Source organism: Miscanthus floridulus, chromosome 12 (genome assembly GCF_019320115.1).
Source record: "Miscanthus floridulus cultivar M001 chromosome 12, ASM1932011v1, whole genome shotgun sequence".
Lineage (NCBI taxonomy): Eukaryota > Viridiplantae > Streptophyta > Magnoliopsida > Poales > Poaceae > Miscanthus > Miscanthus floridulus.
In genome coordinates, this window is record NC_089591.1 from 48,225,866 (window position 1) to 48,297,954 (window position 72,089).

Below are 72,089 nucleotides of genomic sequence, written 5' to 3' on the forward strand. Positions count from 1 at the left end.
ACTAAGGGAGCAAAGGATGCAAGAGACAAATTGGAGGGTGACTTTGGAATAAAGCTGAAGTACTCAAAAGCATGGTCTGGATTGAAGGTTGCCTTGGATCAAATTCATGGTAAGTATGAGGAAAGCTTCCAACTTCTTTTCAATTGGTCTGCTCAACTTGAACAAACTTCACCTGGAAGTCATCTACAGATAGAGTTAGAGAAGATTGGTGACAAGAATAGGTTTAAGAGGGTTTTTGTTGCTTTAAAGCCATGCATTGATGGATTCCTAGCTGGTTGTAGACCCTTCATAGGAGTAGATGCATCTTTTCTACATGGAAAGTATACTGGACAGTTGGCTTCAGCAACAGATGTTGATGGGCATAACTGGTTGTACCATATAGCATATGGCATTTTTGACTCAGAGACTGAGGACAACTGGACGTGGTTCCTAGAGAATTTGCACAAAGTTATAGGAGATCCACCAGGACTAGTATTATGTTCAGATGCCTGTAAAGGATTAGAGAAAGCTATAGGGACTGTTTTCCCACAAGCTGAAAACAGGGAGTGCATGAGACACATGTACAGCAACTTCATGAAACACTACTTAGGGGATGTTTTCACTGATCATCTATACCCTGCAGCTAGGAGCTATATAGATTATATGTTTAGGTGGCACATGAAGAAAATTTTTGTGTATGCTCCACAGGCAATTGACTACCTTCAAGAGCATCATGGTAGGCTATGGTACAGATGTGGCTTTACTGAGGACAGCAAATGTGACTATTTAACTAATAATATGTCTGAGAGTTTCAATGCTCAGATCAAGCACTTGAAAGGCCTTCATCTCCATGAGTTAGTTGACAGGATAAGAGAGCTGATAATGGAGAAAAGGTACATTAGAAAGAAGCTTGGATAGCAATGGCAAGAAGGGATCCTACCAAGTGTTATGAAGGATTTGAATCTTATTAGCAACAATCTAAAGGTTGTCAAGGTGAAAGTTAGTGATGAGGATTTTGCAGAGGTCACACTGCTTGATGAATGGAATAACCAGATGAGGCATACGGTGGATCTGAAAAATCAAAATTGCTCATGCAGGAAATGGCAGATAACTGGCAAGCCATGCAAGCATGCCTTGGCATGGATACTGTCCAACAGAGGTATGCAGATAGCTGACTTTGTGCATGAGTATTACTCGGTTGCTAGGTTCAGAGCAGCCTATGAAGGAAGAGTTGAACCAATGACGGATAGGTCCCAGTGGCTAGAAGTTAATCTTGGGTTCAAGGTTTACCCACCTTTGCTGGGAAGAGCACCAGGTCGGCCAAAGGTGCAAAGGCAAAGGGGTTGTCTAGAGAAAAATGCAAACAAAAAGAAAGTGCGATGCAAACGGTGTGGAGGTTTTGGACACTTCGCGAAGACATGCAAGCTTGACATGGTTGGAGAAGATGGTGAAACTGCTACAAAGAAGGGGAAAAGGTTAACTTTAGTTTCAATTATTTTCTGTTATCTGTACTTCAATTATTCACTATTATTTACTAAAAAATTGCATGTATAGGAAGCAGATAGAGTGCGCAGGTGATGATGCTGGACCATCCAAGGGGAAGAAAAAGAAGACAGCGAAGAAGAAAACTCCTAAAAACAAAAAAAAACCCTTGAAGAAGAAGAAGAAGCAAAAGAAGGATGCAGCTGCTCCTCCAGCAAAGGTTGTCAGGAACCTGAAGGACCTATTTTCTGATGGACAGTGAACCTGATGGTGCATTTCAAGCTATTTTGTGACCTTTCTTTTGCCTTTTGTAATATAATGGCATTGAACTGTGAAGGTAGATGCCTGTTGTTGCACTGAACTGTGTGTGATCTAGATGCCTGTGATGGCACTGAACTGTGTGTGATCTAGATGCCTGTGATGGCACTGAACTGCGAACTAGATGCCTGTGATGGCCTATTTTGCGGATGCATGCGATGTCATCTAAACTGTGAACTGGAATGCTGAAATGCTTGTAAGCTGGGCATTTTCTGGATGTAGTGCTTCAAAACTTGAACAAGCTGTGAATTAATGCTATTCTCAGAAGTGCTATTTTCTAGATGTAGGACTCTCAATCTTGCTGAAATACATGTGTCAGGCAGCTTTGCTGTAAGTTGTCCACTTGTTCCTCTGCTCTGCTGTGTCTGCTTATTCATTATCTGGATTGGAAAGTCGTGCTGCTTAGGGGGAGAATAACCATAGTGCACCCTAGCAGTCAATTGTTTGTAGTAGCTCGGTTCAGCTGTTGTATGTATGTTTGATGAAGAATATCTGAACTGGTCTCAAGGATCAAACATCTGCAATGTAGAACGCAGTGAAGATAAGCTCTTGCTTGGCAGCCCTGCATAGATAAAGCCAGCTAAATAGCTCGGCATACTCTAGTTTTTTCAATGGCTTTGATGAGTGTTGTATGGTCATTTGGAGGGTGTTATTACTATGAATATTAGTATTTTTTGTTCCGCAAAATAGAACCAGTAGTTTTCAGCAAACATATAGATGTTGTAGTTAGTGCTATTCTCTAGATTAATGCTGTGAGTTAACATGAGCAAGTGGGAGTTTGTTACTAATAAGTCACTGGATAACTCATATTTACATTTTCAAACTGAAAGCAGCTATCACAGAATACATTTCAGACATTTTCAAACTAAAAGCACACAAACTGGAAGCAGCTATTACAGAATACATTCATTAGTTTCAGTCTGGCTACTGGCATACATACATCAGCTGACCAACAAAAGCAACACACAGACTGCTTTCAAATCCTACATTCGACACCACTAGCTACTTCCATATTTTGCTCATAAGACAACCAATAGCTACACCTACACACACTGCTGCAATAATAACGTAGTCCTTCTTCACAACCTGTACTTGCACCTTTAGCTCCCACAGATCCATCATAGCACTATCAAGTTTTGCCTTCACTACCTCCAAATCTTGCTTCAGGTCCAAACTGAGGTCCATAGACCCATGTCCACCATCTACTGAACTGAATGGGATCACCTTCTTCGACCAAATTGGGTGCTGCTCTGGGTTGCGTAGGTAAGCTTCATACTGCACCTCGAACATGATGATAGGACATGTAGTTAAGTCATCCTGCATCACATGAAACCATAGCCTCATGAACACCATCCAAAATTGAACAAAATAAATTGACTTACTTTGATGTTGTTTGGACACTTGAAGAAGGTCTTGCCGTACGTATCCCGCTGCTTGCTTGTGATACGTACTAACTGAATGCGGCACTTTGGGCAGTCCACGAGCGGGAACAGTGCTGGGCTCTGGATGGCCGCCGAGCTGGAGCATGCCGCTACCCCTCCCTTAAATTGGTTGCCACTCATCTAGGAAACAGCAGGCGGCAAAGGCACAGGACAAAAGCAGGCGTGCGTCAGTCGCGGGCAAAGCACGGCGACGCGCGGCAATGGTGTGCGCGAGAAAAGGGAGAAGAATGGGGGCACCTCTGTTTGTCTCCTGCCAAAGCCGATGTCAACGACCCGGAGCCAGAGCCGACGTCGCCAATCATCGTGCGGCCACCTCCAATCGCCGCACGGCCGTCTCCAGTTGAGTGCTAGGGTTCGTTGCGGGAGAAAGGGGAAGAACACGGGAGGGACAGAGAACAACGGTGAGAACACCAGCTTCAATCCTCAGTGCCTTATGCACTTAACTAGGGGCAATACGGGGCAGTACAAAAATATGACGCCTGCAAGTGGGTCCAGGTATGTTCCAGGCGTAGAAAAGGGCAAGGGTGAGGAACAAGCATAATTGTAATGGCAAATTTACAATAACGTGAATTGTAATGGCGTTTTTCAAAGGTTGGAAAATTGTAATGGCGACAAACCAAAAAACCCTATTTATAACCCTCACGAAAGGTTTTTATAAGAAAAGATGTAAAATCTGCTAGCATCTCTTGTATAAAAATGTCCACTATGTTAATGCTCCATCATGTCTTTAAATTAATCCTGCTTCCTCTATAACTCTAATAACATTGTTATATTCCGTTGTTATAGTAAATTGAGGTAATATTCTGGTACTGTAATAAAGTGATGTAAGAAATGACTTAAGAATGTTGTAAGCTTTATTATCTCATTTATGATCCTGATAGAAAAATGTGGATTTTTTAGTTCTCCCTTGGGTGTGCTTGACGAAACTGCGTAGTTTAGTGTCCACTCTTGGGCACTTAGTTTCTAATAGAAGACAAGTACTCCTAGGAGGCATTAGACTAGACGGTTCTACCATAGGTGGTATCATAGCATAAATGAGGAAATAAAGCTTCAAAATCCTTTTGTAAACTAAAATTTGACAATCTATTTGTGCAAAAAAGTTAGGGCGTTTAACTACAAAGTATATAAGTAGCCCTATTGCTATAGTTAAGCATCCGGAATAGGTTTAACTAGTTTTTCTCCGGTGGACTGACTCTCACATAGCATACGATCTTTAAGTCGGTTGCACTAGTACTGTTTTAAGCCGTCTTGACCATATTGCTGGTAGATGCACCCTTCATAGATGTCACGTGAGTCGTATGGTGCACGACTGACCCATCCCTATTTAGGAGTTACTGTGCCACTGTGGCTTTGTGCTTTGCGTTCGCCTATGGTTCACGCCTGTCGTAACCCACATCTCTCCGTACTCCTTTCTATGCTCTTGTTGGATCCTTGCCCTATAGCCATACTAGTCATTAATGGCCTCGGACATCATTCGTCTCGAACATGCAAAAAATTCGGTCGATTCATTTGTAGTGATCTCACGTAGGAACCTTAGTGGACTGCGCTAGGACCACTGACCGCTCAGCCATTATAAGTAGGGCCTAGCCTAGCCATTGTTACCACCACCCAATGCACTCTAGCTTGCCTAGTTTTTTTCCCTTTTGAGCAAGCTTTTTGATCAATCCTTCCTTCAACCACCCACCAGGAATGGCAGGAGCCTAGGTTAGCAGTTACTGCCTAAACACTGAGGGTTTTCCCAAAATCCTGTATGCCACCCTACAAAAACTCAGGGTCAAAGATCATCCTGAGTATGAGGGCCATGAGTATGAAAAGCATGGCATGGAGTGGGGTGAAGTTACCATCTATATTGGAAAGAGTGAGGAGTTTCCCGACATCACTGAAGCCCAGAATGTGACCGCAATCGGGTTTTGCTTCATCGACACCTACCAAGTGGTGGCACACAAAGTCTTGCGACACCTTTGCCAGATCTATGAAGAGCCCATAGCTCATACCCCCATGAGGTTCTTTCCACCTTTGGAAAAGAATCGACGGGTATGGAGGGCTCGCATGGAGGCTTTGTAAGGGCAGGATGCGCAAGAAGATAGTCCAACTGTGGTGCACTTGACCACGTACCTACTTGCTCTGGATGAGCAGTACGACCGACAAGCCTCAAAGCTGAGGAAGTGCCTCTGGCGAGCCAAGGATGCCAAGATCTTTTCTAGGATGCTCTAGGTGTAGCTTGCTGATGCACATGCCAGTGTGGCAGCCGTAGAGAGTCAAGAGACTACCATGTTAGAAGCCCTAAAGGACACTAAAGATCAGCATGCCCATCAGCTGGGAGAGGCCTATCTTGTCACTAGGGCTAAGCATAGGACACTGGCCGCTGAAAGGCAGGATCCCATGATCTTGGAGGGAATCCCTGTCCACCCACTAGAAAGAAGGAGAACTAGTATTGCAGTACCGCCAGCACCCCCACCCTCGAAAGTGTCAGAAGTAGAGCCCTTATTTCCCCTCACTCAGCCACTGCCTAGAGAGGAGGCATATCCGTAGCCTAGGCGGTAAAAAACCCACTGAGCCTAGGAAGGAAGATGTGTGGTCCGGCAAAGTAGATTAGTTGCCTTGGGAAGATGTACCCATAGTTAGTGGTGTCTCTCGTCGCTGTCCTCCAGTATTATAATCTTTCTGTTGTATTTCATCCATAGTTGTTGAGATCATCTGGTCATAAGGAAGGTGAATGATGTATCAATAATGGGAGAGTGAATGCCTATATGTTGCACCAGTATAAGGACATTTGGGATGTGCATTTTATTTATGTCATTATGTTTATTGCGTCCATCTATCCTTAGGTCTCGTTAGACGTGCTTAGGGTTTTCAAGGGCGACGTTAAGTGGGTTACAAGAGAGACACCATTCAGATCCCAGCAGACCAACCATGATGGGATAACGTAGGACACTGTATCAACTAATTGTGGATGTCCCAGCAGAGCACTTGAATCTCTTTAAATCAAATTCGTTGTGGGATTTGAATTTTCTTGTCCCTTGTTGCGAAAGGAACTCTTGTTGTTTAAATCTTCCCTTGCAATACTCCTATGATTATGTGGTCTATGACCCCACCGCCTTCATTGCGTGTATGTTGGTAATAGTTGCATGTTAATAGCTTATGGTGTCGCGACAAAATCGAAGGCCCCTGTGGAATAGCTGCCACATGGTGACGCTGCTCGGCACGCGCTGGTATCGAGGTTGTTGACCAAGCACCTTTACCAAGTTACACCGCCGTACCGCTTTTGATACAAAATATTCTTCTTGGAAATATTTGGGTGTTTGAACAGGAAATCCACAACGGGTTGATGAAATAGTGTTCCCCCAAAGTAAACAAGAGAATGTGGTTTTGGAGGAAGCATGTATGTCGCGATCTCAGTTCATACAAAAGGTTGGCGCATATGGTGAACAAGGGAAGGAAAAGAAAAACAACAAGGAAAAGTTAGCCCTCGGGTAGTAGTGAGTGATTGGAAAAAAAGCCTGAGTGGATGTCATGTCCCAAGCACTGTGTCCAGCTCAACCATGTTACGCATGCCGATCACTATTGCTGCATGCCCTACGGATGCCATCAGTGTCCGGGTCCACTAGCAACCTGTCCTCGTGTAACCACGGCATTATGTCGCATCCACCATACTCATGCACTATGCGCTTCTCCTTTTCTCGGCATTCGATCGGCCCTTTTATCGGACCCCCTCCTGTTTTCCTCTTTTAGGGACACGGCCGCCCACACGTCTCCCTCGTCGAGCGAACTCCTCTCCTCTCCTTTTTCCTCCCTCCACTCAAGCTCGCGTAGGAAGCACACCATGTCTGACCTTTTCCTCACTACATAAACCATTAGTGTCTTCCATCCACGCCACCTTCATTCCTGGTATGCTGCACCACCACCTCCGTTCGCCACTATAAGATGCCCTTGGCCTTTGCTCTCCTTCATCCGCATCCCCCTCAAATCCGAAGCAGAGCTACGAGATCCAGTGGTATCTTGGAACTAGGTTTGTCAGCTGAGGTGATTGCATAATCTGAGAAGAAAAAGGGATCTGGTTTTTATCAAAGAAGTTCAAGTCCACCTTTGGTTAGTTGGTCTTAGGATTCATGATGTTTGAGTTCTCGGTCTCCTGTTTCTGGATCTGTTGGACATACGCCATGTTTTGGATAATTATTTTCTTGTTGTTTCTCCATTGTCTTCGTCTATCTCGACTTCTGGATTAAGCCTTGGTTGTACTAGGTTGTTCTTAACCATGTATCTCTAAATCCCTGTGTGGTTTAGCGTTTGACGTCATGTAATTTTAGATCTACGAAGTGTAATCATATTTTTTTCCTTCAAATTCATGTTTCAAATCTCGAGACAAGATTTTGTTTAAGGGGGTAGAGCTGTAACACCCTCAGTGTTATGCCCTAAACCAACTACTAAATCATGTCATGAGCATCATGTTTGTGTAATAATGCATTTGATAGGAGGTGTTGATAAATTCTCGTAACCTTAATCAATGTTGATGCAATAGCTCATGTATATCAAGTAGGGTCTAAAACCAATTTTTATTAAACAAAAATGCTATAGAACATATATGTGACACCTTAATAAAGTTTGAAGTACACACTTTGTAGAAGATAGTGCAACTTTTGTTTTAACAAGATAATAATGCTAGCTAATATTTCTAATAGCTTGCAAATCAAATTTGAAACAAACATCAACCAAGACTTAGTCAATTTCCTAAGTCTAAAAAATAGAATGGCAAGGCTATGTTTGGGGATTTATTCTGAGAAAATTAGTTAGAAAATGGTGTCACGTGTAGTCTCTTTTTGATAGCCTAATGTGTTCTCCGTGATGTAGCAAAGGTGGTTTAGTCTCAACTCGCATGGATTAGTTGCTACACACACTTTAAAATTCGTGCACGTCGCATGTCTCGGGCTGGCTGTCCCTGTGTGCGCAGTCACCTCATGCAGGAACTCAGCGTTGCCATGCTTGGGTGCACCACATGCACGCGCACTGTAGTGCATTGGTCGGCCGAGGCCGTGGCAACACTATCCCCCTTTTGCCATCTTTTTGACAAATGTTGCAAAACACACCCCCATTACAACACAATTTGTGGTGATGCTAATGGCGTCAAGTGGCAATAGGGTCGAAATCTAGTAGACGTACCACCAGCTGCACACATTTGCATAATCAACCTTCAATAGTCAACACACCTCTAGCAATTTCTGGTGATCACAACTCCATTCAATTAGACCGACCTCTGTGTTGGCCGTGGCTCGGTTGTGCCTTGGCTGCTCTGGTCACGGGCCACGTTGCCCCGCTGACGCTGCCGCCCTACACGCTGCTCCCCTACCTAGCTCTGTGTTGCTACTACTATGCTACCTCTGCCTCGCACTATTGAGCTGCTATGACCCTTCCCCCATCATGTTGCGCATGTGGGCTTGCCTCTCCTTCCCTGTTGCCATACGCGATGCTCTGCCATTAATGGAGCTGCGGCCACATTCACGCCGCGCTACCCCACCGCCTGCACGCACATGTTTTGGCTTTGGCGCTAGAGCGCGTGTCATCCTGGTCGCGTCGATCGCGTCCCACCAAGCTGACGTCGTGTCGAGTTCTAGTATTCCCCTACCCTCTCTTCTCTCTCCCACCATGGCCGACTGAGCCATGACTTTAACTGCGGTAGGGAGAGGCCATCTCGGGTCGCGTTGTGGTGTCTCTAGCGCCGCCATCAAGCCACCTAGCCGGCTGTCCTCACCCTGCCTTGATTGGCGCCCGGCCGAGCTCCAATTTTGGAGCTTTGCCCCGCCACCATGCCATTAAGGCCGAGCCACCCATCACCGTGGGCAGCTTCCACTGGACTGCCTGGAGCCAAATTGGTTGCACTACTAGACTTGCCTCGAACCCCTCCTCGCCATGCGCACCTAAGATGTACCCCTACCGCTGTCCCAACGCTACTGACGCGGTCATGTCCACCGTGGCTTGTCACCGAGCTCACCACGCATACGCGGCCAACCTTGCTTGGGGCATCTTTGACTGAACCATCGCCTTCGCTAGGACCGTGGTGAGCCCCTGATACTCACTCGCTAATGCTACTACCCCGCGAGTGTAGCAGCTCACCGGAATGCGGTCGCCACCGCTGCAGGTCTCACCGCTAGGACTGTGGTGAGTCCCTGATACTCACCTGCTAACAACACTGTGGCAATAATTTCAAGCAATAGCAATACTGTTATATTTGGTTGCAAGAGCATTAGACAGTTGCAACGCTAATCAATACTAATGCAACTAAATGTCATCATGGCAATATTATTAACCAATAGCAACACTTTTCAAAAAAGGGTTGCTACAGGTCTCACCTCTTACAATGCCAAACATAAAAATTGCAATGCACTATTTTTGTGGCAACACTATCCCCCTTTTGCCATCTTTTTTACAAATGTTGCAAAACACACCCCTATTACAACACAATTTGTGGTGATGCAAATGGCGTCAAGTGGCAATAGGGTCGAAATCTAGTAGACGTACCACCAGCTGCACACATTTGCACAATCAACCTTCAATAGCCAACACACCTCTAGCAATTTCCGGTGATCACAACTCCATTCAGTCAGACCGACCTCTATGTTTTCTTCAACAATGCGCTTCACACAAAAGCAGTCACCGGACACATTTACATTTTATCCGATGAGTTCGTTTCTGTCAGCACTGGATTGTCCGATGTTTGCATTTTCCTCATTTAACTTCTCCATATGTACTCTAATTAAAGTTGTTTCATTGGATTCCTCTAGACCATTTGTTCATCAAGTTTACACCACCATGCATACTGAAATTTAGGTTGAGCTTTGCAGACTCAAATTCCCTTCTTGAAGTTTACACCTAACTTTTGAAGGTCTTCAATCTTGAGTCCTCACTTGCAACAACATCTGTGATCCTTGCCCTTAATCTTAAGTCATATATAGCTTTGCTTTACTCTTGATTGTTCTTTGTCTTCAATCATGAGTTCTTGATCATCTTGCCATAAACTCTTAGGGATGTCTTCATTTTCATGCATTGTGGCATAACATTACATTTGATTCTCCAAACCATACATTAGCCACACATATCAAGTTATCCTCATGCACTATGGCATAACGTTACACTTGATCCCCAAACCATACATTAGCCACACATATCAAGTTATCCTCAATTCCTTTTATCATCATAATTTGAGGACACTTTCTTATTCATGCTTTGTGGCCCAACATAAGATATGTTACTCCAAACACACATGTTTGTCATAAAATAAAAGTTGTCATTAACCACTAAAACCACTTACCTGATCGAGGGGCCTAGAAGCTCACACTATGCTCGTGGTGTCACCATTTCACAGATACGACCAAATATTTCATGTGGGCGCGTTTGCGTTGCCTGTCGGGTCGATGACAATGAAAGCAATCATGCCTATCTGAGTTGTCGGGTAAGTTGCAGGCGCCAATTTGGAATTATGATAGGAAAAAGTCACATGACCCCCTCACCTTTAGCGCTGCGCCTACTTCACCCTCAAAACTTTAAAACTGTCTAACAAGCACATTAAAGTTTCCCAAACCGTTTAATTAACCCCTTAGAGTGGTTTTGGTGGCTGGTTTTGCCTATGTGGCACTCCAACATGGAAAGGCAGGACAGGGTGGCGGTGGACCCCTGATGTCAGTCCCTTAGGCTCCCCAACACAGCGTTCGACCATCTCTTCATGGATTCCTCTATGGAGTGTCTGGTGTTCATGAAGGCTGCCGGAGAGGATGCCGTCGCCTTCACCCTCTCCGTCCTCAACGACCCCACGCCGCTGTCCATGGGATGCCCCGGGAGGATCCTTCCTTCAGTGTGGCCGGCTGCTATGACACCACCTTCTAGGCCCTCTTGTCGTGACCCGCTCCCTCCTCCTCCTTCCTCGTGCTGAAGCCGTAGGCCGCCGCCCGGACCTGGCAGCCCGTGGGCAAAGGGCATCATGGCGTTCGTGCTACGACCACCTCAGGTGGCGCTACAATGATGTTACGTCGTGGGCGCCTGGCTCCATATGCCCCTATGTGTTCTGCGCTGCCATCGCCGCCAGCAGCAAGAGAGACGCAACACAGAGATCCACTTCCTTGAGGCCTCCTGCCACTGTCAAGGCGTGACACGAAGCTCCACTTCCTTGAGGCCTTCCTCAAGGCACGCGACGCTGGGTGTGGCCGTGACTTCCTCCAGTGCCACTACCGCATCACAGATGAGCACGAGGTCTAGTGCAAGCTACCGAGTCCTCACGCTGCTATGCTATCCTCAATGACCTCACCACCAAGGCGGTCAGCACCGGCTTCAGCGTGGCTGGAGGAGGATGGACGAATGTGATGCCTGAGCGGCATCCGGAATGACGACGGTGGCGGGGTCACCAGCGCAGCAGACGAGCATGGCTGTGAGCACTACCTACGCAATGGAGGAGAGGAGCCGCGTCTAGATTAGTGTCGCTCCTGTTGGAGCCAGTGAAGGACCGGGCGGCAGAGCCCGAGCAGATGTGGCCGGCGGTATGCATCTCTCCCGGCCTCTTGTCTCGATTTCTCTCATTTTTCCAAACGATGAGTACATGCAGGCCTATACACACAGGCGCTAGCTAGATTTCCTCGATGTTCTAGGTATAGTTTTCCAAACATGCCGGCATGGCACTACATGGCACTAGCCCACCCCGGCATGGCACGCCTGGGCACGACACGCTAGGCACGGCTAATGAACCGTGCCATGTCATGTCGTGCCACCGTGCCCGACTCTAGGCCTAGGCACGGCACTATCATTCCTGGAGACGTGTCGTGTCGTGCCATCGTGCCCGACTCTAGGCCTAGGCACGGCACTATCATTCCTGGAGCGTGCTGTGTCGTGCCGTGCCAACTCTAGGCTCAGCGTACCCATGCCAGCCTAGGCACTAAACTGGCAAAACCCCTCAATGAACTCAGCACAGCAATTCAAAGAGATCTAAAATGACTAAGTTCACAAAAGATCAAAAATAGTTCAGAACATAGCACAGCAAAGAACACAAACTTTTGAAACTAAAACTAATTTAAGTAGGAGCTGTGCAATGGTTGCCTCATTAAAAACCTGTTTAGGTAAAACTCACCCTTGTGAGAAACCCTAAACAGGAAAAGAGTACAGCCAGCTCCTAGATTAATTGTTCATTACATCCATCACCACAAGTCCAAGTCTCAGTTATTACAGAACCATTACATAAATAGGAAGTGAACTAGTCGACATCAAGGTAAAGACCAGCAAAGGCCTCTTCCAGCTCCTTGTCCTCCACCATGTGCTTCAGTCTTGTCTCAGCATTCTCCCAATCCTTGATGCAGGTAAGCGCCTCTATAGTTTCAGGGTTCAGCCTCCATCGTCGCTCCTCGATGATCCTGCCAGTTAAGCTAAAAGTAGACTCTAAAGAAATGGTTGACACCGGCACTATCAAAATGTCTTTAGCAAGAATAGAAAGTACTAAATAAGTAAGCTTGTGCTCATGCCACCACTGCATGATGTCAAACTCATCATCCAACTGGCTTACTATGTCACAGTCTAGGTAGGATGCAAGCTCACTAGAGTTACAACTAGCAGTTGCTGCCTACAGCAAGGAAGTGGCAAAAACACTCCTAGAATAATCAAGACTAGAAGGGAGGGAAGAACAGCTAGCTCCAACATCCAACTCATCATCATCATAAATTTTAGCCCAAGCTGTTCTTTTCTTACCAGACAGGGATGGAGGAACAACCCTTTTCAGCCTATTAGAGCCATACATTACATCATACCTGTTATACATTTTAAACAGAAGAGCTCTGGTGTCCAGCAACTTATTAGTGTAGTCAATATTAAAAAGAGAATGTAACTTCCTAAGCACTTTGGTAAATCCCTTAATTTTAGCTCTTGGATCCAATATGAATGTAATAGAATAAAGATCAGGTATGTTCTTCCAGTACTTATTGTATTTGTCAATCATAGGTTGGATAACAGATCTTAGATGTTCGTCATGTTGATACATATGTAGGTGTATAGCAATCTTAACAAGATGATGAATCATAAGTGGAGAAGTAGGATAGTAAACACCAGACAAATCAACAGTTGAGTCATAGAACAGTTCAAGAAATTCCAAGATTTTATTTGCCATAGCCTAGTGATCATCAGTCAAAAGGAAACCACTACCTGAACCTCTAGGGTAATTGGCCTTAATGAAAGTACTGAAAGTACTCTTGTGAGGCAGCAAGTGCTTAAGCATTAGGTAGGTAGAGTTCCATCTAAAATCCATGTCTAATCCATACTTCCTAGGTCTAACACCACTAGCAATGCAATAACTCTTGTATGCAACAATTCTTTGATTAGAGGAGTTCATAAAAGAAATTGTTGTTCTAAAATCCTCAATGAGAGGATTCATAGCAGCCAGTGCTTCTTTCATAATCAGGTTAATAATATGACAAGCACATCATTGATGCAAAAATAGATTAGAACCCAAATATTCTTTTTGCAGATGCATTATCCAAAGTTACAGAAAAAACCTTGTTAAGTATACCATACTCAGCAAGGACAGATGCAACATGCTCAGTAATGTTCTCAGCATTATGGGACACATCAATCAACCTTAAACTAAGTACCCTTTTCTCTAATTACCAATCAGCATTAATGAAATGAGCTACAACAGATAAATAATCTTCTTTAGCCTTTCTAGACCATATATCAGAGGTAATAGTGACAGATGAAACAGCATTATCCTTTAAACAGACCATCAGTTTATCACATTTCTCATTGTAGTATTTAAACAAATATCTACCAGTGGTTTGCTTAGAGACAAGTGAAAAATTAGGGTTATGAGCTATTTTAATATAATCTTTAAATGCCTCAGTTTCACCAATCATAAGAGGTAGGTCCAATCTAGCAAGCATACAAAAAAGTTCAACATGAGCTACCTCAGCACTATACTCCCAACGACGAACAGAACCATTAGAATTAAAAGCAATATGAGTATGAGTCATGCCCCAGGTCTTCTCAAGTTTCTTAGGACACTTAGCAAGATGTCGAGTAAGATGCCCAGTGCCATGAGCAGAATAAGCAGAGTAGCGCTTATGGCAATGAAGGTAAGTGGCAGCAAACCTAATCTTTCTACCTTTCTCAGTTTTGTAGTGCTTCTCAAAGTCCTCCTAGACAGCAGACGTGGAAGGGCGATGAAAGGATCAAGATGTCCAAGAGGGAGGGGTGAATTGGGCTAATTCTAAATTTTCTTGAAATAATCAAATCCTACGGTTAGCTCAATTAACCCCTTGTGCCTAGAAAAGTGTTTCTATTAATCTAACGCACAACGGACTTGCAACCTATGTTCCAAACTTACTCTAGCATGGCAATTCTATGAATGTAAAGACAAGTATTGAATTGCTCAAAGTAAATGCTCAAAGTAAATGCTCAAAGTAAATAGAGGGAGAGGAATGCGGCGATGTTTTGCTGAGGTATCGGAGAGTCACAACTCCCCACTAGTCCTCATTGGAGCACCTACGCAAGGGTGTAGCTCCCCCTTGATCCGTGCAAGGATCAAGTGCTCTCTATGGGTTGATTCTTCGACACTCCATCGTGGTGAATCACCCAAAGCCGCTCACAACTTGAGTTGGGTCACCCACAAGCTCCGTCGGGTGATCACCAAGCTCCCAATCACCACCAAGCCATCTAGGTGATGATGATCACCAAGAGTAACAAGCACTAACTCTCACTTGACCACACGAAGCCTAATGAGAAGATGGATGCACACTTGGCTACTCTTGATTCACTAATGAGGCTACTCTCTTGAATTCTCAAATCTCAATCACCTCACTAGGACCTTGCTCTTCTTGGCACTCACAAATGTGTTTTTCAGCTGTTGGAATGAGCAAAAGTGACTCCACACACGAGTGGAGCTTCTATTTATAAGGCAGCCTGAAAAACAAACCGTTATGAGCTTCTGCGGGGTGACCGGACGCTCCGGTCACACTGACCGGATGCTCCGGTCAGTTCAACCCGTGAACCAGTGAAAATGTGTTGATCAGACGCTGGTAGGGTCCGGTCACCATTGACCAGACATGTCTGGTCGCATTAAACCCTTACTGGAACCTTACTATACTTGACCGGACGCTGAACCCCCAGGGTCTGGTCAGTACTGACTGGACGTGTTCGGTCACAGATTCCCTTCTCTGGAACCTTACTAGAGTCGACCAGACGCTGCCTCTTAGCATCCGGTCACTTGACCTCTCCAGCGTTCGGTCGCACCGAACGCAGTCTATTGATCAAATGAACTGACCGGACCCTATGGCCAGCGTCCGGTCGCACCAGAGCCAGCGTCTGGTCAGCATTTGACCCTCCATTCACTTTCAACTCTCGATCATATGTGAATGAAGTTTGCTCTAAAGGATCTTAGGCATTCATAGGAGCTACCTAGAGCTAGTTTTAACAAGTGTGCACCACACCTAACTCACTAGACTCACCTAGGTCAAGCTACCCGTCCAGACCCCCCTTAATAGTACGGCCAAAGGAAAAACAAAGTCCTAAACTACTCTAAGTGTCTCTCCAACTCCAATCGACACTTAGAACTAGTTATCCTTAACCTTGTCGTCCATCCTTTGAAAACCAAAACGATTTCCATCGTAGGGGCATGACAACCATGATTGCCCAATTGATCTCCATTACCATGACCTAACTTAATTGCATCTGCAAAACACACGTTAGTCATAGTAATCTTATATTGTCATTAATTATCGAAACCCAACTAGGGGCCTAGATGCTTTCAATCTTCCCATTTTTGGTGATTGATGACAATACCACCTCGAGTATATGAAAGAGTGAGGTTTTTGACGGGCTTGGTTCATATAAGCTTTTGTCGATAAGAACAAAAGTATTAGTCAAGCTTATATGACCCAAGCCAACACAATGTACTCAAAGAATATGAATTAAGCAAGAGTACAAGTAACAAAGCTCATTTGCATCGGAGTATAAAAGCAGAAGCAAAGGCAAATGAGCATAACACAAGTGATATGACATATAAATAATGTAAAATAGAGAGCACACATGTCATATATCACAATCACATAGATAACACTATCACATAGATATAATAGTATGCATGAAAGTAACACACGAATGCATAATAGTAATAGTGTATCACACAAATAAGACTCCAAATGTATATAGTAGACTAATACTAGATAACTAGCTCCCTCTAAAAGTTGCTCCCCCTGAGTCTACATACTCGAACCCTCTCCCCCTTTGGCGTCAAACACCAAAACCTAAGGGTCGGTCGGCGGGGCTGCAGCGGACAAGCCGGGCGCTGAGGTACGAGGAGCAAGCTGGAACTGGGCGCTATCATCATCTGACCTTGAGCTCTGTACTGACTAACCCTCTGTAGCAGGAAGTGTCACTGAAGCGGTCTAGGTCTGAGCTGGGGTAGGTGCTGCCTGTGAAGCTGCTGGTACGTCTGTCGTAGGATTTGAAGAGGCGATAGACGAGGGGAACCATTGAGTAGTCATGATAACTGGAGCTGCTATAGAAGGACCGGCGGCATGCATATGTGGAGGTGTAGGCATGCCAGTCAACTCGCTGAAGGATGCTCCAAGACTCATGGAGACTGACGTGTCAGGCACAAAAAGCGAGGAAGACTGATTCGGTGAGAAGCCCATATGATATGGTGTGAACTATAGGGCTACCACCGGTGAGGACAACCACTAGGACACCTGAACTGTGGGTGAACCAAATGGAGCTGGAGGCCATCCCTGACTCTGAAGCCCACTGGGCTGTACTGCTAGAGTCATCATGGTGGTGGTAGGCTAAGCAAGCTGGGGCGAAGGCTGTGGCTATGGGGCCCCAAGTGCTGTTACTACATGCTGCATGAATCCCATAAGCTACTACTACATGAGTAACTGCTGCTGATGCATCTGCTACTGCTGCTGCTGAAGAAGCTGTTGCTGCTGCTGGAACTCAACCTGACGAGCCTGAAACTATGCGAAGTTGGCAGCAGTCTCCTGAGCTTATCGTGCCTGATCCTGCTACATCTGCTCAAGAATAGCAATAGAGAGGGGTCAGTCTGCAGTGCAGGAGGAGCTAAGCTAGAACTACCAGCCTCTGCATCATGTCTACGTGGAGGCATCTGAGGAATCGGCTGATAGTCATCATCCGAACTATCACTGGACTCGGTCATCTCCTGCTGTGCCTCAAGCTGCTCCTCCTTAGTAGCGGCTATGCCTCTAATGATCTTGTCCTGCTGAGCTGCTGACTCTAGAACATCTAGACGATGATTGGGTCGAGCGGGTGCCTATGGTGTGCTGTGCTGGATCCTCTGTGCCATGTTATAAGCCAAAAACTCTGTGGTGGCACCTCTATACTCGGCAACCATCTCTGGGGTCCTAACCAGCATAGACTGGAGCATCAGGAATGTAATCCAATGTGCATACGAAAGCTGCCTGTGACCCTTGAAGCCCTCAGCTATAGTATTCTCCATCTCTAATAGAAGGAGGTCCCAAATGTCGAACACGGTCTGCTGCATCAGGGCGTTAAGGAGCCAGAGCTATAAGCGAGTCAGACCCTCTCTGTAACCCAACCTAGGAAGTAGTGTCCTCTTGATAATAGCCTCTAGTACTCAAGCTGTAGGAGTCAGGTCACTGGGGTTCCTCCTTGACCCCTCACCAAAGGGCTCCTTGAAGCAATGGCGCACAAGATCAGTAGGGGGCACCAACCCTCCATGAGGATGCCTGGGAGGCTCCTGCTATCCATAACATACCTCATGCAATCTGATAGGTTGATCCTGTAGCCTCAGTATCTCCTGGGCCCTGAAACTCATCACCCTATAGTCTCAGCCGTTGAATGCAAAGTGAATGAAGTTATGATGTGGGTCAACATAGAGTGATGTGTAGAACTACCAAACCCAAGATGGTACATATACTCATGTTCAGCCAATCAGATCTGTGAGCCCTAGCAAATATGACAAGTAGGGGCGGATATGCTCTCCGGCTGCTGCCATAATAGACTCTATACTGTAGACTCTCTGAGATTTGAACACTGCCCCACTATTGAGATAAGCATTGTAGAAATCCTCCTGCAGTGGCATGTAGAACCCCTCTGCTGCTCTCTCATCCCACCTCGGAGGGAACCACATGTCAAACTCAACAAACCTCAGCTAGCGAACCTGTCTGGCTGTGGCGGCCCTTAAGTCAAGATGTACCACTAGAGGCGGACCCTATGGTCTGGGCGGTGGGCGTGAACCCCTACGCTGTGTAGCTAGCCTCGGTGGACTGTAGCACTGGTACGACTAGAGCGGTGTAGCTGGGGTGTCGGCTCGATCTCCTCGGCCTGCTGGCCCTCCTAAGTCTCCTAAGCTGGCTGAGGCTCTACTGGTGGGGGCTACTGCTGTGGCTCCTGTTGGGACTCCCCCTGACACTGAGGCTCCTCAATAGCTAGACGGTGTCCTGCCATCATGACAGTCCTAGGTGGACTACCATGAAGTCACTCAATCTCCCTTAGTCTACCCTGCGTGTTTGGTGCCAGATGATCTGTTATGACAACTCCACGGTGGGCACCTCCTCTCTCGGCATGCTCTGGGGCCTCAGCGACTGCTGCTGCTCTCTCTGTCTCTGCATCGGGGTACTTGCACTTCTTGGATGTCACCTGCTTTGTTGCCTTGCCTTTCAATCCTGTAGGCTAGTGAGGCGGGGGCTTCCGATCGTCATCTCCTGGACCACCACCAATATTCTTCGTATGAGCCATCTGATCTGATAAGAAGATGAACTGCCGCTGACGAAGATCAACTGTCAAACTAACACTCCCGAGGCTTGGCCTCGATCTATACTCGCGAGCTTGGCTCCAAGTTGACTGACAACTGCCACAAGAACCTCAATGGCACCGACTCGCTGTAGGATAGAATAGATTGATATATGAATAAATACAATATATCTAATAGATGCAAAAGACCTAGGAAGCAAGCAATGTAGGTGCGAAATTGAGACGACGGGCATGCTACCTGACGATCAGCGATCTGGGAAAAGAGGAGATGTCACGCGGGGAACCTCGGAACTGACTAGGGTTAGGGTAGATCAAAATCCCTGAATGTGATTTGAAATCAGTGCATTGCAATTTGATCTAGGTCACAAGCAAATCAAATTTGGAGCAAAGGTCTAGCCTTACCAACGAACGAGGAGGCAAGGGCTAGGCCTTGGATGGCGCGGTGGAGCTGCTTGCTGGCTGGAGACGCCGGACGCACTGGCTCGGCTCCGGCAGCGCTGGATCATGAGAGGCACGCGGGAGGTGCGTGGGAGCAGGGGACAGACGGTGGTGGCACGACTGCAGTGGATGGTGGCGCGTGGAGCTGGACGGCGGCGTTGGCATGGGAGGTGCACAGCGAGCTGGCGAGGCATGCTGTGGCGGCGTCAGCAGCTAGGGCATTGGACTGGATGGGGAGGTATGGCTGGATTGGATTAAATAGGTCCCCTAACGCAACAGATAAGGAAATGGAAGAAGAGTCCTGATGCCGCGCGAGGTCCACTGATCGAACGCTCCGGTGGTAGCGACCAGACGCTACCACCCAGCGTCCGGTCGATTCCAGAGAGGTCCAATGCCTCTAGAATCGTGACCAGACGTGTCCGGTGGTCCATGACCGGACGTAGGCAGGGTCCGATCAGTACAACCCATTCCTTCTTCAAACGACCGATGCTGGATCCCTTCCTGACCGGACGCACAAACGCAGCGTCTGGTCACTCCTTCAGCAGCAGTTCACCTCCTGTGAAATGACCGGACGCTGGACAGCAACATCCGGTGGTCCTTTTCCAGCAAATCTTCAAAGTTCCTTCGCGCTGCCTGATCCCAATCAAGTCTCAACTTGAATAAGATCCAAATAAACACCAATTGGGACTGATGTGAGTGACCTCTCTCAAACCCTCATATTTTTCAAAATATTTTGCCTTAGGCTATAATTCTTTTTAAGAAAATAGGCAATAAGAGAGCAAATGGAACAAAACGACAAAACAACATCCATGCATATGGAATACTTTGTAAGTAAATCTAGTTGCTTGTCAAGTTTGATCCAAGGTTAAGCTTCTTCACACGTTTTTCGGCGGTTATCTTAACCATGTTAGACAAGCTCTATATGCATTGCCAAAAATTAAACATGTTGTATATTACAATGAATGCAAGGGACAACACAAGCTTAATTTTTAGTGAAGTTGCTAAAGTCAAGTACATTGAGCTCATTCCACAATCTACAAAATGTAGCCTCATGTAGCGGTTTAGTAAAGATATCCGCTAATTGATCTTTGGTTCTTATACTTTCTAGTGATATATCATTTTTAGCAACATGATCTCTTAGAAAGTGATGGCGGATATCTATGTGCTTGGTGCGAGAATGCTGAACCGGATTATTTGCAAGTTTTACCGCACTTTCATTATCGCACAAAAGAGGTACCTTTTCTAGAACTACACCATAGTCTAGCAAAGTTTGTTTCATGTATAAGATTTGTGCACAACAAGCACCCGCGGCAATGTATTCTGCTTCGGCGGTGGACAAAGCCACACTATTTTGTTTCTTGGAGGACCAAGACACAAGTGATCTACCAAGCAAATGGCACCCTCCGAATGTGCTCTTTCTATCCACTTTGTATCCGGCATAATCCAAATCAGAATAGCCAACTAATTCAAATATAGCTCCTTTGAGATACCAAAGGCCAATGCTTGGTATGTGCTTAAGATACCTAAGGATTCTTTTTACGATAATTAAATGTGTTTCCTTAGGACTAGCTTAAAATCTAGCACACATACACACACTAAACATGATGTCGGACCAAGATGCGGTTAAATATAACAAGCTACCAATCATAGAATGGTAGAGAGTTTGATCAACCGGGTTACCTCCCTCATCTAGGTCGAGATGTCCATTGGTAGGCATTGGTGTCTTGATTGGCTTACATTCATCCATTTTGAATCTCTTGAAAAGATCTTTTGTGTATTTCTCTTGAGAGATGAAGATGCCTTCTTTCATTTGCTTGACTTGAAAACCAAGAAAGAATATAAGCTCACCAATCATGGACATCTTGAACTCCTTTGACATCAAATCACCAAATTCTTTACATGAGTCTTCATTTGATGATCCAAAGATGATATCATCAACATATACTTGACAAATGAAGATATGTCCATCAAGCTTCTTGGTGAATAGTGTGGTGTCGACCTTCCCAATGGTGAAGCCCTTCTCAATGAGGAAGTCCCGAAGGTGCTCATACCAAGCTCTTGGGGCTTGCTTAAGCCCATATAGTGCCTTGGACAACCTATAAATATGATTAGGATATCTAGGGTCTTCAAACCCGGGAGGTTGATCAACAAAGACTAGTTCATTAATAAAGCCATTTAAAAATGCACTTTTCACATCCATTTGATATAGTTTCATTTCATGATGTGATGTATATGCAAGAAGGATACGGATGGCTTCTAATCTTGCAACCGGTGCAAAGGTCTCTCCAAAATCCAAATCTTCAACTTAAGAGAACCCCTTTGCAACTAGTCTTGCCTTGTTCCTCACAACAACACCTCGATCATCTTACTTGTTGCGAAACACCCACTTTGTTCCAATGACTCGTGCACCTTTTGGCCGCTCTTCAAGAGTCCAAACTTCATTATGAGTGAAGTTGTTCAACTCTTCATGTATGGCATTGATCCAATCCGGATCTTTGAGAGCTTCTTCTACCTTGGTAGGCTCATAGCAAGAGACAAAAGAGTGATAAGCAATAAATGAAGCAAGTTTTTGAGATCGAGTCATTACATCCTTTGATGGACTCCCTATGATGAGATCTTGTGGATGATCTTGTAGGAGAGGTGGATTTCTTCTATTGACCACTTGAGGAGGAGGTTGTGGAGCATCAACATCTTGTGCTTGTACCACCATTTGCTCATGGGAGATATGAGTATCTTCATTTTCTATTCTCCCATCTTTTTCACCATCTTGTGGCACACTTGATGAAGAAGGTTGATCAATGACTTGTACATTATCTTCATCATCTTTTGGCTTGATGTCTCCCACCGGAATATTCTTCATAGCCTCCCTCAATGGTTCATCACCTACATCATCAAGATTCTTATGTGCTCCTTGGGAGCCATTAGATTCATCAAATTCCATATCATATGTTTCTTCAACCAAGCCGGTGGCATGATTAAATACTCTATATGCTTTGGACTTTGATGAGTAACCAACAAGAAAACTAATATCACAATGTCTTTGGAACTTCCCTAGGTGTTGCCGCTTCTTATAGATGTAGCATTTGCAACCAAACACCCTAAAGAAGGAGACGTCCGGCTTCTTTCCATTGAGCAACTCATAAGGAGTCTTGCCAAGGAACTTTTGAAGGAATAGGTGGTTTGATGCATAACATGCGGTGTTGATTGCTTCTGCCCATAGAGCTTCGGGGGTGTTGTACTCATCTAGCATTGTCCTTGCAAGAGTGATCAAAGTCTGGTTCTTCCTCTCAACTATACCATTTTGTTGAGGAGTATAAGTTGCGGAGACTTCATGCTTGATCCCAACTTCATCACAATAAGCTTCAATGTTTGTGTTGTCAAATTCTTTTCCGTTGTCACTTCTTATCTTCTTGAGCTTCACTTCAAATTTGTTTTAAGCTCTCTTGTCAAACTTCTTGAAGCAAGATGCAACTTTGGATTTGTCATGAAGGAAGAATACACATGTATATCTTGAATAGTCATCAACAATCACAAGACAATAGAGATTCCCTCCCAAACTCTTGTATGTTGTTGGTTCAAATAAATCCATGTGTATGAGTTTTAGCACTCTTGTGGTTGACATGAAAGCTTTGGTTGGATGAGTATTTGCAACTTGTTTGCTGGCTTGACATGCACTACAAAGCTTGTCCTTCTCAAACTTCACATCCTTCAACCCTCTCACCAAATCATTCTTCATAAGCTTCTTGAGTGAGCTCATCCCAACATGAGCAAGTCTTCTATGCCATAGCCGCCCAAGTGTTGTTTTGGTGAATAGGCAAGTCTTTAAATTTGCATCTTCGGAGGTGAAGTCCACTAGATATAAGTTGTTGTATCTAAATCCATTGAATATCACTTGATTGTCATCTACCTTGGATACAACAACCTCCTTCTTGGTGAACAAGCATTGGAAGCCAAGATCACACAATTGTCTAATGGATAGCAAGTTGAAGCTCAATGAAGCAACATAGAGCACATTAGAGATGGAATGATCATTTGATATTGTCACTTTGCCCAATCCTTTAACCTTGCCCTTTGAGTTATCTCCAAATGTTATTTTCTCTTGTCCATCTACCTCTTCATCTAGTGAGGTGAACATATGAGGATCACTGGTCATATGTTGAGTGCAACCACTATCAATAACCTAATGACTTCCACCGGTCTTGTAGTTCACCTACACACAAGAGATTCAAGCTTTAGGAATCCAAACTTGTTGAGGGCCCTTCACCTTCTCAACAAGTGACTTAGCCACCCAAATCTTCTTAGGCATATTCTTGTTAGGGGGACCTAAGAACATGACTTTCATCTTTCCACTAGAGTCCTTTCTAAGCATGTAGTGAGTATTGAAGGCAAAGGGTCTAGCATGCTTGGGCAAGGGTTGTGGCGGTGGAGTTTGACACTCATGAGCAAAGTGGCCTTCTTGTCCACACTCAAAACATCTCTTTAGTTTTGGCTTTGACTTTGATTGTTGTTGTTGAACTTGAGCCTTCTTCTTTTCTATACTTGCCACATATCCAATGCCACTTCTATCCATCTTCATGATGGTGTTCATGAGTGCTTGCCTCTAGCAAACTTGCTCAATCCAATCTTGAGATGCTCTTTCTCTAACTTGAGCTTCTTATTTTCTTCCTTTAGAGCATCATCTTTCTTCTCTTCCTTGAGCTTCTTGTTTTCTTCTTTGAGCTTCTCATTCTCAAGAATCAACTCTTTGTCATGATCAAGAGTTTCTAGCACAATGGTGTTGTGGCTTTTCATTTCTTCAAGATTTTTCATGAGCTTCTCATTTGTGTTCTTGAGCTTGATATATTCATCAAGTCATTGCACTCAACCACTTGCTTGCCTTTGCCACTAGATCCTTGCTCAATGCTCTCATCAATCAAATCATCACATGATGTAGCTATATCAATTTTAACAACATGGTTAGTAGCATCATGTGGCTCATTTGGTAGGAATTCTTGAGCAATGACAAAAGTATCATGATTGATCTTAAGAGTTGTATACTCATCTTTTAGCTTGTTGTGACTAGTGATGAGCTCATTGTGCACCCACTCAAGTTTATCATGTTTATCTTTAAGCTCTTTCTTAGAAGATTTGAGCTCCTTGAGTTTGGATGATATAGCATCATTAGTTTCTCTAAGCTCATCATTAGCCTTTTCCGATGTATCGCACTTAGCTAAGAGTGAATTATTTTTAGCATCAAGCTTTTCATTTGTAGCTCTACTCTTTCTAATGATTGTAGTGTATTTTCTTAGTATTTTAACAAGATCATCATATGTAGGTGAATCATCATCGCTATCGCTATCATCATCACTAGCTTGTTTATCATCACTACTATCATCATTCTTAGTTACCTTGCGTTCATCCTTGGCCATAAGGCATAGGTGTGTAGAGGATGATGGTGATGGTGGATGTGAAGATGCAAGATCAATAGCAATGGTGGCCACCTTCTCATTGTCACTATCATCATCGGATGATCCACTTGATGAATCAATGTCCGTGAGCCAATCACCGACAATGTAGGCCTTTCCACTCTTCTTCTTCTTGTAGAAGTCCCTCTTTTTGCCATCTCTTTTCTTGTATGGCTTGTTCTTTTTCTTCTCATCTTTATCTTCATTACTTGAGTCATCTTTCTTGCCCTTGTTCTTGTTCTTGAACTTGTCTTTCTTGGGCTTTGTGCATTGATGAGCTAGATTCCCAAGTTCGCCACAATTGTAGCAATCCATCTCAGAGATAGGCTTTCTTCTTGATCTAGTGAAGAACTTCTTCTTCTTGCCATCAAACTTGATGTCACTCTTGTTTAGCTTCTTTAGCATCTTGGCGGTCTTCTTCACCATAAGAGCAAGACTTTCTTCATTATCTTCTTCATCACTTGAGCTCTCATACTCAAGTCTTGTTTTGCCCTTATCTTGGCTAGCTTTGAATGCTAAGTCCTTCTCTTTCTTCTTTGTAGAGGATGAGCCATCTTATGGCATGATGTGCATGTACATCTCATGAGCATTGATCTTTCCCAAGATTTATGTCGGTGTAGCGGCGAAAAGATCACCTTGATGTAGCATGGTCACAATGTGCCCATATTTGTCAATGGGGAGGACACTTAAGATCTTTCTCACAATGTCAGATGGTGATATTTGAGTAAGTCCAAGCCCATTAACTTCCTCTACAAGAACATTTAAATGAGAATACATCTCATTAGCACTTTCTTTGGGAAGCATTTCAAATGAATTTAGCTTTTTAATCACAAGATGATAGCGTTCCTCACGCTCACTCTTGGTTCCCTCATGGAGCGCATAAACGTCCGACCATAGTGCATGGGTGTCTTTGTGGTTCCTTACATGGTTGAACATATCTTTGCAAAGGCCTCTAAAGATGGTGTTGCGAGCCTTTGTATTCTATTTTTCATAATTAACCTTATCGCCTTGTAGGTTAGTAGCATCCCGAGGTTTTAGGAAGCCTTGTGAGGCAGCTCTAAGAATACCAACGTCTAGAGCTTCTAAGTACGCCTCCATGCGGATTTTCCAATATGGAAAGTCATCTCTCTCAAAGATAGGAGGAGGTCCATCCTCGTGAGACATTTTGCTCTAAGCGGTTAAGCTTAAAAACGTGAGCACGAGACTCTGATACCAATTGAAAGGATTAAGATGCCCAAGAGGGGGGGTGAATTGGGCTAATTCTAAATTTTCTTGCAATAATCAAATCCTACGGTTAGCCCAATTAACCCCTTGTGCCTAGAAAAGTGTTTCTATTAATCTAACACACAACGGACTTGCAACATATATTCCAAACTTACTCTAGCATGGCAATTCTATGAATGTAAAGATAAGTATTGAATTGCTCAAAGTAAATGCTCAAAGTAAATGCTCAAAGTAAATAGAGAGAGAGGAACGCGGCGATGTTTTGCCAAGGTATCGGAGAGTCACCACTCCCCACTAGTCCTCGTTGGAGCACCCGCGCAAGGGTGTAGCTCCCCCTTGAACCGCGCAAGGATCAAGTGCTCTCTATGGGTTGATTCTTCGACACTCCATCGTGGTGAATCACCCAAAGCCGCTCACAACTTGAGTTGGGTCACCCACAAGCTCCGTCGGGTGATCACCAAGCTCCCAATCACCACCAAGCCATCTAGGTGATGATGATCACCAAGAGTAACAAGCACTAACTCTCACTTGACCACACGAAGCCTAATGAGAAGATGGATGCACACTTGGCTACTCTTGATTCACTAATGAGGCTACTCTCTTGAATTCTCAAATCTCAATCACCTCACTAGGACCTTGCTCTTCTTGGCACTCACAAATGTGTTTTTCAGATGTTGGAATGAGCAAAAGTGACTCCACACACGAGTGGAGCTTCTATTTATAAGGCAGCCTGAAAAACAAACCGTTATGAGCTTCTGCGGGGTGACCGGACGCTCCGGTCGCACTGACCGGATGCTCCGGTCAGTTCAACCCGTGAACCAGTGAAAATGTGTTGACCAGACACTGGCAGGGTCCAGTCACCACTGACCGGACGCGTCCGATCGCATTAAACCCTTACTGGAACCTTACTGTACTCAACCGGACGCTGAACCCCTAGGGTCCGGTCAGTACTGACTGGACACGTCCGGTCGCAGATTCCCTTCTCTAGAACCTTACTGGAGTCGACTGGATGCTGCCTCTCAACGTCCGGTCACTTGACCTCTCCAGCGTCAGGTCGCACCGAACGCAGTCTATTGATCAAATGAACTGACCGGACCCTGCGTCCAGCATCCAGTCGCACCAGAGCCAGCGTCCGGTCAGCATTTGACCCTCCATTCACTTCCAACTCTCGATCATATGTGAATGAAGTTTGCTCCAAAGGATCTTAGGCATTCGTAGGAGCTACCTAGAGCTAGTTTTAACAAGTGTGCACCACGCCTAACTCACTAGACTCACCTAGGTCAAGCTACCCATCCATACCCCCCTTAATAGTATGGCCAAAGGAAAAACAAAGTCCTAAACTACTCTAAGTGTCTCTCCAACTCCAATCGACACTTAGAACTAGTCATCCTTAACCTTGTCGTCCATCCTTTGAAAATCGAAATGATTTCCATCATAGGGGCACGACAACCATGATTGCCCAATTGATCTCCATTACCATGACCTAACTTAATTGCATCTACAAAACACACGTTAGTCATAGTAATCTTGTATTGTCATTAATCACCGAAACACAACTAGGGGGCCTAGATGCTTTCAGGCGATTAGAACCAACAGGGCTAACCTTGCTCTGGCCACCGTCGGCATCAGCCACGTCGACTGGGGGTCGGAGTCGTCAACGGGAAGGGGATCAGCAGCAGAACGGCCGAAGAGCACGGCAGCGTCCTCGCGGACATCATCGTCCTCATCATCTCTGGCCATCCCGCACATACGTAGCTCGTCGTTCTGGGAGTGGTCAAACTCCCCATCGTCGTGTTGCCCGGCGCCTGGGGCCATCTCTGTCGTCTCCGGTTCCTCGACGGCTGCCACAATCAACAGATAAAAGCAGGGTTAGGTTGGGGATGAGGGTTAGGGTTAGGGTTAGGGTTTACCCTTACCTCTACGGTCGGAGCCCCGTAAACGATGATGATGAGATGGACCAATTACACACCCCTGGTACCTCAACGGAGACCAGAGCCCTGGAGGTGGCGGCAGCTAGCGATGTGGATGACGGACAGATGATGGAGATGCGGTGAGGATGCCGAGAACGAGGCTCAATCGACGTTCAGGGATGAAGAATAAGGGAACAGATAGAGATTGAGGGCGAGAACCACCGGACCTGAGGGAAAAGAGGGAGATTGAGGGCAGAGAGGGAGAAGAGGGAACCACCGGATCTGAGGGAGAAGAGGGAGATTGAGGGCGGAGAGGGAGAAGAGTGAACCACCGGCCACCGAAACTGACCCCTTACCCGTCGAAAGACTCCATGGTGACGGAATGAGCTAGGGTTTGGAAAGGCTCCGAGCCAGGAGCGGCGGTTGGCTTATAAAGTCGTCCCACCCGACGATCTAGACCAAAGAGCAAAAAACCAAGCAAAACACAAATATCAGACCAAAGAGCAAAGATCAGAGATGAGCTAGGGTTTAGGGTTTGACAATAGGGGGCTCACCTCTACGGCCGGAGCACCGGAGACGCCGGAGAGGTCAACGATGCATAGATTCGGCCCCCTGGTACCTTGACGGCCTTGCCTTGGCAAAAGACCTGTGAAAACAAACAAATCAAACCATTAAAACATGCTTATAAGTCTCAAAACAACTGGATCTGAGAGAGATTAAGGGTGCAACCCACTTACCGGAGCCCTAGAGGTGCCGGCGGCCGACGAGGTCAACGACGGAGAGGAGACTCTGATGCGGCCAAGATGCGGAGGATGAGGCTCAATTGACGTTCAGGGATGAAGATGAGGGGCAAAGATGGCCGTGTCGTGTGCCCGTTCCGGCCACCAGTGGCTCAACGAGAGGAGAGCGACGAGAGAATGAGCTAGGGTTCCAGCGCCGGGGGAGCGGCCGCGGCGGGGAGGATTATATAGCCCTCCTGCCCCCACGGGAGGATCCAACGGCTAGGAGCGGGGGGAGGGGATCAACGGCAGGCAGGCACCTATGCCACCCCCGTGCTTCCCGTTGGAGCGGGCCGTGCCCGTGCCGGCACTACGGGCCGGTGTGTAGGCCCAAGCACGGGCACGGTGGCAGGCCGGGCCAGGCACGGGCACGGGCCAAGCCGTGCCGCACCGGGCCAGTGCCGTGTTTTTTCGCACCGGGCCCGTGCCGGCCCAGCGGGCCTGGCCCATTTGGAAAACTATAGTTCTAGGACATGCACAACCAGCCGCAAGAACAGGACAACAGGTGACCACGCAACACCTAAACTAATGCATCTACATTCTGATTATCTGAGATAACAAACCATGCACGTCCACAGACCACAGCTTGAAGCTCCACGATGCATGCATCCATGCAAATCTCCACCACATCGCTTCTGGGCTTCCGGCTCCTGGACCTAGACCATAACTCATGGGCGCGAGGCGTGAGCGGAGCGTCAATCGGGACTCGGGAGGTGAGGCGTCCACGAGATGACAGCAAGCGCGAGCGGCGAGACACATCTGTGCGTGCGCGCAGCCGGCGGTGGTGCTGCGGCGGGGAGACAGCTGTGCGTACGCGCGCCCGGCGGTGGTGCTGCGGCAGCTAGCGAGCGCCAGGAGCAGGATGGCATCGTCGGGGACGTGGGGCTGCACTAATATATTTCATCCTTGGGCTAACCTCACCCAGTGAAGCTGACAGGTGGGTCGTAGATGCCATAAGGTTGAAGCTAGCCAGCATGGATTGACACATAAGCAAAACCACCTTTCAATACCACCTAGGGTTTTTTTGCCCGTTTTTTTAAAGTTTAGGGTGCACAATACCTGGTTTTATAGTTCAGGAGTTACGTAGATCACTATGGATACCTCAGGGGATCATATAGACTTTTTCCATTATGATAAGTCATACAACGTCTGCATTATTGTCCGGTAAGTCTACACACCATGATACATGCTAATGCATAATCAAATTTTGAATTATTTTTTTTATTTCATGTGCATGTCTTGATGGTCAAGTGAGACATTGCAAGGAAATGTTGCTTGTAGTTTGCACAACAGGGTGCGTTGTGATTCACGTTGTGGTTTCCAAGGATTTGTCATAGCCTGCATGAACGTTTCATCTTTGCCTATTTGGTCCAATTTTATATTTTAGGAACATATAAGATTCAAATAATTGAAATAATTCAAATATTTGAAATGATTTTAGAAAAACATATTGATTAGTTTTCACATTTTTTTGAGTTAAAACAAAATTATTGAATTTTACAAAGTTAAATAATATTCTAGAAAATAATATTTGGATATTTTTTTAAAAAATGTTTGTATAAATTTTGACAAAGTTATCTATACAATAGTATAATAAGCGTGCAATCCAAAAACTCCGTCTCCTCTCACAGAACACTGTTACCAGCACAGTCAACGCGCGATGGGTTTTCCCTGCTGAACAGTAACAGGTTTTTCGCAAACAGTAACCGGGTTTTGGAACAGTAACGGGTTGCTACAAACAGTACTTGCCCGTTAAGGAACAGTATCACCCTGTTTTTTCCTCTCTTTTTTTTTGGACGCAATACAAATATTTTTTCCCCACTATTACCCGCGCAAAGCGCGGGGTTCCCTGCTAGTACAAACAATTTTTCCACCAATCTACATTGTTTGGTGTCAAATCATCAACCAATATTAGTCACAAAAAAAATCAATATTTACGAAAACACGAACTGTAGTAAACGATGACAACGGATCTGGCCCAGTAGTACGGTCCGGCTTAACTAACGTGTGGGACCCGAGAAGTGTCCAACCAAGGCCCAACTCGAAAATAGAGCTTGCGTCAGACGCAAGTTCCCAGACCCCCCACCAATTTAATAAATTTACAGCGAAGCCCTTCAGCTTCCCCCCACCCGGTTCCGAACTTTAATCCTCTCCGCAACTCCGCCTCCGCCAGGCCGCCACCAGTCCACCACCACCTCCGACACCGCCTCCTCGTCCTCTTCCGCCTGAACCCTAGCCTCGCATCGGCTGCCGCTACCACTCCTCCCCGGCAGCTGCAGTGCGGCTGAGCGGCCGCGATGGACGGGTCCGGCTCGGCCGCCATATTCCCGAACACGCGCACTCCCGAGGATGTCTTCACGGATTTCCGCGCCCGCCGTGCCGGCATTCTCAAGGCACTCACCACCGGTATCCCTCCTTCCTGTTCCCGTGGTCGTTTTTTCCGTTCTGGATTTTGCTGTGGGATTCGTGGCTTACGGTTTCGTTTGCTTGTATGTTTCCGTGGCGCGCAGATGTGGAGAAATTCTACAAGTTGTGCGACCCAGGTGAGTATTCTCGCTTGTTTCTGCCTCTTTTTTTTTTGTTCCGCTGGAGACGATTTGTGCACAATGCTGTGGTCTCCTGCTGTTCAACCCTACTGCGTTTCTGGGTGTTGGTCTTTTACATTACTCGATTGGATTGCTCTTGTGGCGCTCGGTGAAGTTCCAGTGCGCCTTGTCGTGGTAGGATTTTGTGGTGTATGGTTAATCGATTGCTGATGCTTGGTTCTGCGTGTCTGCATGATGTCTAATCACTAGTTAGGTCCTGCTTTTCTACTCGTTATCTGACTTTTATTCGTCGCTAATCTGAGTTAGAGATGCTAGCGCCTAGTTTCACTTGCACTTATGCTTACTGCAATCATGCTGAATATCGGGGAAAAAAGTATAGGTCCAGTTGACCACAGGGTGTGGTAAAATGCACTGGCCTTTGTAATTGTACCTGGCTGCAGAATTGTCTGATTTCTCTTGAATTGTTGCTTTGCTGCTTATGGCAAGAAAGATGCTCACATCCATCCCAATTTATAAGTCATTCCATTTTTCTTGGAAAGCCAAATCATCTCAAGTTTGACCAAATTTATATAATAAAATAATAACATTTATGGTACCAACTAACTCTCATTAGATTCTTTATTAATTATATTTTCATAGTATACCTATTTTATGTCATAAATCTTTGTAATACGCTCTATAATTTTGGTAAAACTTGAGATGCTTTGGCTCCAAGAAAGTTAGAATGACTTATAATTTGGAATGGAGGGAGTATTATGTACTTGTTACTCGTTCTGTCTGTGCCGGCAAAATCCACTTCTATATGCTTGCTTGCTTTAATTAATCAACCTGCTACTTTATTCTTACACATTATGTGCCATTTTGTGTTATCAAAAGTGTCATTGAATGAGCCATGTTGTCTTCTCTGTGGCCATAATGCTGATTCGAAGTGTCCTTTTTTTGCCAGAGAAGGAAAACTTGTGCCTATATGGACTATCTAATGAAACCTGGGAAGTTACCGTTCCTGCTGAGGAAGTTCCTCCAGAACTACCAGAGCCAGCACTGGGAATAAACTTTGCTCGTGATGGAATGCTAGAGAAAGATTGGCTCTCGCTGGTAGCTGTGCACAGTGATGCATGGTTGATTGCTGTGGCATTTTACTTTGGGGCTCGCTTTGGATTTGATAAAGATGCCAGGTCTGGTCATAGTTTCCACTTCAATTTCTTTGTTAAAGTTTACCCTTTCAATTTGATATTTCCATGTGTCTAATATATTTGCTTCAGAGAATTCTTCCTTTGCTTGCCAACATGCTTTTTTTTCTTGAACACATGTTACGATGCCTCTCAGGCTGTCAATGTCATTCAGAAACATTTTTCTATAACTTGTGTGTTGGTTCCAGTTGGATTAGATCTGTGAGTCTAGGGCATTACCAGTAATTGGAAAGGCTAGTTGGTGGATCAACATGCATGCATTAGCCCTAAACTAGAAAACTGCCAAGGCGCTGACCAATTCATTAAAAAAAAGGGCGTACCCAGTGCAGAGAGCTCCTGCTTTGTGCGGGGTCTGGGGAAGGGTGTCAGTGGTAAGCCTTACCTTCGCCTGTGCAATGCGAGGAGACCACGACTCGAACCCGGGACCTTCCGGTCACAGGCGGTAAGACTCTGCCGCTTGCACTAGGCCCGCCCTTCCGCTGACCAATTCATTGTACACAAATATTTATTCCTGAATCTGGAATTTGCGTATGATATTTGTAGAATGGTGCACAAGCATGATACATACACATATGATCCCATTCCCATCCAGGGAAATGATTGTCACTGTTTTGTTTGCTTCTGGTTATTGGGAAATCTGACAATGGTCTTCGTCATTGGATTTTGAATTGCAGGAGACGGCTCTACACGATGATCAATAATCATCCCACTGTATTTGAAGTTGTGACAGGAAGTAGGAAGAAGCAACCAAAAGCCCCCAGCTCAAACGGCAAAACCAAGTCGAGTTCTAAGGTAGGCACATAAGCTCAACATAACATTCTTTGTTTCTTGCTCTTATTTGCACAAGTTTCTGATTTCTGATAATGCATTTTCCCTTCAACTCCTGCCATCCAAGAAACCCAATTCTAACAGCAAGCCAGCAAAGCTGCCCCCGCCAAAGCAGGAGGAACAGTTCATGAAAGAAGATGGAGGCGACAGGGATCAAGCTTACCTGTGCGGTACATGTGGAGGGAGGTATTCTAATGAAGAATTCTGGATTGGCTGTGACATTTGTGAGAAGTGGTACCATGGTGACTGTGTCCGCATCACACCTGCGAAGGCAGACTACATCAAGCAGTACAAGTGCCCCGCTTGCAGCAACAAGAGAAGCAGAGAGTGAGCATGGGTCGCGGTCGCCCCTGGCTGATGTAGTTAGGATAGTAAGCAATTCCTGCTTAGTAGTACCTGGGCCACCAGTCGCTTCCTGCTGTTTCGGCAGCACCTGGGCCACCAGTCGCTTCCAGCTCACTGGTCGTAGTCGTTGTTACTCCTGCTTAGTAGTACTTTTTAGTAGGCTCGTAGCCGCAGCTGCTCTTGTAGTGCACTAGTGTTAATGGATTCTTAAACGTCAAAACTCTCCCCGAGTAATGTAGTCGTTTCTGGTAAATGGTAATGAACTGATGACCCATTTCTTGCGTAGTTGCGTGCCGTTATCTCGATGTGGTTCCTACGGTCCAAGTCAGAGAGATGCCTGGTCTTTTCAGAAACCATGCTCCTTCCATTTTTTTATGTACGGAGCAATAGAACATTATCGCCTGCATCACATGCTCAGTACGTCTTAGAACTAGACTCCACATGACTACATTATATGTTCTAACAATGTCTTAGAATCGGACTTTATATGTAGCTGGACATGTACTATTTTAACTTGCATGAGCGCGGGAAATGAGCTTGGATCACACATGGGTCAACTCTATTATTTCTATTTCGTCGAGTAAAATCAACTAGAATTCTTATGCTCGAGGTAGTGGATAGATACACCTGGCGGAAGAGAGTGGTGGGTCAACATCTGGAAAAGAATTTTTTCTTTTCAATATTAGAGAATAGATATAAATATACTCTCTTGATCTGGCATTATCCGTTCATCGCACTCGAGGGGGGAAAGAAGCCTACTCTGAAAAATGTTTTCACCTAGCCCGTGCTTGTAAGTTGCTATATTTCACGTGTCTAAAAATTTTAAAAATTTCAAGCAACAATCTTACATAAGTAACTTTTACAATTACAAAAGATACTGTACCAAATGTCTAAAGTGCCCCTGCTTGATTGTACATATTCTTGCATCAATTAATCATAATATTGGTTATAATTAAGTCAAACATATTTTTTGAGATTAAGTTAAACAAATTTTAAAAAAAATTAGAAAAAATGAGGGAGACACTGTTTTGGGCAAGGCCCATACGACCCACATCATCTCTCTCCTCCGGTCCTCTTGAGAGGGGAGATTTAACTTTTTACAATTATAAGAATTAGCACCTCCTGAGATCTCACTGCAACGGTTGGCAATACGAGTTTGGCACACAACGAAGAGAAGAGATACAGAATTGCCACTTTTGCACTTGTGGCACGACAACGCGTCAGTCCAGGTGAGATCCGAGACAACATGGGGATGGCAAATGACCGCGGCTGCCCCTGCCCACCAGGTTCTAGCTATGGCTCAGCCGCTGGCCCCCGAGATCGGCGCCGCGGGGATCGCCTTCTCGCCGTCCGGCGTCCTGCGCACCGCTGTCCCGCACTCGACCTTCCGCCGCCTGGTGAGTCGCCCCGCGGAGTGCGACGACGACGACGAACAGCTGGGGTTTCGTGTTCAACTCGTTCAGGGCGCTGGAGGGGAGGTACCTGGAGCGGCCGCTCGAGGACCTGGGCTTCAGGTGCGTCTAGGCGGTGGGACCGGTGGCTCCGGAGGCGGATGCCGCGGGTGCCCGCGGCGCGCAGACAGACGTCGGCTTCGCCGATCTCAGCGCGTGGCTGGACGCGTTCCTGGAAGGCTTGGTCGTGTACGTGTGCTTCGGGAGCCAGGCCGTGCTGAGCCTCGACGTGGCGGCGGCGCTTGCCGAGGCGCTGGAGCGCAGCGCCGTGCCATTCGTGTGGGCCGTGGGCGGCGCCGTGGTCCCGGACGTGTTCGAGGCGCGCGCTGCAGCGTGGTGGTGCTCGGGTGGGCGCCGCAGGTGGCGCTGCTGCGGCATTCGGCGATGGGGTGGTTCCTGACGCACTGCGGCTGGAACTCGACGCTGGAGGCGGTGGCCGCGGGGGTGCCCATGCTGGCGTGGCCCCTAGTGGCCGACCAGTTCTTCGACGCGCGGCTGCTCGTGGACGAGGCGCGCGTCGCGGTCCGCGCGTGCAAGGGCGGCCTCGGCTTTGTCCCTGACACGGGCGAGCTGGCGTCTGTGTTGGCCGACGCTACCGGCCAGAAGGGCACCGGACGTCAGGGCCCGCGCCAAGGCGCTCGCGGCGGAGGTCGCCCGTGCAGTGAAGCCAGGCGGGAGCTCGTACGCTGATCTAGAGCTGTTGGAGCAGGAAATCCTGAAGCTAGCAAGCTAGCTCACAAGGCAGTGGTGCTGCTCCTGATAACGTAGAGGGCAGGGGCAGCCACGGTTATTTATCACCCTCAGGGCTCCTTTGGATAGTGTGGTGGAAAAGGCACGTGGGTTTGAGCCCCCCAGGGGAATTTTCCACTGCACCTGCCACCCTGCCCGCCCAGGAGACGGAATTCCCTTGGGGGGGGGGGGGGGGAATTACCGGCTACCGTTTGGGAACCACCGGGATACAAATCCCGGCCAGACAAAAAATATTCAAAAAAATCAGAAAAATAAAGATTTCAAAAATACAAGAGAACATAGGTTCATCTCACAGCTGGTCATCACCATTGGCTTTAGATGAGTGTGTTAAGCAACCCAAGAAAACAGACAAGAGTCCACAGGTTTACAACAAAAGTACATATTACATTAATCTTGCTGCATAACTAGGTAGAATTAACAACTGTCTCGGCATAACTGCACTACACTCTATCCCTCACAACCAGCATCAGCAAGCTAGAGCATATAGAATCAGCCCTGCAATTGGATGAAGAAAAATCACTATTAATCGATGCAATGTAATATTTGTAAAATGGTGCAATGTAAACCCAGACTGAAGCTAATTCAGATACTTAAGAAATACAACTCATCTCCAGAAAAAGCTGCACCGTAAATCCTACCAAACAGTGAAATGCATAATATTGGAGCTAATGAACTGTTTTGATATCGAATCACCAACTACCAAATTTAGACCTCTCTTTGGTAAGACATCATCAAATTTAGAGTGACAGTGCTATTGTCTGGAAGTAAACTACTTGTCTAGCTAGCTTAACTGTCTCCTAGTTTAGTAATGGAGAGATTTGCCTGAGATCAGGCTTATATGCCTAGCTAGCTTAACTGTCTCCTAGTTTAGAATGGGCTTCTATGAGAAATGAGTTACAGATACTCTCTAGGAAAAGCTAAGTGCATAACTGGTTTGTGATGGAAGATAATGGTTATTTACTTCCAAATGACCACTTAAGTGACAGTGCTATTGTTTGGAAGTAAACTACTTGTCTAGAATTGTATCCGATATGTATCGAGGTCCATTCAACCACACTTTAAATTACTTGTCGAGGAAAGGCAGAACAATGTGGACCAATGTTGAACTAGGGACCAGTTGTTAAGACATAAAGTGCTGAAAATAAATCTAGATAAACGCTAATAATAACAACCTTTGCCAACTACTACTAGATCACTAGAAAGATTTCTAAGAAAAAAAGGTAAGTCTGAAGATTGTGCCTCCAGCATATCCAGCGCACCCTAGAAAGAAGAGAATAATAGATGAAAGAAATGTGGGTGTGGGGGTTGAAACCACCGCACCTTATCTCGTGGATTCTTCTCCATTTATTCCATACAGAGGATTAAGACATTGATATTTAGCATATAGTTGTATACCCATGCAATGCAAACCATCTACTGATAATTTAGTAGAGTTTATAATTTAAAATGAGTTCCTTCTGTAATCTTGCTTCACATATTTTCCTTATCCAAAAATAGTGGCTTTGGAGTCTCAGTACTCAAAAGTCAATAGGCACTCCAAAGTAGGTAGTCACAAGAACAGTAAACTTACCTTTGGAGCAATCTCACCCTTGATCCACAATAGGCGAACTCTTGGGTTTGTGAAGTTGATAAAAATTTCTCTGTTCACCTCACACTTCATGACGCTTGTTGCTTGCGCCTTCTCTTCATCTGAGAGCTCTTCCATAGATTCCAGAAGATCCATACACTTCTTGATAGAATAGTCACCTTTACTTGTTTCATCTAGTGATCCCACAAAAGTTTTGCTTTGCTTTATATTGTGGTCCAAATAGCCTTGTAGAACTCCAGCAATGCTTCTCTTTTTCCCACTTCCTGATCCCTTTTGTCCTGAACAAGTAGAGGAAGCTGGTTCTGCTCCAGTGAGGTCTATAGGTTCACTTGATGCCCTATGATCATCCATACTTGCAGAGAAAGGGTTCATGCTGCTATCTGGAGCATCTATGTCACTGGCGTTGACATGTTGAGTGGAAGACGGTGGGTGCAACTCAAGTGGCTCTGTTGATGTGAAATTTAATTCACCTGTTGCAATGCTTCCTGTTTCATGTGGATAAATAAACTCAAGTCACATGAATATCCCAAAAATATTAGCAGAAAAGGATAGTAGTAGCAGGAAAGCTACTACTGTACAGAACACACATTGAAATAAAAAGCTCCCAAGAACATTCCATGCAACAGTATCAGAAGACACATAGGTTTTCACAATAGTATAGTCAAAATTACACATTGCACACTTGCATTTCATATCTTTGCGCAACACACATGGCAATCACATGTAATCAAAAGATAGTCAGCCACGTAGGCTGCATAACATTTGACCATCCCTAATCTGATAAACTAGATCTAACACATAGATGGATCCTTTTATTGTTTCTTAAGTTGCAAGCGCTGCAATAAGAAGAATAAAGCTAAAGGAACATGAACCTCCAAAGCACACCTGACAACTGGTATTTTATAACAGTAAAAGTATGTCAATACATATCCTGCTTTCACATAAGAGATAACCATATGCATTCACATGCAGGTTGCATGCACATATGCATAGACAAAGTCCAAATATCATCAGCTATAATTGCCAACTGAAAGGAATGGAACAATTCTGGATGAATAGGTTCAAGCTAAAGGATGCTCTACTGAACCCCAACTAGGAGTTCAGGACACAATTTGCAAAACAGGATGATATGCGATTAATAAATAATAGGTTCAAGCTATAGGATGTTCTACTGAACCCCAACTAGGAGTTCAGAACACAATTTGCAAAACAGGATGATAGGTGATTAATAAATAATACGTTCAATTTGCATGTTTGTAAAGCTATCTGCAGGACAGTTACACAGCTGCACAGTTTGAGAAACACATGCTAATAGTTCAAAAAAGCTATCTGTAGGACAGTTGCACACCTGTAGTAGTCTAACAAAAAGCTATCTGCACTAGTAGCTGAATAAAAAGTTTACCTTCATACACTTTCTCACACTCGTGATACAAAGGAAATGCTTTTGCTTGGAACTTCTTAAGCCTTGGATGATCCTGGCAAATGCAAACTAAAGTTAGCACTTAGCAGCATAGTAACAAGCCAAATTATCTAGCAAGTGAAATGATCTTACAACATACATCAATAAGTTTCTTCCATTTATCTGGTAAAGCATTGATCATGCACAAAGAATCATTCCAGCCAACCCCACTTTTCTTAATTCCTGCCCGAATGGCCTTGTAGTTTCCTTTAATGCCCTTCTCCTTGTCTTGAATCTGTGCCTTCGAAAATCCAGCGGATGGAAACTTCTCATTGAAATGCTTTATGATACTTCTCCATCCTTCAGGTGACCAACCATTTTAGCCCTTAAACCTTTCATGATTGTGTTCTTGAAGTACATCAAGAAGTCCTTTCTCATAATTAAAGCTCCATGATGCTCTTGAGCTTTGTCCTTTAGTCATAGCTAGAGTTTACAAAAATAACATTCAAACACAACTGTAATAGTTTGGTGACATATAACATAACTCACATAGATAGGAAGTCATAAACATAAATGTCTTGTACAATAGCACATTGGCATGTTCAACATTTATTACATAACACCCTACAGAATAATCTTCATGCTCTACGACTTGACTGCTACTTCCTAAGCACGACTTTGATTGTAGTGTTCCCACATTTGCATGGCAATCTGATCTCTTAGGACGTTTGCAGCATGGTCTTGTAAATTCAGCGACTGCACATCATTTTGATGATTATCATCTCCTTGTGGCAGATCAACATGATCAGATTCTGGTATATAAGTAGGTTGGTGATCTAGCCAATTCTCGTCACCATTTAGACATCTAATTATGTTATGAAATACAGCGGCTGCTGCTGGAATTTTTATTTGAGATTCTATGGGATGATGTGTTCCCACTTTCAGAATTTGAAACCTTTTCTTAAGAATCCCAATAGCCCTCTCAATATGGTTTCTAAGAAGTGCATGACGATGATTGAAAAGCTCTTTGTGATTAGCATATTCTCTTCTTCGAGATGAGCGCCGCCGAAACTTAGCAATGTGATATCTAACTCCTCGATAAGGCGCCAGGAATTGTGGTGCATTTGCATACCCACCATCCACAAGATAAAACTTTCCCTCAGGAACTTGGAAACCCTTGGAAATAGCTGATCAAAGAACTCCAGCATCTGAAGCAGACCCTTCCCACCCACAAGAGATAAATGTGAAGTTCAGGTTGAAGTCACATGCTACCATGACATTCTGAGATAGTGTGCCTTTCCTATTCCTATATGGGGGGGCTTTCTCTTCTGCAATTGTGATAGGCACATGTGTGCCGTCGATAGCACCAATACAATTCTGTAAAAAAAATAAAACTTAAAAACGGAACAAAATGTTGGAGAGACAGTAAGGTCTAGTGTTATGCCTTACCCGAAAAAAGGGCCAAAATCTAGGATCCGTAGTGATCTTGGGGTGAGTTTGGTTGAAAGTAGGAAGCTTCACAAATCTATATGTGAGAGTGGGAATGATATTGAAAACTGCCCTTACGTGCCTATGGACAGTTTCACCACTATGCTGAAATGTTTTCTTCAGTCTATCATTGCTAGCATTGTGTGAAATCATATACATAAACATCCCTAGCTGCTCCTCAATGGTAACACCTCGTGTGTCACGCAATAGACCCTCACGCCTAAGATAGTTGCATGTCTCCTTAAATATTTGTGTCTCCATACGAAACTCAGATTTACACCAATTCTCGTGCCTCTCTAGAATTTCCTTCACCTTCTTAGCACCAGTATACTCGGAGGTATGCTCTGGCCTCTTCTCTTCATTCAGACATTCAAGTATTGCAGGAACAATGACAAGAAACAATTCATCATCATCTTCTTCTTCCATCTGTATGAATTTTCTAATTTTCTCCTTCCTAGAGCCCATTATCTAAAAGTTGCAAATAAAAACAAGCTGAGATATTATCCTACTTGTGTATTTATAATAAAGTACGTGTTAGTACTTTATTTTTCTCTCTGAACCGAACAAGATCACAGGTAGCAGTACTAATTCTGCAAGCATATTTATAGTGTAACCCTTATATTTGACATTAACATAAGCTCTATACCAGTTGAGATATTGGACTACTTATGTATTTATAATTGAAGCCTATGTTCCAAAATACAAGTTCTATACCAGCTCTATATCAGCTCTATACCAGCTGAGATATTGGACTACTTACAACAACAACAACAAAGCATTTAAGTCCCAAACAAGTTGGGGTAGGCTAGAGTTGAAACCCAGCAGAAGCAATCAAGGTTCAGGCTTCTATAACCAATAAACCAACAAACTTCATATCTGAGCAACTCATATAGAGTTAATAAAAACATCTTTGTTAATCTAGAAAAACCACTGAATGTAAACAATGAATCCACTATATTTGATTTTCCTCTGATTTTCATATTTCTTGACCAACTAATACCAATCGATAGCAAGCTAACTTACCAAGGTTAGTTGTTGGGATGCAACCAAATAAACCTTCCCAAGCAGATAGAATGCATTTCCCTTCCAAGCAGATATTGGACTACTTATGTATTTATAATTGAAGCATATTCATAGTGTGACCCTTATATTTGACATTAGCATCAGCTCTATACCAGCTAAGACAGCTAGCAACCGATGGAAAACAAACAGCTACTACAAAAAAATCTCTGAACTGACTGAAAAACGAAGTCTACAGCTGAGTTTTACCTGAACTCTCCACTGGTCAGTTACTACTGACACTCTAAAATGCAGCTGTAGTGCGCTATCTGAAAAACAAAAACAGAGAAAACCTTGAGCCAAACAAAGAGCAGCAAGCTAGTTTGACAACCTCAACTGAACTGGAGTCATTAACCTAATGTTCAACTAAAAAAAGAAGCAACCAGTCGCTGCAGCTAACAACTGAACTGGATTGCAGTACAACTGAACTGGATTGCAGTTAACTGAAATCTGCGCATAGTTAACTGAAGATAGGCATGCAATTAATTAATGTATCATATCCCTAAAGCGTATGAGAGCATACATCCATCCGAAGTAATGACCATAATAATTCTTTAACTTGAGACATATTCATAGTGACAAGCATCAGCTCTATACCACAAATTCATAGTGACATATTCATAGTGACAGTCTAATAAAAAACATGTCGTGCATAACTATCAAGTGACAAGCTTTCCAGGATGCTATTGAATTTTTTTACTCAATTATGTTACCTCCATCTAAATAGACTCATATGAAAGAATACTGAAAAAGTAGAAAGTGCCTTGTATACATAATTACTGAGACCAGAAGTTTTTTAACCAAGATGCATTCACATTCCTATTTCTAGAAAAGGTGCAGCTTTAAAATGAATAATGGTATTTTAAAATGTGCTACAGCTACAGCTACAGCTATTACTGACTAAATTGATCTAGCCCAGCGGCAAATTCTCAGGTGATATTTTAAAATGAATAACGGTATTTGCCATTACAGCTACTATATTACAACTAATATTTGGCTTCTACCATTACAATCAATTTCCCAAATTGATTATCTTGGAAATAGTTTTCCGAAGGAATATAATGTTCTGAATAGCCATTTTGTGTCAGAGAGCTACCATACTATGCTAGAAAAAAAAACTTTTTTAAAGAAAATCTGAAGCAAGAAAAATATTTTCTTGTGATCACAAGAAACAGTATTAATTTCTTCAGAAAATATTTTTCTGAATAGCTTGTTCTGAATAGCTTGTTTTCTTTCACAGCAACAAAAGACATTAGGCACGCTTGAGAACTAAACGGACACTAAACTAAACAGAGATGGTTAAACACAAATGGAACGAGAAGAGAGATGGATTGTACCACAAACAGAGATTACATATGCAACTTGTCTTTGTAGCCTTGTAGGTTTAGGTTAACAGGCTATTGTAGATGAAGAAATATGTGACGCTAGGAGGAACCAAATCCAAATTAAGTAGGAGGAACCAAATATGCATACAGTGCAGCACCGTGGATTGGAGGCTACCTAGGTAGACATTGCAGTTTGCAGAACAACACAACAAATACTGCAAAATTAAAGAATCCGAATCCACATAAAAAATATTCACACATACAGATATAGGAGCACTAAATTAAGAATGCACAAGTGATCTGCCATTGACCCAAACATGCTCCAGTGGAAAGAAATCGACAGGATTGTCAATAAAAAAGCACTGGTCGCCATCAGACCACCACACAATTCATGAACACCCAGCAGATCTAAAAGAAATGTACAACAAGAGGAGGAGGTAGCGTCCAACCTGTGGCTAGGAGTCCACCAACGGGAAGGCTGACCGGGGATGTAGAGGGTGCAGGCAGCAACTCGACGAGGGTGGAGCTAGTGGATTGGGGACGGAGCAGCGACGGGTGGCGCTCAAACCCTAGGCTCCATAGCGGCGCTCTGCGAGGAAGACGAAAAGAATAGATGGCCTGTGAACGGAGGGAGCAAAGATGCGGAGGAGCACGAGTAGGAGAGGGGTAGAGCTCGAACCCTAGCCGCCATGGCTTACCTTGCGAGTCGGAGAGGAGGCGACGCCGCGCGCGAGAGAGAACGCGATGGGAAGGAGAAACACGAGGTCACAGGCGTTTATTCCCTCCCCCGTGGATCAACGGGTAAGGACCGAAAAGCCACGCGTATTTTTTCGCCCCACGCTGTATCCAAATGGGTACCGGGGCTACAAAGGGATGCAGAATCACGGGTGTTTCTCCGCCCGTGGATTGGACGGGGATACCGGCGGGGGTCGCTGCACCCAAACGAGCCCTCAGTCTCGGATTCCATCTAAACTGACATGTTGTGCCATAAGTGTAAGGGCATGGTTCCAAATAAATCATCTACTTATAAGTTAAAAAAATAAAATAAGTGACTTATTTTGTCAAACACCATCAACTTATAAGTCACTCCTGCTTATAAGTTTTAAGTTGGTTCACCCCTGCTTAAAACTTATAAGTCACCCTTTTCCGCGTGGGGCCCACACCTTTAATGAACTTATAAGTCATTTACAACCAAACAGATATGACTTATAATTCACTGGTTTTAGTCACCTGACTTAATAAGTCAACCGAAAACCAAACAGGCCCTAAAAATGATAATTTATATCTCTTGTGTCCGTTACATGCCTAACCTCATATTGTGCCGATTCTTATAACGGTAAAAAGTTAAATCTCCCTCTTCCCAGACCGCTCGAGCTATTCTGCTCGCACAGGCCGCCGCCGCTCGCACCCGGTGCCTGCGCCGCCATTCTGCCACGCCGCGCTTGCCCTCTCCCACGCCGCCGTTGCCCGCCCTGGTGCCTGCGTCGCCGCTCTCCCACATCGTGCTTGTCCTCTCCCACGCCGCCGCCGCCGCTCCCACACAGCGCTCGCTCGCGCCGACGCTCGCCCGTACAGCACCGCCGGCTCCAATACCCCGGCGTCCCCAGACCAACCCAACGAGCGTGACCCTCGATTTCCTGAATCTGACGCCTCCGGGCTCGGGCTACAGCTCGTCGGTGCCGACGGGGCCGGAGGAATGGCGTGGCGGATGCTGCGAAGGAAGGTAAGATGGGAACTAATTGCTGAGGGCTTGGTCTTTGCGCGTGCGGAGCCCCGATTTTCCCTTCGATTTTTTTCCAGGAATAAGCTCTTGTAGCATCTGTGCTGACATCTGCGTATTGCAGGATTTTCACACGGGTCTTGTGAATTTGGCGTTCCCTAAGGATCATGGGGTCAAAAAGCATTTCTCCAGTGGAACAATCGGAAATCTGGCCCGTAAGTTGATCATAGTCTCGCTCTCATTGTCATGTTTCAGTGTAAATCTCTCATAAAGTTATGGATTGGAGTTACATCTGCTTTGGCTTCCAAAATGCAGAGGTCTACCGCGGTGATAGGCCCAAACGTGCTGCTAGTTGTATGCCCTCTAACCATTTCACTATCAGGTACGTTTATATATGTGCTTTGCATGACTACCTATACATGTTCTGCAACTATACAAGACATACCTGAAGCATCCAACACATGTATTTCAAATAATTGTTTGGTTCTATTAGAAAAGGGTTAAAGTGTGTTAGATCCATCAGCAATCGTCTCTGTGGACGAAACTTATTTCGACTTTATTGTTAATCTTCCAAACTTCTGAGCGGTGCCTGATGGCTGCAACTTTTGTATGCAACAATTTGCATCTCATATTGTTTGACACTTTGACCTTTCATGTGACCACAAATTTAGAAACTAAGTTGATGTGATACTCATTGGTGAAGCTCCTTTTTTGTTCAAATTTCACTATTGATTTATATAGATGTTGTGTTGACACGTTCTATGCGACTAGTAATATCTTATTTGGTGCTAGATAAGTATGTGAATTCCACCACACTTGTTAATACTGAAAACATGTGATGGTAGTGCTTCTTCATATTTTGGTTTATCTCTGATTCTTAAAAATCATATATGTGATTCATGAGCACATGTATGTGAACTTTTGATTGTTTTAGATCATGAAGATTGTTGGGTGGTTTGAAGCTAACATCTCTCTAAAGATAAAACTTATAGGTAGATTGGATATATGGACTTCAAGACATGATGCTTGATTGTATTTTGAGTTGGCTTAGATGGCATATTTTAAACATGAATATTTTTTCTTGTCTTCTGATGACCGACCTTTGAGTTTATGATATAGGGTACTGTTCTAATTTAACAAATGTGGATCACAATGATTAACATTATGGTTGAACAAATGAACAATTTATTTTCCTTGGTAACTACTCAATTCAGATTTCATAGTTTGCTCGTCTCATTTTTTGTCCTTCTAGTCTCATTCATTTGTTTGTATTTTGAAACAGTTGATGTTGTATAATCGTTTAACATTGAAGTTTAGGCACCATTTTACTAGGATTCTTGCTACTGTTACTTTTATAGTTTTATGTGGATTTCAGGTTTCATATGTCAGGTGACTATGCCATCTTCTTTATAGGAATTTTCATGCAGGTGTTTATATGTTAGCATGGAGTCGGAAAAGGGAGGATGTTGTAGGTCTGAAAGCTCCCAAAAGGGAGAAGCGAGCGAAGAAAGAAAATAGAACGCAGCCTCCTGTAGAAGCACCATATGTTGCACCAAAACCGAAGATATCTATCAAATCTTTACCAGATAAAACTGTTGAGATTTTTGATGGGATGACTTTGCTTGACCTTTCTAAACGAACTGGTGCATATATTAGTACACTTCAAGGCATACTTGCAGATCTTGGTGAAAAGGTTGAATCTGAGTTTGACTCTATCAGCATTGATCTTGCTGAGTTGGCTGCTATGGTATGTCTTAATTTTCTCTCTTCAAATTACATGAACTGGTATTGCTCTATCTGTTAATTGCCTGAAGCATACTAGAAATGGGCTCTAGATATGTCTTCACTCCTTTTCATTACATCCTATGTCGCAAAGATAGGTCTGTTGAACAAACTTGGTTATTTTTGAATTGCAGATTGATTAGTAGCATAGAATATAGATTATACCTTTGCTCCCATTCTATTATAAGCCATCTGCAACAGTTTAAGCTTACTTATATTATTAGGTGCTTTCTTTCAAATGAAGGGCAAGCCTGGTGCAGTGGTGAGAGCTGTCTCACTGAGTCACCAGGTTGTGGGTTCGAAGCAGCCTCTCCGCAGATTTTGCGGGGGGAAGGCTTGCCTCGGTTTTTCCCTTCCCCAGACCCCCACTCATGTGGTAGCCTCCGGCACTGGGTCTGCCCTTTTTCTTTCAAATGATATAGAAAATGTGAAATATTGCAGATTGTGGCAGTGGTTTATTCCATGAGCCCGCAATAGCAAAATTAGTTATGCATTACTACTGATTTCATATTTTTTTATTTGAACCTGCACATGTCAGGTTTCATTTATGTTGCATATTTCCATTTTCTGCATTTTTCTGGCAAGTTTTGCCATGATGTAACATTTCAAGTATCTCTAGAAAAATTATGTTTCTTATAATAAGAATCCACTGTTTCATGCTTCTTGCACAGGAACTTGGTGTTAATACCAGAAGAATGCACACTGGTGAAGGCACGAATGAACCACGTCCTGCTGTTTTAACGGTAATGGGACATGTTGACCATGGTAAAACATCGCTTTTGGATGCTCTCCGTCAAACATCTGTTGCTGCCAAGGAAGCTGGTGGTATCACTCAGCATATAGGTGCCTTCGTTGTTGAGATGCCGTCAGGAGCATCTATCACATTTCTTGATACTCCAGGACATGGTGCCTTCAGTGCCATGCGGGCTAGAGGTGCTGCTGTTACAGATATTGTAGTCCTTGTGGTTGCAGCAGATGATGGTGTTATGCCTCAGACACTGGAAGCTATGTCTCATGCAAAAGCAGCAAATGTTCCTATTGTAGTTGCAATAAACAAATGTGACAAATCTGGAGCTGACCCTGAGAGGGTCAGAATTCAACGGTTCCGAAGGTTTACTTTTGGAGGATATGGGTGGGGATGTGCAGGTTGTTGAAATCTCTGCAGTAGCAAAATCTGGTTTGGATAAATTGGAAGAGGCTTTGCTCCTTCAAGCTGAGATGATGGACCTGAAAGGCAGAATAAAAAAAAAACTCGACCGGGGGGTTAAGACTGCCCCCGCAGCATTACAAATAAGAAGGACCTTCTCACCCGGCCGAGAAAACCCCCGAACCTCCGCCCCCACCCTTACACGGTGGCTTTCTGTCGCCCAAGTGCTTTGGTTATGGGGACGGACGAGGGGATTTTTTTAACCTCAGGCTGAAATTCGCTCCCACGGGGAGTCGAACCCAGGACCTGAGGAGTGCCGCTGGGTCACCTAACCGTTTGAGCCTAGGCGCCCTTTGGCACCTGAAAGCCAGAATAGATGGCCCTGCTCAGGCTTTTGTGGTGGAGGCAAGAGTGGACAGGGGCAGGGGTCCACTGGCAACAGCTATAGTCAAGTATGGCACATTAGTTAGTGGGCAGCACATTGTTGTGGGAGCAGAGTGGGGAAGAATTAGGTCTCTTAGAGACACAGCAGGGAATATAATGCAGTCTGCAAAACCTGCAATGCCTATTGAGATTGAGGGGTTAAGGGGCCTTCCAATGGCTGGGGATGATGTTGTAGTTGTTGATTCAGAGGAAAGGGCAAGAATGCTTAGTCAGGGGCGGAAGAAGAAGCAGGAGAAAGACAGGCTTCGAAAGATTGATCAAGGCATGGCAGAAGAGCTAGAAATTAAAGAAGAGGCTCCTGAAAGAGTTGAAATGCCCATTATTGTCAAAGCTGATGTACAAGGCAGTGTTCAAGCTGTCACAGATGCTTTACGAAGTCTTAATAGTGCACAGGTATTTTCTCGTAGAGATTTAATGCCTTATTTCCTTCTTCTGCAGTTAGTGTCACACAATCTGACACTATGCAGTTTTTAAGTTAAACTCCCAAGTGCCAACTGTGAATCTCTTGCTGGTTATTCTGTTTACATGATGCCATCTTTTTAAAATTATAAGTTTGTAAGTTAATACATAGTACGTTCTCTACAGGTGTTCGTGAATGTTGTTCATGTAGGTGTTGGCCCAATCAGTCAGCATGACGTTGACCTGGCACAAGCATGTGGAGCATATATAGTTGGTTTCAACATTCGCAGTCCACCTATTTCTATCACTCAAGCAGCAGCAAGAGCCAACATAAAGGTGTCATGTTCATGAATCACTACTTTTCTAATGCTTTGTGATTATATGCTTCAAGAAACTTTGTTTTGTTTCTTTTAGTTCTATGCTATCATTGAGTTTCAGACTTTCAGTGCATCTTTGGCTAAATGTTCGATTTTCCATTTTGGAAACTCTCGGTTTTGTGCACAGATGCTAGAATCTAGACCATCCATGTTCTGTTTTCCTTTGCGATGGTAAACCAAATGAACCTTTATCTTTAGATGTTATGGAATCCTTTGGGAAGATGATATTAAGATAATTTATCTCTCGGACTCCGGGAAGAATGGGGATATAACTACCATTGGATTGAACACAGCAATGCGGTCTGTAGATTCAAAACTCGAGTACTTACGAGTAATACAGATGTACAGTAATGTTCTGATCATAGAATGGCCTGTTCCCTTTCTTTGGTATGCAAATCGATAGAACTTTAGTTAATCTTACATGGAAATTGCTTTCTGAATTTGAATAATAGCCTGAGCTTCAAATCTGCTTGCTTCTTGTTGTATTGGTTCAGCACCTCATATGCATTTATTCTAACATTAACTGTTGTCTTCCCCAGAAAACATGCTTCATTTCTAATCATATCATTTCACAAAGAAGCAATTATGTGTTGAAGTATTGCAAATCTGGTTTGCTGTTGTTGTTCACATCATGTGTTGCTTTGAATGTCGTGAATGTTGGTCTCATTGTATTTCCACTTGCTAAAGTATCAATGACCACTATCCACACTACGGGAGTTCCATGAACTGATTTATTTTGTTTGTATATGCTCAGTTGATATGTAACCTTTGTATACATCTGAGTGAATGGATTAAGCTGACATGATAGTGTTAATTCTTTAGGTTTTGCTTCACAAGGTCATCTATCACCTCCTTGAGGAAATGGGAAGGGCCATTGTGGAGAAGGCACCGGGAACTGCTGAAACCCAGGTTTCAGGTGAGGCTGAGGTTCTGAACATATTTGAGCTGAAAGGGCGCAGCAAGTCAAAAGGGCCGGATATTAAAATTGCTGGCTGCCGTATAACTGATGTCCACTTCAGCAAATCCGGAACCATGAGACTGTTGAGGAGTGGAGATGTTGTCTTTGAGGGTCCATGTGCGTTCCTGAAGCGGGAGAAGCAGGATGCAGAAACAATCGAAAAGGGTAACGACTGTGGACTGGTGATTCAGGATTGTGACGATTTCCAGGTAGGGGATATCATACAGTGCTTGGAGCAGGTGATTAGGAAGCCCAAGTTCATCTCGACGCAGAATGGTTCGGTTCGGATTGAATGCTGATATAGTAATCGTTGCGGTTGACACTGTTCCATTTTTTTTCTATTAATTCATCTAGTTGTGCTGAACTGACCAAAGGTTTCGAGTGTAACAAGATTTTGTTCGCTAGCAACTTGTTGCAACTGCAACCAAAACCCTTTCTAAACTCTGATATGGGATAATTAGGACAAAATTACTGCATTTAGTTGCTTTTGTAGTCTTTTGTGTCATGTCTACATGAGAAAGATCAGCGGGTTGTATACTCCGGGTCATAATTTATCCAAATTTATATCACATGAATGCAAAGTATTTGCTATTGTAATTGCCACACCATTCAATTTTTCACTTTATGGATTCAGATTAAATATGTTTCTATGTAAAACAATGTATGCAGTACTGCTTGTGCAGTCGTGCCCCTCTTTCTGAAAACACTGTCAACTCACAATCATATGCTGTTAAAGTTGAAGGTGCATCCATAGCTTGAATTCTGTATCGGTGTTGGAATGAATTTCACTCCTGAATTTCACTCGTCGTTGAAATTGCATTTGTCACTATCGGTTGAAAACGCTAGTTTCATGGGTGCAGTACGTGACTATTTTCATCTGCTGTCCAGATTTATCCAATTTCGATGGAAACCGTTATTTCTGCTGCTGTGTTTCGGCTACAGAGAATTTGAGACATGCCTTTGGAGACGGTCAGACGGATGATTTCATTAACCAAGAAAGAATATTTCATTGCCAGCTGTTCCCACATGAACATAGAATGAAGATTTCTGGATCATAGCAGCGATCACTGCGTGACTGCAACAGTCCCAGCCTGCTCTAGAATCCTGACCAGTGGTCTGCTGCTGCATCTCCGACCTTCGTCCAGCGGTGTGTTTCCCCACCTGCAGTCATGTCACTGTGTCAAGTCAAAGAACGCATTTCATTTCGCAAGAGAAGGAAAAAAAGAGGCACAATGCCAACACGCGATACAATTTGTATGCCTGTATGGGACGTTTGAATCTCGGAGATTTTCTACGGGAATCATATGGTTTCCTCTGAAACTCTTGTGAAGGATAGTAGGAGGGAGAGAGATTCGATGAGCTAGCTCGACGGACCGTCGCCATCGCCGCGCCACCGCACGCTCTCCCGCCGCCGCAGTTGGGGCCCATCCGGACCCGCCTGCCTCCCCGCCTCTCGGATCTAGGGAGGGGCGCTATGGAGAGCGGATCCCCCTCTCACCGTCGCTCTTGGGCTGATGGGGCGGACGTGGAGCCACCATCGCCGTGGGCGTTCGGCGCTGGGTCGCCAGATTTGCCGCTGGAGTGTCTCCTCGCCCGTGGTCCTGAGGATGTCCTCAGTGACTCGGAGGACGACCTTTCCGCCGCAGATCCACTGCCATCTCCACCGCCGCCGGGAAAGGGGAAGGAGGTGGCGGAGCCTTCCGCTCGACGTCAGCGTGCGCGCCGCCACCGGAAGCGGCGGGGACGCCCGGAGGGCTTCATGGCGGCTTCCCGTCGCTCCCACCCAGAGGCCGCCGCCATTGGGTTTTCACCACCACGCCACAGATCTCCGCCGGCTCACTCGGCTCGTGCCCGGGGTCCGCCGGATGCGGAAGGCTACCACCTGGTCCGCAGTCGCCGTTTCGGACGCCAGCACCCCTCCCCCCCCCACGTTCGCCGAGGCCCATTCCGCCGGGGCTCCATGGGCGATGCCTCAACTGCCTGGCCAACGACCACATCCGGGCTAGTTGCCGCTTCCCGGCCAAGTGCTACAACTGCTGGACCGAGGGTCACGTGTCACTAGCTGCCCATTCCCGATCCGGAGGGAGCTGGCAGGCATCAAGCGTCGTCGCCAGCCGTCGCGCTCCAACGAGGGGCGCAGGGTCCTGCCTCGCCGTGGGACTATGCCCCGGCGCGGCAACTATGGCCACGGCCCCGGGTCGACCGACACCACGTCGCCGCGGTCTGCCTCTACGGGACGTTCCACTTCAGTGCCGAGGTGCTGCGCGGTTTCTCCCCCGCTGCCACCTCCACCGCGCGCATTCTGGTCATGGCCGTGGGTTGGCTGACTCCGCGTCGCCAACGTCTGCATCCACGGGACGCTCCACTTCGGTGCCATGGTGCTGCGCGGCTTCCCCTCCCCCCCGCCGCCGCCTCTGCCGCCGCCTCGACCGTCTTCATCAACTGCTGTGATGGTCATCGGTGGGGAGGAAGAGCCGTGGCGCCCTCGCGGCACGTTCGTGGTGGTACCGCGCTCCGACGTGATTCAGGCGGCTGAGGATGCCCTGGGACGTGCACTGGTGGCAGTCGTTGGTGGGACCAGGCCACACGTCTCCATTGTTGCGGTCTACGCCGACCTCTACAACCGCTTTGAGCTCACCAGAGATGATGTTGTGGTTCGTCAACACTACCCGGAAGACTTCGTTGCCTACTTTTGGCGGGACGCGGACCGAGATCGCGTTCTCGCCTCCAGGCCTGGCGAGGCGCTGATGCCGCTGGTTTGGCGGCCATGGCGTCGCACGTCTTTGGCCAGCGCCGCCACCTTCCGCTACAGGGTGGTCGTCGGGATGCTACGCGTGCCCCTGCATGCCCGGAACGCGACGGTGGCGCAGACCATCCTTGGCCCCTCGTGCTCACATGTTCAGGTCACTAGACTGCGGGGCGTTCCTGATGATGATGACCGGGAATTCTTCGTCACCGCTTGGTGCTGGCACCCTTCCTTCATCGAGCCTCGCCTGCCCGGGGTGGACGATGCTGCCCGTACTGAGTCGCCCGGACTCTGGTACCTGGTACGTATGCGGCTGGTTGCTTTCCAAGATTGGAGCACGCCACCAGGTTCTGACAATGGAGATGATGGCGGCCATGACGATGATAATGGGGGTGGTAGTGACGACGGGGGTAACGGCGATCATAATGCTGACGCCAATGACGGCTATGTCGAGGATTGGCCAACACCCCACAGGAACTCTGAAGTCGACGACGACTCCGGTGATAGCAACTACAACCACTACCACCCTGGGGCTTGCTGCGGTCGCGACGCTGCCCCGGCAACGTCTGTCCTGATCGGTGCCGTGTCGTGCCCCCTTGCAGCCCAGCCTCTTGGGCATGCTGATGCTACGACTTCGCGTGGGCTGGTCGTTCACTCTCCGGTGGATTCGCCACCACCCACCCCGCCTCGGCTGACATTGGAACCGGCGCCCGGGTCCACCGGGGATGCGCTGCCCGCCTCGCCTGCTGCGGTGCCCGCAACGCCACTCCCTGTCGCGCACGCCGGGAATTCCCCTGCCACCGGTATGGTGGCCCGCTTCATCAACATTGCCCCGCACCTCCTGCTGGTGGGCATAAGTGTCCAGTGTCCGCCAACGCCGCCACGCGAAGACTGGTGGGCAGCATGCGCTGAGGACGAGCTGGCTTTGGCTCCTTGGCCGGGTGTCTCTCCTGTGCGCCTAGTCCTTCCACAGACGTCAGATAGCCCACCCACACTGGAAGTGCCGGCCTCGCCACCACCGCAGGGATCCTCGACTCCTCCTACCGCACAACCTCCTCTTAACACAGTTCCTCTAGGACCGGCGGATGCCGTTTGCGACGTGGTGCCTGATGAACCATCGATCCAGGAGATGTTGGAGGGTGAAGTGTGTATCCCGTTACAGACACCGCTCGTTCGCCGCGGACCGACGCTGCGCCGCTCCCGGACGCCTGTCTCGATCCATTCCTTGCGACGGAGCGGACGGATCGTAGCACGACCGCGTGCACCGAACGCGACTCGACAGGCGCAAATTGTACTGCTGAAGAAGATGGGGATTCATGTCGACGAGAATGCGCCAGATGCGGAGGCCGAAGCGAAACTCAAGCTTGCGTTTCGCGGGGACATGACCCAGCGGAAGCAAAATTGTTTACAGAAGCTGTTGCTTGGCAACATCGACCTGGCGGCCCTGGACCTCAACCTCGAGGGGCTAGGCAATGGCATGGCCTGATCGGTCAGTGCTCATGGACTTCGTCGCCCAACTGTTCTCCATGTTAACAAACTCCAGCTGCTTTGTGTGGAATGTCCGCGGTCTCAATGACCGCGCGAGGAGGAATGTCGTCAAGGAATTTGTGTTGCTCCTTAAACCAACCATAGTTTGCATCCAGGAGACCAAGCTCTCCTCTGTTTGTAACAATGTTGCTGTCGAAATTGTGGGGGGCTCCTTTGACTATGATTTTGTGCCTACTGATGGCGCGACTGGGGGTATCATGTTGGCCTGGGCACGTGATTGCTGGTCGGTGGACTCTCTACATAGGGGCAGATTCTCCCTGACCGCCAGATTCTCCAGCAGGGCTCCGTTGGGTCAGCCCTGGTGGATCTCAGTCGTATACGGGCCTCAGCTTGATTCAGACAAGATCGAGTTCCTTGATGAGCTGCGACAGTTCAGGGCCGCCTCCTTGGGCCCTTGGTTCCTATGTGGCGATTTCAATATGATCTATCGGGCACAGGATAAAAATAATGACAGGCTTGATAGGCGCAGTATGCGGCGTGTCCGGGCTTTCCTAGACCAGCTACAGCTCGAGGAAATCAACATGGTGGGGAGATTATATACTTCGTTCAGCCGCAGAGAACAGCCAACACTGGAGCTCCTAGATAGAATGTTCGCCACGGCGGATTGGTTGTCTGCCTTCCCCAACCATGTCCTCAAACCGCTCTCCTCGACTATTCTGATCACTGCCCTCTGCTGCTGCATCACCATGTCTACAATGGGGCAAAACGAAGGTTCAAGTTCGAGGTGGAAGCCTGGTGCACGGCCGGGTTCAGGCGCCTCCACTCACTCGTGGCCAGGATGTGAGGCTTCCCGGTTGCTTCGTGTGTTTTAGTCGCAAATTAGTTGCTATGTAATCGCTTTATGGTGCTCGTTGTTCGTTGGAGTCCGGTAACCTTGGGTTACCGTCTCCAAGTTGTTGTTTGAAACTCCTTTCTTCTTAATGAAAAACGCGCTTCGGCGTGGTCGGAAAAAAAAAAACTCTTGTGAAATTCATGCATAATACTGCTGCGCACCTGTCTTTGGCCAGAACGTCTGCTCCGAAGTCTACGAGCATGGTGGCCACGAGGTGCAGGCCCTCGGCAGCAGCGACGTGAAGCGGCGTCCTGTGATCGTAGTTCTTGCAGTTGGGGTCGACGCCGAACCTGAGCAGCCTCTTGAGCAGGTCGATCTTGCCGTTCGTGACGACCCTGCACAGGTACCCTCCGGTATCTTCTAGGTTCAGGGCTGCACCGTGCTTCACTAGGAGAGAGGTGATCCTCTCATGGCCTGATTTCAGCGCTAGCAATAGCGGTGAATTCCCAAACTTATCTGCAGTTTCAGATACGGTTGTTTATCAAAACATGTATACATTTATGGTCGCAGTGAACATTTTTCCTGCATACCTATGCTGTTGACATTGGCTCCTCGCTGAATTAGGAACCTGACAATATCTTCATATCCTCTTAACGCAGCAACATGCTGTAAGGAGAGGTTTTGGTAAATCTGAAGTTACATATGTCTTTACACTTGGTTATTCACAAAAGGAAATAATTTAAGCTATGCTAGCTGCTAGCCAGCCCATACTTCATATTTTCAGAAAGGAAAATGTGCTTCACGTTTCAGTTTTTTCAGTGAAAATGAACTTCTGAAGTCTGAATAGTATTACTGTATGAGAGAGTTCACATACCAGAGCAGTCCTTCCATCATGATCAGGTTTACTCGGATCTGCTCCTGCACTGATCAGTCCTTTCAGACGGAACAAATCTCCATGGTAAGCGGCATTGTTCACTCCAAGGACCAGCTCTGCTTCTTGCCTTGATATCAGGTAAGTGATATCTGATTGCAGCTGCTTCCCCTTGGGCTCGGTTGCTCGCCCCTACAGAACAAATTCTTTTCAGCTAAATTTTGGCCCGGGCTGCGAAAACATCACTCCCTTTGATTGACATGCTTACCTTGAGTAGGTTGCTCAAGATCTGACGGCTATCCTTGAAGTAAATCTGCAGGATGCTGGTCAGGGACTGCTTGTCGATTCTCAGGAGGCTACAAAGCTCACAGACCCTCACTGTGTGTGGCTGTGGAACGTTGCAGACTACGGAGACATCGCCGACGATGTCGTAGGGCAGGAGCTCTGAGATGATCTCCTCTGATCCACCTTCTCCAGTGGCCACCTCTTCCTGCGACAGCCACAAACGGGGAAATATAGGATGATTGAAGGTTAGTTGTTTGTGCTCATGCAGTGATAAAGCTCAGTTCTGTTTTCTCATAATTCATGTATTTTTTTCTTGAAAAATGAACAATAGAACTATGGTTGTAAATTTCTGTTGACAATTCGTACCAAGCATCCGTGTGCCACAATATAAATTTGATCCACCACAGTGCCTTGCTCTAAGATAACCTCCCCAGGGAGGAAGAATTCTTCATGTAACTTTACCACCTGAAACCATGAGTGGAAGGATTTGAATGAATATACTATGCGTGCACTAATTGTATGACTAATGAAATCAAAGAAGCTTCTGCTACATCTGCAAATAAATCTTACAATCTGGCTAAGGAAGTCTTCCGAGCATCCATTGAACAGGTGCACTCTTGAAACCATGTCCAGATACAGTGTCTGGGACATCTGCAAAACAAAATACAAGTTCAACACACTAGCGGAGAAAGTGTTCTGGGCGTGCCCTTAGGCCTTCGGCCATTCTGTATATAAACTCTTATTCCTATCTTAATTGAGAGACAGAGCTCCTGCCATATTTTCAAAAAAAAAAAAAAATGAAGCTCTCTTGGTCTTTGGCCATATATACCTCTGGTACGAAGAGTGGATAGATACCTTGGATCGGACAGCGACCGGAATGTCGTCGACGACTCTGTCCCTGGTGTAGCTGCTCTCGTACTGCAGCAGCAGGTGATCCTTCACCTGGGACCTGATACCGGCGCCGAGCTTGTTCCTGTTCATATACCTGATGAGGTCGGTCATCTTGTCCCGGAACCTCTCGGTCTTCGATCCCTTCACGATGAGCGCTGTCATGTTGCCGATGAGATACGCGCTGAGGAGGATGCTGAAGGAGATGTACACCACGGTGAAGGCCATCTCCCTCGGGTTCACTGCATGGACATCGCCGTAGCCGACCGTGGCCATGGTGACGATGGCGAGGTAGAGCGAGGTGACGTAGCGGGTGAGCAGGTCCATCTCCCTGAAGCTGATGTACCTGGTGTCCCCCAGCGTGAGGCTGCCGATCCAGGTGCCGCCCTCGCGCGCCGGCGGGAGCGTGGTGGCGAGGTAGTAGAAGACGCAGGCGGCGGTGTGCGTGAAGTGGAGCTCGACGGTGATGAGCTTCACGATCCGCGTGAAGAGGTAGCTGATGCGGATGTCCTTCTCCATCCGCTTGAAGAAGGCCAGGATGTTGCGGGCCCTGTACAGGCGGAGCCACACCAGGCACCTCACCACCTCCGTCCTTCCCGTCGCCTTGTATATGAAATCACATGGGAAGCAGCCGAGGATGTCAAGAGCGAAGCTTCCTTTGATGTAGCTGCGCAAGAACACCAGAAATCAGAAATTCAGAGGCACTGTCAGAAAGAGAGATGCATGCTATTACTAGGTCCATTGTATTTTTGTGAAAAGAACGGTGCCCGAGGCCCCGAGCTCATTCATCCGGCCAGCCTGCCTCACCGCAGGGCGATCTTGCGCTTGTCGTACACCATCCGGTAGGTGTGAGCGTCCCTGTAGGCGAGGAAGAAGTGGACGGCGACGTCGGCGAGGAAGAGGAGCTGCACGCACTCGAGGTCCACCAGGTGCTTCGGGAGGCCCCGGAAGAAGCCGAACTCGAAGGGGGTGAAGAAGGTGGAATAGATGGACCACAGGAACATCGCGCTCGACCAGATCCTGTACCACCTGTGTGCAGCAGATAGAGATAGTAGAGATCAGGCAGCTAATATATCAAGAACACTGGCATCATTGGACGAGTACGTCTGAATGAAAGTGAAATGCAATTATGCAACGACGGTTAGGCAGCTAGCCAGCTACCCTCCACTGCATGATTCCTGTCTTAATCAGGAACATCTCATTCCATGCACAAGTTCGTTCTCTGATTGGCTGGCTGCTCAATATACGTGCAATTAGAGACTTGCTTCTGCATGCATCGGCACCTTCATCTTTTGCTACCTATAGCTACCTAGTCCTAGCATCATCATCTATGAGCTGAAGCAGAAGTGCTGAACGGATGAGATGTCAGATGGGAGAATGAGAAAAAAAAAACTCTTAGTCTGTTGCATACCTTCCATTAGGGTGTATGACGAAGCTGCCATAGCAAAAGTTTTGTGGAAGCCTGAGGGCGCTGCTGTTGTCCCAGCTGCTTCTCCTCGACTTGAGCTCCCTCGCAAACAGGGAGAGCCTGCTCCCCACAGAGCCATGCAAGGTGTCCGCAGCATCTATCTCATTCAGCTCATACTCTGCAGACATCTCTCTCTCCATGATCGATGTGCCTCTTCTTGCTCTCTCGCACTATCTCACTATATATTCTCTTACCACCGCTTTAGCGTTTCTCTGTGCAGTGCCATGCAAGTCCAGAACGCCACACACACAAGGCATATATATATGTGGCTGTGTGAATGTGGCCCTGCCACAGTTCCACTTGTGGTTGTTAATAACGTTTGCGCAAGGAGCAACTGGCAGTTGGGTCATTGGGTGCTGCACAGACGACAGACGGCACTAGCCAGCCACCAGCATTCGGCACAAGGTTTGTTGGGGCCTTGGGGGCTGGGGATTGCCGCCGGCCGGGAGACTCCACAGACCCCACTCCAGTAGTCCAGTTGCAGCACATGGCGTCTCTCGTCACCTCATCTCCTCACCTTTAAAACGCTTAAAAACCCCTGCAGCGCATGGCATGGCATGGCGCACTCAGGCGCCAACCGGCCAAGGCCTCCTTTTTCCGGTCCTCTTCCTCCGGCCGGTGCAGTTTCTCAGATTGTCCGTTTCCACGGCGTGCTGACATGGATGACCATTTTAAAAGCTCAAGTGTCCTTCTTGAAGCTCGACCACCTAGCTAGGCCCTTTTGCTGAATCTGCCTGCCGTATATCTCTCTCTCTTGCTACAAGTTGCGGTGCAGAAATTAAATTCAAGTTTGCTTGTGCGATGTATGTATGTCGTCACCTTGTATATAGTTGTAGGCAGCTACTAGCTACGCATTTGACATGCATGCCCACGCAGTTGATGGTTGCTGCTGCTTTGCTGCAACACTGCAATGGCCATCTCAAAACTTTTATGCATCATGCATGCAGCCAAGTCACTTTATCTAGGCTTTACCTGCATTGCAGCGCAAGGACAAGTCAAATATCCATATCCTGCAGGGATCAGCATCAGCTGATTTCGGGCAGCTTACTTCTTTTTGCAGGCAGCAGCGTGCATCAGGAATCCGGCAGTCCGTTTGGATCTCAGGCGGCATCGTTTATTTGGGACACCGTATACATGGCCAACCGGGCCGCACGGCACGGCACTGGCATGAGCACGGTCAGGCACGGCACGGCACTATGTGACACGGTGGCTTAACCGTGCCGTGCCTAACAGTGCCGCCGTGCCGAGACCTTGGCCCAGGCATGGCCCTATCGGCGGTGAACCGTGCCGTGCCGTGCCGTGCTATCGAGCACGGCAGCCTGGCGTGCCCGCGCCGCCGCCTGTGCTCGCCCACCGCCGTGGGGCCGCGCCACCCCCTGTGCTCGCCCTCGCCGGGGGCCGCGCCGCCGCCACACTCGATGCCGTAGAGAAGGCCGAATCCGCGAGCAAGGGGGCGGATCTGGGCCATGACTGCCGAATCTGCCCGCCGCCGCCGTGGATCTAAGCACTGGCGAGGGAGAGGCCGCGCCACGCCATGCCATGGATCCGGGCGCCGCGAGGGAGAGGACGCTCCGCCACGCCGTGCCAGTGAAGCCGCTCCACCGCGGCCATGGGAGAGAGCTAGAGAGGGAGGGACCGGCGGTTGCTGCTGGCCTGTTGGGGATGGGGAGGGGAGGAGCGGCGGCGGCGGCGGCCCCCCACGGGTGGCCACGGGAGAGAGCTAGAAAGGGAGGGGCCGGCGACTGCTGCTGGCCTGTTGGGGAGGGGAGGAGCCGCGGCCGCGCCCCGGCGGCGGCACCCCACGGGCAGCCACGGGAGAGACCGAGAAAGCCAGAGAGGGAGCCCCCGCGGCTGCTGCTTGCGGAGGGAGCCGGCGTCTGCTTGCGGAGGGGAGGAGGTAAGGGTTAGGGACTTAGGGTTTTTTTTGGGCCACCAGTGGCCGAGCCGTGCCGCAGCCGGGCCGGCCCATTAAGTGGGCCGTGCTCATGCTGGCACTACGGGCCGAAATGGAGGCCCAGGCACGGCACTACGGCTGGACCGTGCCAGGCTGGCACGATGAGCGTCGGGCCAGGCCGTTCTTGGGCCATGCTTCTTCATGTCGTGTTCGGGCCGGCCGTCGTGCTGGGGCCAAATGGCCAGCTATAGGGACACGGGAAAATCGCCGGAATTGACATGACTCGTGCGTTCCAAACAGCACCGTGTACCTTTTGATCGAGGCATTGCCGAATTCCCCTGAACAAATTTGGCGGCGACCAAACTGGCAACAGTTAATGCGAAATTTGCCTAACTGACATACTGGAACTCAGCCAAACTCATCAGCTGTGGCCTGTGGGCGCTGCGGCAAATTGAACGAAGAACCAGCAAAATTCCAAGTGAATTTCGGGAACAGATTCAGCATCTAGCTTGGGCAGTTTCCGGCCGGTAACAACGAACTGGTCAAAGCTCAATCAAATGGGTAGGTCAGTCGCTGTCAGGGTATCTTGCTAGTGCGCATCCTGCGTGTCGTCTTCAGAGCTCAGAGTACCTCCTGTGATGCCACTGAACCCTCTTTGGCTCTTTGGCCCACAGAAGATTAAGGAAGAGGTCAAAATTAAAGGTGGTAGTGAGTAGTGACACCACAGGATGAGCCGATGCTTTCACTAATCTGACCTTTTTTTTTGAGGTACTAACCTGACCTTTTACGTTGACACATGAATGGATATCAAATTAGAAGTCTGACTAGAAGTCCAAAGTAACCTTCCAATAACTCGTTTTTTTTTTGCGACGAGGACGATATAGCACATATGTTAACATAAGATATGGTTTTTAATACTGTTTTAGTGTTTCTATGCAGGAACGACTTGGTTTTTGAAAAGAAATGTACTTCTTTTCCTTTACAGGTTATTTACTCGATTATACATTGGCTTCGTACATGAGCTATCTTACAGAAGCCAACTTCACAAGATTTGGTTGTAGCGGCACCTCAGCAATTGGCGCGGGTGGCCAAGTAGTTTTTTTTACCCAGACACATGAGTGGCAGCCTAGTCTTCGAACTGAGTGTTATTAATTAGTGTCTTTTTTTAAAAAAGGATCTTTTGTAAGACTGTTGTATACATAGGCCGGAAATGTTTCAAGATCTTTGTGTGTGTAAGAAGCGTGTATTAGGGCATTTAACTTCTAGAAATAACTAAATGATGAACTAGATTGTACTCCCTCTGTCAAAAAAATTGTAATTATGAGATTTATGTCAGTCGAACTAGCTCGATCAAATTTATAGTAAATAATATTAATATTTATATCTCCAAATAAATATTATCAAAATATACTATGTAATTAGTCTAATGATATTTACTGTGTATCATAAATGTTAGCATTTTTTATATAATTTTGGTCAAAATTTAAATCATTTGACTCCTTAAAAATGAGAATTGTATTTTTCGTGGGATGGAGTGAGTACCTAAAAACACTTCTCAAGTTGCATATGCCGACGTGTGTCAAGTTGGCTTTTGTACTAGCAAAATACTCATGTTGGCATGTGTTATACTCCCGTCAGTAAAATGGTTTTGCACCACTGACCAACAAGTTTCATTAAATACATTTATAATATTGAAAAAAAAATTCTAATATGATTATAAGCATATTTTTTGAGACACATCTACACATATGTCTATGTTAGCAAATTAAACATTTTAAGTATTTGTCACCTGAAGAGAGTATGCCATAGCTAGGCTTTTGGCAGACATGAGAGAAGCTTTCAAACCATATATAGTTACAGGCTTGTTTAGAACCTAGGAATTTTTCTTTGTTCTTATATTTTTTTCGTGTGAGATTGAACTAATTTCTATGAGAATTCCAATATGATTCCTGATGATTTTTTTTTTGTGTTCCAAACAACCTCTAGACTATCAGTAATCCTAAACAACTCAATCTTTTGTGCCACTTGGCATATAAAACTAGATAGAAAAAAGTCACACAACACCTTTCATCAAAACCATGTCCCAAATATTCTTGGGCCTTTCCTGCATGGTTAAGAGCCTGTTTGGATTCTCTGATCTAAAATTTAATTGCTAAAGTTGAAGACAAAAGCTTTAGACCACTTTAGCTCACCTATGTGGTCTAAAATTTTTGTGACGTGGTCTAAACTACCTTATGTTTTGAGCCTCAAGAGTTAAAGTGGTATAAAGTTTAATTAGTGGCTAAACTTTAGATCATGGGATCCAAACAAGGCTTAAAAATTACCATGAATATAGTGGTCATAAACAATCATATAACAATGCTAAATCCAGCTGGTTAACATTTCCTTCCAAGGCATAGCAGCATCAATTCACAAAAGACACGAACGGCAATTCCTTTTTGCTGCACAACGAAGGATCCATGAGGGAAATAAAATTTCGTCAAGGTATATGCACTCTCTAGCAAAGACAATTTTTTGCAAACAAACTAGTGCAAGAACACTGGTGGGGAAAAGAAGTGGAGGGGAGATGGATGGCCATGGGAGATTGTTCCACTAATGAGTGCCAAATGGGGATTAGATTAATTACACTGGGGAAATTAGTGAGATGTTTGATGAGGGGAGTTTAGCTTTTGAAGCTGTGGTTTGGGCAGGTAAAGTGTTCGGATTAGGACGAAGTTGTAGTGCATCCGACACTCACTACTTGAGGGGTTTGTGCTTTGTTCCTTTGGTTTTATAATTAAGCATGTATGTGCGAGCATGATAATGCTAATGTTTTGCTTGCACTAGTGCAAACTTGATTGAGCAATAAACTAATGCGTGGTGCACGGATTCTCATGCTAAATGCAGCAGGGATTTGATATTCTGTTTAAACTGTTGCGCATTGCATTGCATATATAGTACCTGTTTTGCAATATATATTGCATTACGCTTCCTAATTTTCGTACACCTTTGATTTTATATACATGAACATGGACATAATAATAACATTCAAGTTATTATTCAAACCAGTGAACAAGTATATATATTCAATGAACATGTAGACAATAACATGCATGTGACAGAGCAAGAAAATGCGTAGATTACCACATAATTGTCGCGAAACACAAGCATTTTTCTAACCATATATTACTATGATGCCATAAAGTTTACTCCATAAACCTTTGTAATTCAATCCATATATGAAACGAAAAGGACAAACGCAAAAGCAGAATCTACAAAAATTGGTTCCACTTTCTTCCCAAAGGAGAGGACGACCACCTCAGTCCACACATTCTCATCCTTTGGTGTGTATTCTCTTTTTTCATTTTCCATTCTGGCATTTTACAATGACCCGCCGGAATATATCGAAATGCGTCAATTAGAAGCAAGTCGTGGACACACCATCCACACAATCAAGCATTCACTAATTATATAATCTGACTATGGTCCTTTGTTCTCCCATTTCTTAGATCACTACTACAGAAAAAGTTTGTAGTAACGTGACATTTTTTGTAGGGGCGGCTGGTGATAGAGCCGCCCCTACAGTGCGCGTGTTTGGGACCCACGAGACCATCCGCCCCTACAAATGATACATTAAGGGTGGCTGGTGATATGAGCCGTCTCTACAAATGGATCGATTTATAGGGGCGGCTCACTCACTAGCCGCCCCCACTATTGCGATTTTTAGGGGCGGAAAATGCTCCACGTAAAAAAGGTTGCAGCCCTCTTCTTCTTCCTCGGGTCACTAACTCTTACCCGAGAAAAAAAGGCTTGAGAGGCCTTGAGCACCTCCAAAAAAATTGCTCTACTAAGGGGAGGTTTTAGTCTCAAATCCTTTGGTGGAGAGATTGTTGAAGGTAAGGAAATGCTAGTCCAAACTAAATTAGAGTTTTGCTTTTCTTTCTCTTCTATGGTGCTTGAGCTACTTATGAAACAAATTAGACCCAAGTTTTGAACGTATTAGGGTAAATTAGGTAGGGAATAAGATCATACCCTTATTTGGTCGATGTTTCATGATTTTAGTGAACAATTAGTTAGTTTTATGGATGTTTCATGTGCATCTAGATCTAGATCTAGGGTTTGATTTTTTTATTAATTTTATTTTTATAAATTTATGTTTGATAAAATTGAACTAGGGTTTGCATGAAAGATATTGGGTAAAATATTAATTGTTGCCGCTGAAATTGTTTATTGTAAACAATAAATATGTATTTTTAATTATTTATGGATAAATAGGCCATTAATTAATTATCCTCTACCATGGTGTGTTTGATATGCTTCATGTAATTATATTTGATTTATATTCATATATATGTGAATTATATACAATTATTATCAAGTAATTATTACTTGAGAATATCTGAATAAGTAGTCCTTTAATGTATTTTCTTTGGTTGTTGTAAAAGATGGAGTACAGAAACTCTTGGATATATGGTTCGTTAAGGTTTAAGGTAGGTTTTCGTGAAGAGGTGGATAAATTTATTAAAGCTACAGAGAAGCATGCAACGACATTGACAGAGAATAAGGATATAATTATTTGTCCCTGTAAAGATTGCAAGAACCATATGGCATGGACATATATGACTATCATCAGATCACATTTGATTATGCGAGGATTTGTTGAGGACTACACAGTGTGGATTCATGATGGTGAAACGGTTGTGGTTAACGATGAAGATGAGGAGGAATACGACAACGAAACCCTGGAATCCCTATCTCAATATTCAGCAGAGCTTGATGCACGAATGGATCCCAAGTTTGGCAATGAACAAGGTGGTGATGCTGGTGGTTGGAATGGTAACGACGAAGATGGTGCTAATAATGATGGCAGAGCACGTGTCGGAGATGAAGATGATTTTGATGATTTGGAGGACATTATTCGAGCCCTTGGACTAGAGATTTTACTAAAGAGCCTGAAAGGTCTAGAAAATTTGGAAAGGGTGAAAAAAGCATCGAAGGAGACTGTGTATGGTGTTGAAAAGGGTTGTTCAACACACTAGACATTGCTACGTTTTGTGCTTGAGCTACTCATCCTGAAGGCTAAGTACGGCTGGTTAGACTGTAGTTTCAATGATCTATTGCATCTTCTATCATGGTTGCTGCCATAGCCAAACTTAGTTCCCGCCAACACATACCAAGCGAAGAAGGTTATAAGTCCATTGATAATGGGGGTTGAAAAAATCCATGCATGCCCCAACCACTGTATCCTTTTTTGTGGCAACACGTTCAAGTCACTAGATAAATATACCAGGTGTGGGGACAGTCGGTACAAGAACAATGACTTTTATGACAGGGATGAAGCCTCCACAGGGAACAAGAGGAAGAAGGGTGGGAAAAAGTGGTACAAGATTCTTAGCCCCTTGAGGACACTCCATTAGGCAACGATGCAAAGCAGAGAAGAATTCATGCCTTGGTAATATGGTACCTGCCAGTGGTTGACCGCTTGAGGCATATGTTCCTATACCCTAAGGAAGCCGCACTCATGACATGGTGGGATGATGAGCGCAAGGTGGTTGATGATGTGATTGCACACCCGGTCTATGGTACTTAGTGGCAACGCTTCGATGACAAGCATAAAGATTTCAGCGCTGACCTAAGAAATATACGGTTTGGCTTGAGCACTGATGGAATGAATCCCTTCAATGAGAGGACCAACGACCACAGCACATGGCCAGTGATCTTGACCATGTACAACACCCCAACATTGCTATGTCAGAAGAGAAAGTACCTTCTCCTCACTATTCTCATTTCAGGTCCAAAACAAGCATGCATTGATATAGATGTGTTCCTCGAGCCTTTGATGCAAGAAATGGAGAGGCTATGGAGGTATGGGGAGCCAATGTACGATGTGTTCTAAAAGGAGGACTTCATATATAGAGTCATGATCTTTGTTACTACCAATGATTACCCTGCGCTGTTTGCTTTGTCTAGACAGATCAAAGGGAAGACAGGATGTTTAGTCTGCTTTGATGGTACTACATGGGTGTACCTGGATGCATCCAAGAAGATAGTTTACCTAAGGTACCGATGTTTCTTAAAGACAAATCACAAATACCGCAACAAGATATACTTTAGATATTATGACAACAAGCCGGAGAATGAACCCCCTCCGGAGAGACCAAAAAAATGGGCAACACATCTTCGAAATGGTGAAAAACATACGTGTCGTCCTCAGAAAGAAGAATCCGGATGTGACGAAGAAAGATAGAAGCACACCTCCTATCATTGGCGTACCTTTTAAGAAACAGTTGATCTTCTTTTAGTATCTGCCTTATTGGTTAGACTTGAAGGTCCCCCATGCCATTGATGCTATACACGTGCAGAAGAATGTCTTTGAGAGTCTCATTGCTACCTTGATGGACACAGGCAAGACAAAGGATGGTCTAAAATCATGGAAAGACATGGTGCAACTAAATGTGAAGGAAGAGCTTCACCCGGTACCTGAGGGTAATGAAAAATACACTCTGCCTATGGCTAGCTTCAACCTGACCCTAGAAGACAGGAGGGCGATATGCACTTTCCTTAGGGGGATCAAAGTTCTAACTGGGTTTTCATCAAACGTGAAGAGGCTAGTGTCGATGAAAGACCTGTCATTGAAAAACTTCAAGGCTCACGATTATCATGTGATGCTAATAGTGTTCCTACCTATTGCAATCAGGGCTATAAAGCTAGAGTTCTTGAAAATGGCCATCACCAGCATGTGCTACTTCTTTACAAAGATCTCATAGAAGACGATTGGCAAGAAAGAGCTGAGTGACCTACATGATTTCATAGTGGAGACCTAAAACCAACTAGAGATGTGTTTACCTCCCACTTTTATTGATATAATGCCACATCTCATGATTCACATGGTTCATCAGATAGAGGCCCTGTGCCCATGCTACTTGTATGAAATGTGGTCCTACGAGCGGTTCATGTTGGTTCTAAGCCGATACATGCATAATCGAGCATACCCAGAGGGCTCCATGATAGAGGGTTACAGTACTAAAGAAGTCATCGAATACTGTCAAGAGTACCTAAAAATACAGAGAGGGATTAGTAAACCCAATTCTCGTCACAAGGGTAGGCTAGCTGGGAAGGGCACCAATGGAAGAAAAGTGTTCATCAACCATGATTACAAAGAATTGAGTTGGATGCATTATAGTGTCTTGCATAGTATAGAACTGATGCAACCACATATTGATGAACACTTGGCTATCATTAGTGAGGAGAGAAATGACTGTACAGATGAGTGGGTTATGAAACAACACAAGCAATGATTAACTACATGGTTGAAGGACCAAAACATATCGACTGGAGAAACTATAGATGATATTACCATCAGTAGGTTGATGGCGGAGCCATCGAGACAAGTGACATCTTGGAAAGCATACAAGATCAATGGGTACACATACTCTACCCACGCAAAGGATAGTACATGTGTGAACCAAAACAACGGTGTTTGAATAGAAGCTCTTGACGAAGTGGAGCAAAAGATCCAATTCTTTGACATCATTGAAGGTATATGGGAACTTGACTATGGAATGAATATAACGGTGGCCCTGTTTTGATGCCGCTGGATCAAACAACACCAAGTGAACGAGATCGGGTTGATAGTCGTAAACCTCGAGAATCTAGGCTACCAAGATGACCTTTGGTGCTCGCTTCACGTGTCGCACAAGTTTTCTATTTACCTGACCCACAAAGTAACCTCCCCAAAAGAAGAAGACAAAGCACATGGTTGCCTCCGGGAAACAGTACATTATCGGAGTTGATGGCGTGGACGATGTTGATGAGTACAATAACTATGCTGAAATGTAGCTATTCATAGACTTTCCTAAGAAGATCAGTGTTATAGAAAAGAACCTGCCCAAAGACATTGCCATGGGAACGAAAAGGTGTCAAGGGAAAAGTTGTTATGGGCTAGCTAGTTGTTCAACATGGAGTGTTTGTGTAAGTGTGTGTATCTGTGAGACTTCATTTATATATGTTTGTGAGACTATATTTATGTATGTGTGTGAGACTACATTTATGTATGTGTGTGACTACCACTTTGTCAAATGAAGAAATGACTAAAATAAAAGTTGTATATTTTGATGAGTTCTACAACTTTTATATTCATGACTTTTTCGGCTGAAATCATTTTGGGTAGCAAAATATGGTTTGAAGTTGTCAATTTTTGAAATTCAAAATTTGAATTCTCCAAACTTTGTCACATGATAAAGTTGACCCAGCTAAAATGATAGAGCATGTTTTTAGAAAATTTTAGGAAAAAAACCATCGCATTTGGAGTTAGTATGAGGAAGAAAGACTGGTTACAAGTTTGAGTCAGGTTGTGATGAACAAGTGTGATTTCTCTTTTTAATCCCTGGCTAAAACTTGTGACCAGTCTTTCTTCCTCATACTAACTCCAAATGGGATGGTTTTTTTTTTCTAAACTTTTCTAAAATCATGCTCTAACCATTTATTGTGTTCTTACTACTATTAGTTTGTTCATCTTTTCATTTCACTTTGTTTGAACAATTCAAAATTTTAATTTAAAAAAACTACAACTTGAAACCAGATTTTGGAATACTAAATGATCTTAGCTGAAAAATTCATCAATATAAAAGTTATAGAACTCATCAAGATCTACAACTTTTATTTTGATCATTTCTTTATTTGACAATTTGTTAGTAAACATTGGTCACAAATTCATGAATCTCGCGCAGTTTACGAAACTAGATGATAGATATGTCAATTTGTGAACAATGTTTGCTAAAATTTTGTCAAATGAGGAAAAAATATAAATAAAAGATGTAGATCTTGATGAGTTGAACAACTTTTATATTCATGACTTTTTCAGCTGAGATCATTTAGTGTTTCAAAATCTGGTTTGAAGTTATCGTTATTTGAAATTCAAAATTTGAATTGTTCAAAATTTATCACTTGAAATGATGACCAAAATAAAAGTTGTACATCTTGATAAGTTATACAACTTTGATGTTTACAACATTTTTATTTGAAATCTTTTAGTGTCCTAAAATTCTATTCGAAGTTTTGAATTTCAAAATTTCAAATTTTAAAATATGTTTTTACTTTATTGTATGGAAGAAAATATGGAATTATATATATATCAACAAATTGGTATTATATATACATATATAGAATAATAAAAATTATTATATTAATTTACTTTGTATTTTTATAATATATAATATACAAAATTAATAATTGAAAAAATTGTAAAACATTTTTAGGGGCGGCTGGATCAGGAACCACCCCTACAAATAGATTTGTAGAGACGGCTCATAACTTCAACCGCCCCAACAAATCGGTTCTCTTATATAAGGAAAGGGGTGTGCGAGCTAGAAAATTGCTAAGCCCTAGGCGTTATTCTCTGTTTGGACGTGAAAGCTCTAGTTTGGTTTTGATGAGTTGATGAAACCCTAAGTGCTAACCTAGTTTATCAAAGTGATCATGAGATAGGTAGCACATTCTAAGTGTTGAAGATCATGACATGATGATGGTGATGTCATGGTAATGATCAAGTGCTTGGACTTGAAAAGAAGAAAGAGAAAAACAAAAGTCTCAAGGTAAAGGTATAAGTGGTAGGAGCCATTTTGTTTTAGTGATCGAGACACTTAACGAGTGTGATCATATTTAGGTTTGATAGCCATACTATTAAGAGGGGTGAAATTCATATCGAAATACAGTTATCAAAGTTCCACTAGATGCTCTAACTCATTGCATATGCATTTAGGATCTAGTGGAGTGCTAACACCCTTGAAAACATTTTGTAAAAATATGCTAACACATGTGCACAAGGGGATACACTTGGTGGTTGGCACATTTGAGCAAGGGTTAGAAATTTCACCGGCGTCCTATACAGAAAAGACAGGGTTTCACAGAGTGGACCAGACGCTAGCCTCAACTAGACCGGCACGTCCGGTCAGTGGAAGCAGTGAAGATGCTAGCGTCGGTCTTCGACCGGACACTGACGAGGAGCATCCAGTCCTGCTGGCGTGGTAGCGCACAGAGGAGACAGTGAGTGACTAGACGCTAGGTGAGTCCAATCAGGCATGACCGGACGTGTCCGGTTGCGAGTGGAGGCTTACTAGAAATGACCGAACGCTGGAGTCCTACGTCTAGTCATGATTAAACTAACGTGTCCGATCGTAGCTGGAACCTTACTGGAAGTGATCGGACGCTGGGGTCCTACGTTCGGTCATGGCACTGTGCTGCGTCCGGTCATCACTTGACCATTGGGATCGGCCGCTCAGTATTTGAAGAGAGGGATGACGTGGTAGCCATCCGTTGACCGAACACTGGCGGGGTGTGTCCGGTCGATCTGACCGAAGCGTCCGGTCACCCCGAGTTGTGCCCAGTGATGGGGTACAATGGCTCTATTTATTGGAGGATTCTATTTAAGTCCCATGGTCGGCTCAAACTCTCTCCCGTGGCCATTTGCATTGACATAACAACCTTGTGAGCTTAGCCAAAGCCCTCCCACTCATCTCCATCATAGATTCAACATCTTTGTGAGATTGTGAATGAATCCAAGTGCATTGCTTGAGTGTTTGCATCTAGAGGCACTTGGTGTTCGTGTTTTGCTATAGGATTCATTTGTTACTCTTGGTGATTGCCACCACCTAGATGGCTTGAAGCAGCAAGGATCGTCGAGCGGAGGTTGGTGATTGTCTCTGGCTCTGATCATAGTGATTGTGAGGGATTTTTGACATTTTCTCGATGGAGAGCCAAAAGGTACTCTAGTGAATTACTCGTGACTTGTGTGATCCTCATCTTGTGTTGGTTGTGTGGCACCCTATTGAGGGTTTGGCGTGTGATGCCAATTAGCACGTGAACCTCCAAGTGAGTGAATCACCATAACGGGGACTAGCTTGCCGGCAAGCAAGTGAACCTCGATAAAAAATCATTGTGTCATCATTTGATTTCAAGGTGATTGGTCTTCATTGGTATTCATCCTTGTGATTGATTGGTTCACTCCTCAACACGGCGGTATAACTATCTTGCTCTCTCTCTTTACAATACTGCAAACTAGTTGTCAAACTCTTTAGTGTAGCTAGTCGTGAGAGCTTGTTAGTTTGTTTAGTGTGGCTCTTCAGTTAGCATTTGAGAGCGCACTAACTTAGGGTAGTGATATAGCCATTGTGTGGTTAGAAACGATAGAAACTAGAATTGTGGTAGGTGGCTTGCATTTTTAGTAGGCTAGCGCAACACTTGCTTGGCCTCATAATTGTCTAACCGGTTTGTTAAGTATTGTTGTAGAAATTTTTAATAGGCTATTCACCCCCTAGCCATTAGGACCTTTTAGGACGTCGTCAAGCTATTGAATTTTTTTGGCACCGCTGTCGCTGCTGTTGACGCCGCCGGTCGCACGCTCCCTCCCTCCCTCCCCGACGGTCCCTCCTCGTTGACTAGGGTTTGAGGCAGTGACGATGGCGATCACATGCTCCCTCCCTACCTTCTTGGTGGTCACGTGCTCCCTCCCTCCCCGGGGGTCCCTCCCTAGCTGGCATCCCCACCGACTAGGGTTTGAGGCGGCGGTGGTGCTTCCTCTCTCCTCGGTGGTTAGATCCCTGCCGGCTAGGGTTTAAGGCGGCGGCGGCGGCGGTCGCGCGCTCCCTCACTCCCTCCCTGGTAGGCCCTCCCCACTGGACATCCCTGCTGGCTAGGGTTGGAGGCGATGGCAGCGCTTCCTCTCTCCCTGGCTGTCAGATCCCTATTGGCTAAGGTTTAAGGTGGCAACAGCGGTGGTCGTGCACTCCCTACCTCCCTCCCTGGTGGCCCTCCCTAGCTGACATCCCCATCGGCTAGGGTTTTGGTAAATTGATGAAACCCTAAGTGCTAACCTAGTTTATCAAGTGATCATGAGATAGGTAGCACATTATAAGTGGTGAAGCAAATGAAGATCATAACATGATGATGGTGATGCCATGATGATGATCAAGTGCTTGGACTTGAAAATAAGAAAGAGAAAAACAAAAGGCTCAAGGCAAAGGTATAAATGGTAGGAGCCATTTTGTTTTGGTGATCAAAACACTTAGTGAGTGTGATCACA

At 45.4% G+C, this 72,089-nt stretch overlaps 2 protein-coding genes and 3 pseudogenes across 3 annotated transcripts; 3 read left to right on the forward strand and 2 right to left on the reverse strand.

Annotated features, from left to right (window-relative positions):
• Positions 1-1,723, forward strand: part of LOC136495821 (uncharacterized) — a 1,795-nt pseudogene extending 72 nt beyond the window's left edge.
• Positions 1,724-29,392: 27,669 nt separating this feature from the next.
• LOC136496471 (PHD finger protein ALFIN-LIKE 7-like) lies at positions 29,393-33,951 on the forward strand. 2 transcript variants are annotated; one of them, XM_066492159.1, is made up of 6 exons: positions 29,393-29,700; positions 30,937-31,169; positions 31,274-31,306; positions 32,256-32,484; positions 33,174-33,291; positions 33,395-33,951. In XM_066492159.1, exons 2-6 carry the CDS (start codon positions 31,061-31,063, stop codon positions 33,656-33,658), a joined length of 753 nt encoding a protein of 250 aa, XP_066348256.1. In that variant the 5' UTR covers positions 29,393-29,700; positions 30,937-31,060; the 3' UTR covers positions 33,659-33,951. The 2 variants fall into 2 exon arrangements, with proteins under 2 accessions (XP_066348256.1, XP_066348255.1); XM_066492158.1 differs by lacking the exon at positions 29,393-29,700 and having other exon boundaries at positions 30,204-31,169.
• Positions 33,952-34,967: 1,016 nt separating this feature from the next.
• LOC136495822 (flavonol 3-O-glucosyltransferase UGT89B1-like) lies at positions 34,968-35,856 on the forward strand (annotated as a pseudogene).
• A 506-nt stretch (positions 35,857-36,362) lies between these two features.
• Positions 36,363-40,813, reverse strand: LOC136495823 (uncharacterized; annotated as a pseudogene).
• Positions 40,814-50,598: 9,785 nt separating this feature from the next.
• On the reverse strand, positions 50,599-58,362 carry LOC136498416 (potassium channel KOR2-like). Its single transcript, XM_066494351.1, has 10 exons — positions 58,081-58,362; positions 57,477-57,698; positions 56,637-57,336; positions 56,352-56,432; positions 56,148-56,246; positions 55,765-55,986; positions 55,500-55,688; positions 55,216-55,291; positions 54,847-55,141; positions 50,599-50,720 (listed from the first exon to the last, which is right to left on the reverse strand). The coding sequence occupies exons 1-10, from the start codon at positions 58,275-58,277 to the stop codon at positions 50,624-50,626; spliced, it is 2,178 nt and encodes a 725-aa protein (XP_066350448.1). The 5' UTR covers positions 58,278-58,362; the 3' UTR covers positions 50,599-50,623.
• Positions 58,363-72,089: the final 13,727 nt, after the last annotated feature.

Bases quoted from the DNA above. Each gene is read 5' to 3' on its own strand.
- LOC136496471 (XM_066492159.1), top strand. From the start codon at position 31,061: ATGGACGGGTCCGGCTCGGCCGCCATATTCCCGAACACGCGCACTCCC. The intron at 31,170-31,273 runs GTATCCCTCCTT...CGTGGCGCGCAG, and splicing joins TCTCAAGGCACTCACCACCG to ATGTGGAGAAATTCTACAAG. The intron at 32,485-33,173 runs GTCTGGTCATAG...TTTGAATTGCAG, and splicing joins GGATTTGATAAAGATGCCAG to GAGACGGCTCTACACGATGA.
- LOC136498416 (XM_066494351.1), bottom strand. From the start codon at position 58,277: ATGGAGAGAGAGATGTCTGCAGAGTATGAGCTGAATGAGATAGATGCT. The intron at 55,987-56,147 runs GTACGAATTGTC...TGGCTGTCGCAG, and splicing joins TTGTGGCACACGGATGCTTG to GAAGAGGTGGCCACTGGAGA. The intron at 50,721-54,846 runs GTGCGCAGCAGT...ACATGACTGCAG, and splicing joins GACGTTCTGGCCAAAGACAG to GTGGGGAAACACACCGCTGG.